Source organism: Bufo gargarizans, chromosome 2 (assembly GCF_014858855.1).
Source record: "Bufo gargarizans isolate SCDJY-AF-19 chromosome 2, ASM1485885v1, whole genome shotgun sequence".
Lineage (NCBI taxonomy): Eukaryota > Metazoa > Chordata > Amphibia > Anura > Bufonidae > Bufo > Bufo gargarizans.
This window is the reverse complement of record NC_058081.1, coordinates 405,085,629-405,157,717: the sequence shown is the minus strand read 5'-3', so window position 1 is coordinate 405,157,717 and position 72,089 is coordinate 405,085,629.

The following is a 72,089-nucleotide window of genomic DNA, read 5'->3' as shown; positions in this document are numbered from 1 at the left end:
TGCCCCTTTGCCCACCTTGGCTGCAAAAAAGTGTCACACATTTGGTATCGCCGTACTCAGGAGAAGTTGGGGAATGTGTTTTAGGGTGTCATTTTACATATACACATGCTGGGTGAGATAAATATCTTAGTCAAATGCCAACTTTGTATAAAAAAATGGGAAATGTTGTCTTTTGCCAAGATATTTCTCTCACCCAGCATGGGTATATGTAAAAATCATCATTTTCCGCTAACTTGTGACAAAAAAAATAAAAAGTTCTATGAACTCACTATGCCCATCAGCGAATACCTTAGGGCAGTGATGGTGAACCTTTTAGAGACCGAGTGCCCAAACTGCAAACCAAAACCCACTTATTTATCGCAAAGTGCCGACACTGCAATTTAACCTGAATACTACAGTCCAACATATTATATCTTCCATGTACTTTATCATTTAGCTATAATAGTCTGCCTACATTCCGTGCGCTGCCTGTACTGTTCATAGTGCGCCCTGCGCTGATGAATGGCAGGAAACGTATGAGGCATATTGGCACGTCATAGACTTTTTCCATGGCATGGGTGCCCACAGAGAGGGCTGAGTGCCACCTCTGGCACCCGTGCCATAGGTTTGCCACCACTGCCTTAGGGTGTCTACTTTCCGAAATGGGGTCATATGGGGTTTTCTACTGTCTGGGCATTGTAGAACCTCAGGAAACATGACAGGTGCTCAGAAAGTCAGAGCTGCTTCAAAAAGTGGAAATTCACATTTTTGTACCATAGTTTGTAAACGCTATAACTTTTACCCAAACCATTTTTTTTTTTGCCCAAACATTTTTTTTTTTATCAAAGACATGTAGAACAATAAATTTAGCAAAAAATGTATATATGGATGTCGTTTTTTTTCCAAATTTTACAACTGAAAGTGAAAAAAGTCATTTTTTTGCAAAAAAATTGTTACATTTCGATTAATAACAAAAACAGTAAAAATGTCAGCAGCAATAAAATACCACCAAATGAAAGCTCTATTAGTGAGAAGTATAGGAGGTAAAATTCATTTGGGTGGTAAGTTGCATGACCGAGCAATAAACGATGAAAGTAGTGTAGTGCAGAAGTATAAAAAAGGTGCCTGGTCATTAAGGGTGTTTCAGCTAGGGGGGTTGAAGTGGTTAATCCCGTGCGCTCCTGGAAATGAGACACCTCCGGATGGGAACAATCCGGAACATATAACAAGCGGGAACGAGCAGCCTAGGTCCTCTAACGATTCCCAAAGCAGCAGGGGCACCTGTGAAACTGAATCTGCCTGGACTTACCACTTAATCCTACCCTGGGTACCTATGGGTACATATCACCGGGTCTAGGCCATTAGTATTTAATGTCCCTATGATGACAGTCTGTATAAGGGGGGAGAGAATAAGAGCTGTAAAAGAGGCACACTTAAGTAATTTGCTACAAATTTTGTTAAGTGCAATGGTAAGTGCAATCATGACAATCAATGCATAAATTCACATTGCGGCATCTATAAGGAGAATACACACAATGGGCAGGTTATCTTTAAACGTTACAAACTTGTAAACTGGTTACAATAGCATAAATGATTAAATAGCATGACAATTGTATGCAAGCTTTTATGTTGCAATAAAACGTTTTGATTTTTTTTATAAAATAGTGCAAATTTATTAGTGCAAATGTCAATGTCAGGTAAGGCTCAACAATAACTTGAGTCCTTTTCCCTGAAAGTGCTTTAAGTTGTAGAGTCCTCTGGAATCTAGTAAAAGTTCCTTGCAATCCACAGGGGAAAGGAGTTAATTGTAATTCAAAGGGTTAAAATGTCATATAATAATAGCAGCAAAGGCTATCAAGTAACCTGAGAAAGGGGATAAAACAGTTAATTTGGAGATGAGGAGGATAAAGTGCTGTTGGGGGGAGTCCTTACTGACATGACCATCTGGATGAGGATAAACACTGGCAACCTGGAACAAAACGGTTAAAAGCACACAAAAACTGCCAAACAGGTCCTCACCCGTCAAGCAATCAGTCCATGGAGTGGCTCCCAAAACATTGTCACTGTTAGATTATTTTCCTTTAATGGGGTCACCTTACAGGTAGGTGTCCAGCTCCTCGTCGCTACTGGAGCTGCTGACCCTCATTAGAGGTAACTCCTGCCTCTGGTGGTAGCACAGGGTAGAATTAGTAGTAGTGCGCCACCGCCTTCTACCGGTGACAGTAGGAATTGACTGTGCAGACAGCCTGGACAAAGCTGCAGTGACATGCTGCAAACCGGGATCCACAGCCGGTGCAGGTAGTGGCAATGCTTCTGGCTGCAGGGGCTCAGGGAGTGCTGCAACAGCGGCCTGGGGCTGTTGTGGTTGCTTCCAAGGGAACACATAAGGAGGCATGAAACACGGCTGCACCTTGGGGTTGAAAGTTAGGACACTGTTATTAATCTGCCCTACCTTCAGGGTTGGTGGTGGTGATAAGTCCAGTATCAAAGGTGCGGGGGCAGGTTGAAACTTTTCTTTGAAGAGTAGGCGGCCATCCGGGGTGACGGCAGGGGAGAGTGGCTTCTGCAGTAGGGTGACTCCAGCTGCAAACAGTCCTTGCATGGACCGCATGGGGGGTATACTCCACTTGATCCCCCACATATAGATTATAACTTTCTTGGGGCAGATAGTGGCGTTTCACTGATTGGCGGCCCACAAATACCTGAGTCCCGGAATAATTGTCCTGGAGAAATCCCACACCTCGTTCCACCAAGAACCATAGAACTGTCCCGGTCCTTCTGGCTAACTTGGGGTCTCCTGGTTGGGGATCATCAATCACCTGCTTCACCCATTCCTCGACCGCCGACTTGTACTCCCATGCGGTCTGGGCGAAAGCAGTGATCTCGTGCGGGACATCGGGATTGAGGCTGCGGAGCTTCTCATAGCTGGACGGCAGAGTGGAATCTCCAGCCGCCTCCGCCGCACCAGGATGCACAGACAGTGGTGCAGGCTGGGTTCCGGTGACGTTGGCGGGAGTCGCGGGACGTGATGCGGGCCTGAGAATGATGGCAGGTGCTGGGGTCTCTGGACGTGGCGGTGGGATGGACACGGACTGGGCCTCAGGGAGCGGGGTTGCTCCTACCTGATGTCGCGGCCGGACTGCCGGTTCCGGTGTCCCCTGGTCACGATCCTGCAGCTCCATCTTCAGCTGTGCCGCAGACTGGATGCTGGTGGAAGTAGCGACGTCCTCTGCGGTGGATGGCTCGATATCAACTTCCATTCCAGTGGGCACGTCTTCTTCCGCAGTGGCACTTAAGGAGGCGGAGGGATCCACATCCTCCGGGAACTTAAATAACTCCTGGCTCTTCACATCAGGGAGCGGGGCCTCAGCGGCGGCTTTCTCCGGCTCCTCTGGGATGCTGGCCAGGGTAGGTGATGCTGGGCCTTTGGGCACGGAGGAATCCACTGCCTCCGGACCGGCACCAAAGGTCAATGGACCGCGTCTCTGCAAGAGCTGGAAGACCTGGATCTCCAGCGGCTGTTCTGGGTAGACAGGCTCTCCGCCGATGGACATCTCATTCCACCTGGGAAGTGGGTAGGCCATGTTTGCTGTTCTCCGGAACACACTAATTGCCAGAACTAAGGGAGGGGCGCAGAGGGTGGAGTCTTTATCACCTCGGGTCCCAGTAACAAGTTCATGGAGGGCGGTCTCTATTTTTCCCGCTTCAAAAGGGGCGTATTCGTTATCTTCGCGCTCTTGAGAGGGAGTTACTAGATTTTCCCGCTTCTGGGGGGCGTATTCTTCATTTTCGCGCTCTTGAGAGGGCGTTCTTTTGTTCCTTTGTTTCTGGGCATGGAGATAAAGCGCCATCTTAAAGCGAATATGGCGAATTTCCACAATGTCAAATTAACCTTGAATGCTGTAGCACACGTTTAGCGCTTTCTTGGCACAACAATACAAGTAAGAAAGTCAGTTTTTCAGCGATCCTTGCACAATCTTCAGCCTACTTACTGTTATACTGTGAAACATGTAATTTAAGTCTGTTTTAGATTAGATGTGGTTCTGTTGTTAGGGATGGACACACAATACAATCCGATCCTGTTCATGATGCCACTTGATGCAATCAGCAGGACACTGAGTCAGAGGAGTTGCTATTCAGTGGGTCAGTTTATATGTGTATAAGTTTGTGACGCCAGTTGCAGCTTGCGCAGGTACTGTAGCAGGGCCCTTTAAGATGTTACAGCTCATACTAGACGAGGAATGCCAGATGGGGATAATGTCTCTGTGTAGTGTCAACGGTGTTTCCTACCTTGGTACGGCTGGACTCCTGTATCCTGGCTCACATGAAACAAATTAAGTGTTGTTAATAGGAGTTTTGATAGAATAATTAAGATCCAGACAAGAGATATCGCCCAACTCGTCTTTACTTAATGGCAGCTTTGAATCTGTACAAGTTACAGCAATAGTCTTTAGGTCCCAGCGGGTATTGGCAATATGTGGCAGGAATTTATACTTATTCTGCTTCTGGTACATACACCTATAGATCTGGCAGGTATTAGTCTTCTGCTCTGTCTGTATTCTGCTTGGTAGTGGGCCTGACTAGCTGAGGAGGAATTTGGCTTCTCCTGGACTTGGGAAATGTACTCACAGCTTGGCTCACAGGGTATGCTTCTTCCTGGATGCTGGAGATGGCTGCTACTCTGGTCGACCAGCTGAGGTAGAGGACTCAGCTTGGGAAGATGGATCCTGACCTCAGCCAAGGTTGGATCCAGGGTTGGGATCCCTGATTCTGGGAGCTCCTATCCACACAACCTACCCCAACAGGGGTGGCTGGTGCACTAACCAAGACTTCCTACTCCTCCTCATGATACAGGACATGGGAACTTCCCACTTCTGCTCATACAGGGGAGCCTAGACTGGAATGGACTATTCCAGTCTAGATATACAAAACTGTTCTATAGACTGCCTATACATTGCCGCCACCTACTGGTGTACATGAATAATTTCAGCAATTTACATAAAACAGACATAGGAAATCCAGATAATGGAAAATGTAATGTCAGGTTACTCAAGATGATAGCACATTTACACTTAACATCATATAACAGGGTGACAGAGTTTTAGTAACATACTCTGGGATGTTACACAACGATGAACTGCAAATACATTTTTATTTTGCCACTAATAAACGGCAAACTGGGCTTTAGAGTAAGTCACTGCAATGCACAAGGGCAATTAGGCACTAGTTGTTTTTTTATTTTATTTACAGAACACAACAGCATTTTCAACAGAAAAGTGCAACACTGGATGGAAAATATATTTTATTTTGCCAGTAATACATGACAAGCTAGGCTTTAGAATATTTCACTGCACTGCAGAACAGCAATTAGGTCCTAATTTTTTTAAACTTTTACACAAAAGGCTTTTCAACAGATAAGTGCAACGATGAATGGTAAATATATATTTTTATTTTGCCACTAATGCATGGCAAATAGGGCTGTAAAATATCTCACTGCACAGCTGAACGGCAAATAGGCCCTAATTTATTTCAACTTTTAAAAAACACAAGAGGCTTTTCAATAGATAAGTGCAACGATGAACGGCAAAAATATTTTTATTTTGTGACTAATTCACTGCAAACTGGGCTTCAGAATATATCACTGCACCACAGAATGACAATTAGACCCTACATTTTTTTCTACCTTTACACAAAAGGCTTTTCAACAGATAAATGCAACGCTGAACGCAGTATATATTTTTATTTTGCCACTAATATACCGCAAACTGGGCTTTAGAATATATCACTATACCGCTGACCAGCAAAGATATTTTTCCTTCTTCCAGTAATACACTCAAAAAAGGGCTTTAAAGCAGATAACTGCACCGCTGAGCTGCAAATATATTTTTCCAATTTCCACTAATACACGCAAAAAGGGTTTTAAAACAGATCACTTCACTGCTGACCAGCAAAGATATTTTTCCTTTTTCCACTAATACACGCAAAAAAGGGGTGTAATTTTCGCACAGCGGCTAATAAGCGCTTTTTTCCTACTAATACAAGCCCAAAAATGCTTTAGAACATGTAACGGACCGTTTCAGCAGACAAGGGGTTAAAATTCATTTAGGCGATATGCCCCTTTCTGAGAGACAGGCACAGCTACTGCAGAACACCAACCTCCCGAACTGGATACAAAATAGCACTCCAAACTGAAACCTTACAAATAGCTGCCAGCAGACGAACAGGAAAAGCATCCAATCGGCTTACACTCCTGGCAATCAGACTCTAACAGCATACAGGGAATCCCCCCAATAAATCTCACCTTGTAAATCTCACATTTCTCCAGTAATTCCCTCCTTGTAAATCTCACATTTGATGATGGACCACAGGTTCTCAATGGGGTTCAGATCAGGTGAACAAGGAGGCCATGTCATTAGATTTTCTTCTTTTATACCCTTTCTTGCCAGCCACGCTGTGGAGTACTTGGACGCGTGTGATGGAGCATTGTCCTGCATGAAAATCATGTTTTTCTTGAAGGATGCAGACTTCTTCCTGTACACACTGCTTGAAGAAGGTGTCTTCCAGAAACTGGCAGTAGGACTGGGAGTTGAGCTTGACTCCATCCTCAACCCGAAAAGGCCCCACAAGCTCATCTTTGATGATACCAGCCCAAACCAGTACTCCACCTCCACCTTGCTGACGTCTGAGTCGGACTGGAGCGCTCTGCCCTTTTCCAATCCAGCCACGGGCCCATCCATCTGGCCCATCAAGACTCACTCTCATTTCATCAGTCCATAAAACCTTAGAAAAACCAGTCTTGAGATATTTATTGGCCCAGTCTTGACGTTTCAGCTTGTGTGTCTTGTTCAGTGGTGGTCGTCTTTCAGCCTTTCTTACCTTGGCCATGTCTCTGAGTATTGCACACCTTGTGCTTTTGGGCACTCCAGTGATGTTGCAGCTCTGAAATATGGCCAAACTGGTGGCAAGTGGCATCTTGGCAGCTGCACGCTTGACTTTTCTCAGTTCATGGGCAGTTATTTTGCGCCTTGGTTTTTCCACACGCTTCTTGCGACCCTGTTGACTATTTTGAATGAAACGCTTGATTGTTCGATGCTCACGCTTCAGAAGCTTTGCAATTTTAAGAGTGCTGCTGCATTCCTCTGCAAGATATCTCACTATTTTTGCCTTTTCTGAGCCTGTCAAGTCCTTCTTTTGACCCATTTTGCCAAAGGAAAGGAAGTTGCCTAATAATTATGTACACCTGATATAGGGTGTTGATGTCATTAGACCACACCCCTTCTCATTACAGAGATGGACATCACCTAAAATGCTTAATTGGTAGTAGGCTTTCGAGCCTATACAGCTTGGAGTAAGACAACATGCATAAAGAGGATGATGTGGTCAAAATACTCATGTGCCTAATAATTCTGCACTCTCTGTATAATTATCAATGGTAGAGAAATACCGTTTTATAAAACATATCACAGGAACCCCAAAACATGCAATAACCCTATAACCAATATATCCTCGGAACCGGGGGATCTGGGTGAACCACATATCCAAAATTCACCCACATCCGTTCAGTAGTTTGGAAGATACAGTTACACTGAAAATATACAAGTTATACAGAAAATAGTCACTAATAAATGTGTCCCCTGTTTGGTAGTTTCAAACTACTGAATGATGTCTCTGTGCACCAAATAGAGGCAAGATAGCACCGTGTTGAAAAGTCAGAGCAGTGTCTGTGAGTTAAAATGGCCGCTATCTATTGTTCTCACCATGTGCTCCATCCAAGCAAGTAAGGCAAATGATGCAATCCAGGGACAGAGGGCTCAGTCCCAAGTGCCTTAAGACCCAATAACTTAAGGGACCATAATCCCAGGGCAGGAGGCTGGTAAACAGCCCCCTCCAAAACACTGTGGCGAGGTTGGTTTCGCCACAGAACATATAACTGCACCGCACTAGGGCAAATAAAATGTTGAACTATTTCCTTGTAATAAACCCTGTTAATAGCTGTATCAAGCAGCACTTGCACCCAAATAGGAAAGGTTGGATGGAATTACAGCACTAATTTGGATCCCCAGTTAGTGCTGCAAAATATAATAGGAATGTTCCTATTACCCAGGCTGTCACCTCCCCGACCGAACCCTGTTCAACAGAATTTTTTCCGCTAAAACACCCACAAAAGTCTTTACTACAGATTACTACACCACAGAGCGGCAAATATAATTTTTATTTTTGCGCTAGTACAAGTCACAAACGGCTTTACAATAAATAAATGCACCGCTGAGCGGCAAATATATATTTTTCTTTTTCCGCTAAAACACCCCACAAAAGCCTTTACTACATATAAGTGCACCGCACAAGGGCAAATAATATCTCGTGAGCGAACCACACTGCACCGCACAAGGGCAAATAATATGTAAAAATAGTGCCTTGTAATAACCCCTGTTATTGCCTGTATCAAACAACACTTACACCCTAATAAGAACGGTTTGTTGGAATTGCAGAGTTGTATTTACGGCAATTTGGATCCCCAGTCAGTGCTGCAAGGTCTAATAAAAATGTTACTATTACAGAGGCTGTTACCTCCCCGACTGAACCCTGTTCAACAGAAATGCTGTGGAATGATTTCTCCTTATCCTTCCCCTACACCTTGAATATTCTTTCCCTGCACTTGCAAATAGTTTTTTTTTTTTTAGCACAATGACATTTTTTCTAGCACTGTCCCTATTGCCTGCAGACGTCTCTCCCTGCACTAAGTACACTGGTAAATGGCAGAATCTAAGATGGCTGCTGCGATTTATTGGGCTGTGACTGACTGCTGATTGGCTGCATGCATAGCATTATGGGTGATCCCACCTTCCCAGAGTTCCTTTCTCCATGTCCTCACATGTGCAGCAGCGATTTTAGGAAAAATGCAATTGGTTACCACGAAGCAAGAAGAAATTTGCATTTAATGCAAATCATTTTTTGCCTGAAATTCGGAATGAATTCCACTTTGTCAGCTTCGATTCGCTCATCTCTACATGCTACATATATAGTATAATACTTTTAGTGTAATAAAATGTAAATGGAATGTGCATATTTGGCTTTACTACTAAAAGCTTTCTATATTACGGCGTTTATTAAAGAATGTAGCTGATATGTGACATTGCTCAGTGTCATTTTCTTCTCTTGTAGTGTTAATAATCCTGTCAAACTTAACATTTATGACTTCGTTTGCAAAAGCCATTGCATTGTACTGTATATGTTGAAATGAACAAAAGTTTTTAAACCTGTGCTTAATTTTTTCATTAGAATATAATTCAATTCTACATTTTTTGGGATAAACTTTTTTCCTTATAATAAATTGAAGGTTAAAGAAAAGTTGAATACGTCCTTTGTGTGCCATTCTACAGAACTATTATTTCATAATGGTGCATGCAGGATCAAACTTCATGTCATCCATTTTAGGAAAACATTTTTTTTTTTCATTATTTTTGACATCCAGCCTTTAAAGATTTTGATATTTTTAGGGTTATTTGACTTTTGCAAAAGACTTTTAAAGCTGAACACAAAAAGACAGGCTTCAGCCTTGACTTCAAAGACAGGAAAATGACATTGCAGCATTTACATCCATTTTGAGTGTCTTAACTGTCACACAATCAAGGCTTTTGGTTTCTAGAAGTCAAAGCATATGCATTTTCCATGTTAAATATGCCAGTATCTCTATTGTCCTGATTTGCACACATCACAATAAATAATTCTTAAGTTCTAAGGACACGTCAGTTGTTTTGTTCCCTGAATAGCTAAACTGTAACTTTAGATCACATCAGATTACAATAAAGATTCTTATGCAAACATTGTATTTTAATACACTGTTTATTCATAATTTGGTAAGATTTGTTTTAGCCATAATTTGATAAGAATTAATATATGTTCTTATAGATTCTATAGATTATAGTTAAGAAAGAATATTTTAAGTATTTTTACATAATATATAGTGCTGGTTGGTATCTGGAGGCATGTTTCACCAATATTTGTGTCAACCAGTAAAACCCAAAAGCTCTAAATGCTTATAAATAAATAAATAAAAATTGCGTTATAAGACGCACCTGATAATAAGATAAGTTAGTGCCTAGGTTTTAAAAGAGGAAAATAAGAAAAAAATATTTTTAATCAGACCTTAAATCAGACCCCCATATCAAACATCAGATCAGACCCCATATCATATCCTCAGATCAGATGTCAGATCAGACCCCAAAACAAATATCAGATTAAAGCCCCATACCAAACTTCAGATCAAACCCCCATCAGACCTCGATGTCAGACCCCCATCAGAGCTAAAATGAATACATCAATTTACCTCTCCTGCTCTGCCGCCACTCGGCAGATCTGACGGTGTCTCCTGCAGCCATGCTCTCTGCTCTTGAAATCTCACACAGAGCTAGACTGCTATCACACAGTTAGGGCTCATGCACATGACCATTTGTATTTTCTGGTCTTAAAAAAACGGATCAGCAAAAAAATACTGATGACGTCTGTGTGCATTTCGTATTTTGCGGAACGGAACAGCTGGTCCCTAATTAAACAGTCCTATTCTTGTCTGTAATGTGGACAATAATAGGACATGTTCTATTTTTTTGCAGAGCGGAAATACAGACATACGGAAATGGAATACACACAGAGTACCTTCCGTTTTATTTGTGGAGCCATTGAAATGAATGTTTCCGCATATAGTCCGCAAAAAAATGTAACAGACACAAAGAAAATTGATTCATGTGCAAGAGCCCTTAGGCCTCATGCACACAGCCGATGCCCGGCCGTGGCCATATTGTGACCCGCATATGCCGGGTCCGCAATACACGGACACCATCCGTATGCACCACGCTTCACGTATGTGGACCCATTCACTTGAATTGGTGCACAATCTGGGAGATGCGATGCGGAATGGAAGGACGGATCGGAACCCCACTACGGAGTGCTTCCATGGTGTTTCTGTCCATGCCTCCGCACCACAAAAAAATAGAACATGTTCTATTTTTTTTTAGGTGCAGACGGATCACGGACCCATTCATGTTGAATGGGTCTTGATCCATCTCAGCCGCTGCACAGATGTTGCCCGTGCATTGCGGTCCCCAATGCACAGAACACCCGCACAAGGGCCATGTGCATGAGGCCTTAGTCAAAGAATTATACACAATGCTTAGTGTTGAAAGTAATTAAAAGCACAACCTTTGAAAGCAAGCCATGATTGCTGGGATTTTTCTTCTTTGCCTGATTTTGGTGTTCGCACCTTCCCACTGCAGCATCTACCACGGACTGGGTGCTGGCCGTAATATTACTAATTTCACAGTTAGTGTCTGGTCACTGATTGATCATTGATTTTCCTCGGTTATTGTGAGCCAAAACCAGGTGTGGATCCAAAACACGGAACATGAGGGAATCTTTCCATTATACCTTATCTCTGTGTAGGCTCCATGACTGGTTTTGGCTCACAATCACCAATGGAAATCACTGATCAAACACTGACTGTGTATAAGCAGCTTAAGGCTACATTCACACAAACGTGGTGTTTTGAAGAACGGCAAAACACAAATACCAGCACATGTACGTTTCTCAATTTGTAGACCGCACATGCAGTGGCTATCATGGAAAATGCCCATTCTTGTCTGCAATTGCGGAAAGAATAGGACATGTTCTATTTTTTTTTCCACATAGAAATGAATGGGTCCGCACCCATTCCACAAAATTGCGGAATGAGTGCGGACTCTTTCATACGTTTGTTTGAATGTAGCCTAATGCTGCATTTTGTCAGTCCTTTATAACTAAAAAAATGCTGCTACCAGATTACTATAATCTATAAAGCAGGGATCAGCAACCTCCGTCACCCCAGGTGTTCTGAAACTACAACACCCAGAATCCTCCTTTCTACGGGAGTTACAAAAACAGCCAAATAAGTGTCCATGCTGTGAGTTGTAGTTTCACAGGAGCTGGAGTGCCGAAGGTTGCTGATCCCTGGTCTAAAGTAAAAAAAATATTTTTTTTTTGTGTTTTGGGGGTCATTGTAATATTTCGGAATACAGCTTGCACTAGGTATGAAATTTTACTGAGGTTTTTCCAAAAGACTTCCCGATATGACTTGAAAAAGACCAAAAAAACAACATACATTAAATGTTTGTTTTATTTGTTTTAGATACTAAAGTTAAAAATGTGACTGACGTCACTGTGGGTCGCCAATGTGCTTTCCGCATCCATAAGACTGTTCCACAAAAATACAGAATATGTCCTATACTTTGGACCACAAACCAATTGAAGTTGTGTTTGCAAAACATATATGGTTGTGTGCATGAGGCTTTAGGGTAAGGCTGCACCTAGAATTTTTGTAGTTCTACAAGTTTGATTTGAACTATTAGGCCTCTTTCAGACGAGCGAGTATTCCACGTGGGTGCAATGCTTGATGCAAACGCATTGTGCCCGCACTGAATCCGGACCCATTAATTTCAATGGGTCTGTGTACATGAGCATTGTTTTTTGCGCATTACCTCTGCGTTGAGTGAAAATTGCAGCATGTCCTATGTTCTGCGTTTTTCACTCAACACTGGCCCCATAGAAGTGAAAATCGTTTTTCACGGATGGTTGCTAAGAGATGTTGTTTGTAAACCTTCAGTTTTTTATCACGCGTGTGAAAAACGCATCAATGCACATTTCACCCACGCGATAAAAACTTAACAACTGAACACAATTGCAGGCAAAACTGAATGAACTTGCGTGTGAAATCAAACATTTTTAACTGGACTCATCCGGAACGCATTCGGACCTAGTCCGTATTGCTCGTCTGCAAGGGGCCTTAAGTGACAACTGCAGTGAGATAGGAGGGCAAAGAGTTGGATACAACTTAGGGTGCCTTCACATGTTGTGGATTTTGTTGCTTGAACTTTTGCAAGCCCCATTCGGAGAATGAAACTGATTTTCAGTCAAAGAAAATTGTACAACAAAATCTACAGCTTTTGAAGGCACCCTTATTGGGACAAATATATCAATCTCACTGATTGGCTTGTGTCTGATTTGCATTTGCGGTGAATGATTGCTGCCCCAAATATATGAAGTGTATATGCCGCAATTTACCTTCATTTACAACAAAAATTACATTCACTACAGATTACATCATGTACCTTTCTAACAGGTCAGAGAACACTTTTTTTTGGCAGGAGTCCTTCTTTAATATAAGATAATCCCACCCATAAAGGTAATTGAACTGGCTACATTGACTTTTTTTTGTTGTTAAAGAATGAACCTCATTCAACAATATTTTTTACCCCTTTCTCATGGACTGTTATGGCAAACCACCATTGAATCTGCTTGGAAGAAACAATATACCACTTCTCAGGAGTTTATTTTTATTTATTTTTTATCAGCTCCTACAAGAAAAATGTCTAGTGCCCCAGCCAGTGCTGATAATTATTTTTCTACCGGCAATAATAATTGATGATATAACTATATGGACTGTTACTAATGACCACTTCCATTGTGGAGCGCTCATTAGCAGTGATGGCCAGTTCACCGTGTTCGCCCGCGAACACATGCGGACTGCCGTCTTAACTCACAAGTCCAACGATGCACAGATAAGCCCTTACCCGTGCCTGCACCGCGAGCCGGTCTGAAACAAATGTCACCGGGAGCAGGCAGTTCCCGGTGACTGGATTTGTTTCAGACCGGCATCGCCAGACTTGTGAGTTAAGAATGCAGCCCGCATGTGTTCGCGGGCGAACACGGTGAACTGGCCATCACTGCTCATTAGCACAGCCTTTAACTCATGATCTCAGTCCCTCCCTTTCTTGTGTTATGAAGAAAAAAAAAACTCACCTCATGCATTTAATTGCGCCAGGGTCAGGACCTGCGCTCCAGCGTGATGACGTTTCACAGCATTGACCGGAAGCAGCTCGACCTGTGAAACATCACGCTGGGCTGAAAGTCCTATCCTGAGCTTCCAGTGAGCAGCGAGTGTTCAGTGCGGAGCTATCAAATGGATGAGGTGATTTATTTATATTTTTTGCATAAGCAGAAAAGGGGGCATTAATATCACTAATAGGAGCAATAATATTGCTGGGGGGCTCTAATAGGGCATAATTAATTCTGGAGGGGCAGTAATGGGGGCATTATTTAATATTGGGGGCACTAATTGGGCATTAGTAATTCTGGGGGCACTAATAAGGGCATTACTATTACTGGGGGCACTCATGGGGGCATTAATATTACTGGGGGCTCTAATGGGGACACTATTAATTCTGGGGGCGCTAATGGGGGCATTATTACTTCTGGGGGGCACTAATTGGGGCATTGATATTACTGAGGGTCAATAATGGGGGCATAATTAATTCTGGGAGGGCTGTAATGGGGGCATTATTTAATATTGGGGGCACTAATGGGGCATTAGTAATTCTGGGGGCACTAATGGAGGCATTACTATTACTAGGGGCACTGAGGAGGAGCATTATCAATTCTGGGGTTCACTAATGGGGGCATTATTAATACTGGGAGCCACATTATGACAAGCCACACCCCAAACCACACACTCTTTGGGTGTGGATTAACAGTATTTTTGGTTGGGAAAGGTGGCAACCCTACTTAGGTACCGGATGAAGCTAGCTGAGAGGTGATGGGTGCAATCAGCAGGTAGAGTAGCATTGTATTTACCTCATGTCATACCTTGTGACAGAACTGACCCTCTCATTGTCACTTTTCACACATCTACTACAGCCCAAATAAATGTTCCTACCCCTGTAGTTGGAATGTCAATGTGGTGCCACTCACAATACATGTGTCTTCCTCAAGGCATAGTAGTGACACATTTCTAAATGTCTTCCTTCCAGGAGGTTTGAGCTTTGTCTTGGAATACTTGACAGGTTCAGGAGATCTGCACTTTTTCCGTGACGCTCCCAGACATTTGGGAGAGATGGCAACTATGCATATTACATACAGTAAAGGAAGAACAGGAACTCCTCCTGTGGGAAAGATGGGAGATTAGTACTGAAGTCTGATGCGCAGTAAAAGGCAGTTAAGTTAAGCGCAGATGGTAGGTGCTTAACTGGACTGTGCAGTAAGGTTGGCAAGTGAAAGCTAGGTATCTCTCCTCCATGTCACCGCCCCTTATTTTGCTGATGCTGTGTATTTTGCGCCCTAGCCTTGGCACTGCAACATACATTTTACAGTGGGTAGAGAAATTAAGTGCAATTTAGATCAGTTGCGATCCAATCCCCTTTTTTTTTTTTTGGGGGGGGGGGGGGGGGGGGGAGATGGAAACCTTTTCCCTTTTCCCCTTTATGTTATTCTCTTATTTTACCCTTTGTATTTGTGTTTGTCCCTGTTGGTTTCTTTCCACTAAACTAACAGAGTCAGGCATCAGGATAGGCATTTACAGGGCTTGACAGACATAGAGTAAATAATATGGTGCTAAGTGCTGCTTTATGTTACTGCAAAAGGAGGTGCAAGGAGGGGGGCATAAGAGATGGAGCCTGAAAAGGGAAGCTGTAGCACATTAAATACCATGTGTAGTTCCATAGGGACCTGCTGTATGTACTAGAAAGCAGCAGATCTGAGTTAATGGTCTGAGATAAAAATAAACAATTGTAAAGATATTCAGGGTCATAGGCTGATTAGGGACAGCATAGAGTATATTGCCAAGAGATTGAAGTAACAGAGCATGGAGTGTATAGCTTATCCTGAAAACTACTGCAACGTATATATTTTTTTAAATGTACAGTGTGGACAATTCCAGGAGTATTACACCTCTTCCTGAGTACTGGAGTGGTGCACTAGGTTTACCTTTATTACTAATCCTATATATACCTCCATTTGGCTCAGAGGGTGTGCCATGGCCCAGAAGGAGCCAGAGTGGAGGATCAAGATGGTAGTGGCTCTGGCCGCAGCACATTTTCACAGTGGCTATCCTTTCATCGTTGCTCCCTATGGCCAGGGCAATGACAGGAGGATGCATCATTTCTTCCCTCGGGACACACACTGGTTCTGGGGATTCCTGCCTGTTAGCTGGGATACCTGTGATGTTAATAGTACTATTGTAATAGTGGCTGTAGTGTCCACTGAAGGGTGTCTTAATAGTGTAATTCACTGTAGTAAAGTCTTAGGCTGCTTTTACATGAGCGCTCGCCTTTACATTTTTCTGCTCCGTTATAGGAGCAGAAGAATGGAAAGGATGAATTTGGCACATAACTGAGGACCACATAGACTATAATGGGGTCCATTAGGTTTCTGTTCAGGGGAAGGGACTTTGAAGTGGAGACAAAAGTCTGCAAACAATATGGGGCCTGTAGGCTTCATTCGGGTCAATTATGTGCCAAATCCGTCCTTTCCATTTTTCTGCTCCTATAATAGAGCAGAAAAATGGAAAGGAAAACACTGATGTGAAAGGGGCCTTAGCAGCTTTTAGTAGCAGGTTTTGGTTGGTGACTCCAATGCTTAACCATGCACTTTCTCTCCTTTGTCTTACTCCTCTCCTTCTGTAGCTCATGCAGAGATTGCAGTCTCTGTAGCTTTATGGGTCTAAGAAAATGAGCATATGCATTTTCCTCCTCTCTCTCTTAACTCTAGTCTAGACTCTTTAAGATTATTAGTGGGGCCAGCCCATATCTAACCTCCTACAAGTGCTGAGACAGAATTATTAACTATAATATACTTATTAACAGTATTATACTGATGTCCCTCTAATATCATAAAGAAGATTTTATTTTGGTGGATTTTCCATTCCCTGCCATATTATGAAGGTATTCTCTCCTTTAAACGCTCCAGGACTGCATAACGCACGGATGCGTCCTGGAGGAGGTCGATTTATTCCTCCTGAGAGGCAAGATTTCCTGTGAACGCATGCACACAGGCGCACGCGTTCACAAGATCGGCCGGTAAGAGACTGAATCTACAGCCTGCCAGTGGCGATCGTTCGCTGGCAGGCTGTAGATTCGATTTTTTTAACCCCTAACAAATATATTAGACGCTGTTTTGATAACAGCGTCTAATATACCTGCTACCTGGTCCTCTGGTGGTCCCTTTTGCTTGGATCGACCACCAGAGGACACAGGTAGCTCAGTAAAGTAGCACCAACAACCACTACACTACACTACACACCCCCTGTCACTTATTAACCCATTATGAACCCCTGATCACCCCATGTAGACCCCCTGATCACCCCCCTTTCATTGATCACCCCCCTGTAAGGCTCCATTCATACGCCCGTATGTGTTTTACGGATCCACGCATCCATGGATCGGATCCGCAAAACACATAAGGACGTCTGAATGGAGCCTTACAGGGGGGTGATGAATGACATATAGCCCATATAGACTCCCTGATCACCCCCCTGTCATTGATCACCCCCCTGTAAGGCTGGCTCCATTCAGAGGTCCGTATGTGTTTTGCGAATCCACGGATCCATGGATCGGATCCGCAAAACACATACGGATGTCTGAATGGAGCCTTACAGGGGGGTGATCAGGGAGTCTATATGGGATAATCACCCCTCTGTAAGGCTCCATTCAGACGCCCGTATGTGTTTTACGGATCCACGCATCCATGGATCGGATCCGCAAAACACAATTGGACGTCTGAATGGAGCCTTACAGGGGGGTGATCACCCCATACACACTTCCTGATCACCCCCCTGTCATTGATCACCCCCCTGTAAGGCTCCATTCAGACGTCCGTATGTGTTTTACGGATCCACACATCCATGGATCGGATCCGCAAAACACATACGGACGTCTTAATGGAGCCTGACAGGGGGGTGATCACCCCATATACACTCCCTGATCACCCCCCTGTAAGGCTCCATTCAGACATTTTTTTGGCACAAGTTAGCGGACATTGATTTTTATTTTTTTATTTTTTCTTACAAAGTCTCATATTCCACTAACTTGTGTCAAAAAATAAAATCTCACACAAACTCACCATACCCCTTACGGAATCCAAATGCATAAAATTTTTTAGACATTTATATTCCAGACTTCTTCTCACACATTTGGGCCCCTAAAATGCCAGGGCAGTATAAATACCCACATGTGACCCCATTTCGGAAAGAAGACACCCCAAGGTATTCCGTGGGGGGCATATTGAGTCCATGAAAGATTAAAATTTTTGTCCCAAATTAGCGGAAAGGGAGACTTTGTGAGAAAAAGCAAAAAAAATCAATTTCCGCTAACTTGTGCCAAAAAAAATAAATTCTATGAACTCGCCATGCCCCTCATTAAATACCTTGGGGTGTCTTCTTTCCAAAATGGGGTCACATGTGGGGTATTTATACTGCCCAGGCTTTTTAGGGGTCCTAAAGTGCGAGAAGAAGTCTGGGATCCAAATGTCTAAAAATGCCCTCCTAAAAGGAATTTGGGCCCCTTTGCGCATCTAGGCTGCAAAAAAGTGTCACACATGTGGTATCGCCGTACTCAGGAGAAGTTGGGGAATGTGTTTTGGGGTGTCATTTTACATATACCCATGCTGGGTGAGAGAAATATCTCGGCAAAAGACAACTTTTCCAATTTTTTATACAAAGTTGGCATTTGACCAAGATATTTATCTCACCCAGCATGGGTATATGTAAAATGACACCCCAAAACACATTCCCCAACTTCTCCTGACTACGGAGATACCACATGTGTGACACTTTTTTGCAGCCTAGGTGGGCAAAGGGGCCCACATTCCAAAGAGCACCTTTTGGATTTCACCGGCCATTTTTTACACATTTTGATTTCAAACTACTTCGCACGCATATGGGCCCCTAAAATGCCAGGGCAGTATAACTACCCCACAAGTGACCCCATTTTGGAAAGTAGGTATTTCATGATGGGCAAAGTGAGTTCATGGAAGTTTTAATTTTTTGTCACAAGTTAGTGGAATATGAGATTTTGTAAGGAAAAAAAAAAAATCATCATTTTCCGCTAATTTGTGACAAAAAATAAAAAGTTCTATGAACTCACTATGCCCATCAGCGAATACCTTAGGGTGTCTACTTTCCGAAATTGGGTTATTTGTGGGGTTTTTCTACTGTCTGGGCATTGTAGAACCTCAGGAAACATAACAGGTGCTCAGAAAGTCAGAGCTGCTTCAAAAAGCGGAAATTCACATTTTTGTACCATAGTTTGTAAACGCTATAACTTTTACCCAAACCATTTTTTTTACCCAAACTTTTTTTTTTTTTATCAAAGACATGTAGAACAATAAATTTAGCGAAAAATTCATATATGGATGTGTTTTTTTTTAAAAATTTTACAACTAAAAGTGAAAAATGTCATTTTTTTGCTAACATTTCGTTAAATTTCGATTAATAACAAAAAAAGTAAAAATGTCAGCAGCAATAAAATACCACCAAATGAAATCTCTATTAGTGAGAAGAAAAGGAGGTAAAATTCATTTGGGTGGTAAGTTGCATGACCGAGCAATAAACGGTGAAAGTAGTGTAGTGCAGAATTGTAAAAAGTGGTCTGGTCATTAAGGGTGTTTCAGCTAGGGGGGCTGAAGTGGTTAAATACAACTTTTTACCACAGAGATAAGGCACAACGGCCACGGATGCACACAACGGTCGTGTGCATAAGGCCTTAGTCAAACAACACAACATTTTTTGTGCTGTTTTGACTAATAGTAGAGTGTCTGTGGTTACATTCTGTACTGTACAGTACAGCATAGTCTGATGAATGAACTATTTTAAACCTGCATTACACACTACTCGTAAAAAGTTAGGGATATTTGGCTTGTGGGTGAAATTTCAAGATAAACCTAAAATGCACTCTAACTTTTACAGGTGAACTTAATGTGACTTTCTCTAATCTTTTGAATGCACATGTTTAACTGTTCAATGTTTCAGTACTTTTTGCACAACTTGCTGTTCTCTAACAAGGAGTTTAACGGCAGGATTCACAACAGGTTTGATCCATTAATCACCCAATAAATTTCCTGTTTCAGTTACAAATGATATTTAAACAGTGTTCTTCATAATGCTGTTCACATTTTGACATCATAAAAACCAAGACAACAGCTAATAATTCATCAACAGTACCTCGCCATTGTGAGGCTTCAAGCAGGATGTTCTCAGACGGAAGCGGCCACTGAGCTTAGAGTGCCACAGAGTGTCATTAGCAAGTTGCAACAGATATATAGAGAGACTGGAAGAGTCACAAAAACACATAAAAGGGATGTCCTTTGGCCACATCCACACTGATGACTGCTTCATTGTAAACAATGCCTCACAACTCCAGGCACATTTAATGGGGGTTAGAGGGGGTGACCATTCAAAACCCTTTACATCAATGTGGTCTGGTGCTAGATGACCTGACCACAACACCAGGCACAGGCATCTTTGTCTTACATAGGACAGGGAGCATCTATACTGATGATGGACCAGTGGCTCTCATTGCTGTTAACTGATGAAAGTTGATTCACTCTGAGCAGAAATGATGGCTACCAGCGATATTGGAGACATCAAGGACAGTGCTATGTATCAGCCACTGTTGTCACCAGGCAAGCCTTTGGTGGTGGTGTTACAATGTGGGCAGGTGTGTCTCAGTGCCCTACACTTTGTAAATGGTACAGTGACAAGCCCATACTACTTGAATAACATCATTAATCTAGTCATTGTGCCTCTACATGAACAACACAAGCCTAATTATATCTTCATGGATGAAAATGTGCCAGCTCATTGAGGTTGCATTATTAGGAAACAGCTTCTGGAGACTGGGGTACCTCAAATGGAGTGGCCTGCACTATCTCCAGAGCTGAATCCCATTGAAAACCTATGGGATCAGCTGAGTTGTCATGTAGAGGCTCATAACTCTGTACCCCAGAACCTCAGTGACCTGTAATTGATGCTCAAGGCCACATGACAAATTTTTGAGACATTCACATCTTTGTGGGGGTATAACAACCACTGTTGTTGGCTTTTGTCTCAATAAATAAATAGTTTGAGATTAGGAATTCACCATTGCATGATTCTACTTAAATGCCCCACTTTTATGATATATTATCACTGTAGCATGAACTTTTTCCGTTTTCCATAAATTAATGAACTGCCCTGTTGGAGCCTAGAGTAGCCACAGGAGTACGGGCCTTAAAAATGAGGCATTCAGGGAAATTCTGATTATATGGCTTGAGGTACATTATGCGGTCAATGGATAACAATGTCACTGTAGGCCACTGGATACAGGCCCCAAACATTAGGCATTCACATTTCAGAAAAGATGAAGTGATTATGTGGAGGGAGGTATATTACACGGTCAATGGATATAAATTTTACTGCAGGCCAGTAAAAATAGAGGCCAAATACATATGTTTAAAAGAGCTAAAAATATAAAATTGGATTGAAAACATGGCTTACAAAATCCCCCTTCTTGAAAAAAAACAACTAATGATAATAGTTGAAACACGTGGTCGTCACAGGTGTTGAATTCCTCCAAGGCCCAAAACATTAGAAATAAACGGACAGAAAAGGCCTTTTATGTTGTTGTATTAACCTAAGACAGGGACAAATATTTGTTCTGGGTGGTGGGGGATATTTGTGGGCTATCATGAAGAAATTAAATTAAACATCGTCGTCACATGTGTTGAATTCCTCTGAGATCCATGCCTCATTCATTTTTAGAAATGTAAGGTAGTCCACACTATCGTGAGCTAGGGGAGTGCGCTTATCGATCACAATCCCCCCTGCTGCGCTGAATGTCCTTTTGGACAGGACACTGGACGAGAGGCAAGCCAAGAGTTCCATGGAAAATTGTGCCAGTTTTGGCCACAGGTCAAGCCTGCACAACCAGTAGTCCAGGCATTCCGTGAGGCTGGATCCGGAGGGCAGCTGTCGATGGGTTGGCTGCAAGAATAATCTCATATCCGAAGTGACCAACACATCTTCAAACCGCCCTCCTCTTGCATGCGCTGTTGGATTGGTACCCGCAACTGTTTCTCTGAGTAGAAATTCCTCTGCCAGCACCCGCAAAAGCAGAATGCAGCAGTTCTCGAAGCAAGGCTTGTAAGTGCTGCATTCTGACAGCCCTTTGGGATGTTGGTAACATGTCTGCCATTTTGTGTTTGTACCGGGGGTCTAAGTACGTGGCCACCCAGTACTGGTCCTTAGCCTTTTTGATTTTTATACGGGGTCCCTCTTCAGAAACTGGAGCATGAAGGCCCCCATTTGCACTAAACTGGAAGCGGTGGAGTGGCCTGGATGTCATCCTCGGTCTCCTCCCCCCAGCCTTGGACAACACCGGGTATCCCAGAAACGTTTAAAGCATGCTGTTCTTGCTCCTCCTCAGCCCCGGCACCATCTTCCTCTGACTCCTCTTCAGACTCCTGTTGACTTGTCTCAGATGGAGTAGCCCACCCTGGGAATTCATCCAGCATTGCAACTTCCTCATCTTCCTGCTCCTCGACAGCATGATCAATGACACGACGCAATGCACGCTCCAGAAAGAAGGCTTAAGGTACGATGTCACTGATGGCGCCCTGGCTGCGACTGACGAGTTTGTTCATCTCATCAAATGGCAGCAGAAGTCTGCATGCATCGCGCATGAGCAGCCACATGGCGGGGTGAAAAAAAACAAGCTCCCCAGAACCTGTCCTGCCGCAGAGTTCATACAGGTAGTCGTTAACTGCACGTTTCTGCTGTAGCAGCCTATTAAGCATACACAAGGTGGAGTTCCATAGCGTTGGGCAGTCACAAATCAGACGTCTGATGGGCAAGTGGTGTCACCGCTGAACGTCAGCAAGGCGAGCCATGGCCGTGTAAGATCTTCTAAAATGGCCAGAGATTTTCCTTGCCTGCCGCAAGACGTCCTGGACCCCAGGGTATTTGTCAATGAATCGCTGCACGGCACACGTGTGTCATTTTGCTCTGTTTCAGCATGCTCAGCAGATTGGCACCATTGTTGCCCACCACTTTACCAACTGTCAAATTGAGTGGGGTTAGTCACTGATCAGTCTGTGACCGCAAAGCTGAAAGGAGTGCAGGACCAGTGTGACTCTTCGCTTTCAGGCACAACAGCTGCAGCACAGCATGGCAACATCTCACCTGGCATGTCAAATAGGTTCTAAGGAGCTTGGGGGGCACAGAGGAAGAGATGGTAGCAGTGGAAAAGGAGGAGTCACCTGAGGAGGAGATGGATGATTGAGTAGGAGGAGGAGAAGAAGAGGCAGGCCTGCAGGAAATGCGTGGTGGTAACACCAAATCCACGGGTTGCATGCTTGACGTCCGTCAGAAGGTTCACCCAGTGGGCAGTAAAAGTTATGTACCTTACCTGCCCGTGTTTGCTAAACCACGTGTCTGTGGTCAGATGCATCTTGGCACGGACACTGTGTGCAGAGATACATTCACTTGCCGCTGAACGTGGCCATATTGCTCCGGCATGCCCTTCTGGGAGAAATATTTCCTTCCGGGTACCTTCTATTGCGGTGTTCCAATGGCCACAAATTTTCTAAAGGCCTCCGAGTCAACCAATTTATATACCAGTAGTCAATGGGCTAGCAGTTCCGACAAGCCGGCGGTCAGCCGTTGGACAAGAGGGTTATCCGGCGTCATCATCTTTTTTCGCTTAAACATTTGGGCCACAGAAGCCTGCCTCTTGCCAGATGAACGCGACAACGGCATGGCAGAAGGTGAAGTGGAGGACAAATAGGAGGAGAAGGGGAAAGAGAAGAGGCAGAACGTGGAGCACCAGGAGTATGGCTTTGCGTGTTCTGACGGTGTTGCTGGCACTCCCAGGACGCCATGTGCCGGCGTCCTGGGAGTGCCAGATGTGACCATGCTTGGTGGATAGCTCTTTCCAGATACATTAGCATCCTGATTTTTGCCTCCTGTGCACTGTAAGTACTGCCTGTTTCTCCTCCATCTCTCCATCTGAACTCCCCTCCTCTTGTGGGCACCCACGTGACGTCTATAGACTCGTCATCATCGTTCCTTTCACCAAAACTGACAGTAGAGATCTCAGATTAGGCAGCAACAGCGGGGACCATCCTCCTTGGGCTGATTTGGGTACAGTCGTAAGACTGCTGGGTGGTGACCGTTGATACCACCTCTTCCTGATGCGATGCCAAGAATGGCTGCACATCGGTAAAGTCTTGTAATGGATGGGAAAATAATTTCTCTGACTTGAGTGGAGGGGATATGGTGGTGGTGGTGGTGGCCATGGTGGTGTCTTTGGGGGTGCACACAGCAGAGAGTGAGGAGGGTGCAGAAGTGGAAGTCTCAGTGAGCCAGTCAACCAGGTCTGGTGCATCCTTTGACGTAATCAAATGAACTTCTGCAACTTCCCACTTAGGCTCCAGCCTGGTGCACCTGCCCGACCCCGACCACCCCTGCCGAATGGCCTGCCTCTGCCTGTCATTTCCAAAATTACCCTGTGACAAAAGTCCCTATAGAAGCGCAGTATTTGTGGAAGAAGATATATCACAGCCCTGCTTCAATCATTTTTTGGGGGGGGCAACTGGTATATCAAACCAGTAGAAATTATTTGTTCCAATAGCGGTTGTCACTATCTGTAGCTGAAGTAACGCAGCTAAACCGCAAACAAATGCTGCACTACCCAAATGCACTATATAGAAAGTATAGAATTGGTATATAACACCCCTGCTTCAATCAGTTTTTTGGGGGGCAACTGGTGTATCACACCAGTAGACATTATTTGTTCCAATAGTGTTTGGCACTGTGTAGCTGCAGCATCGCAGCAGAAACGCACACAACTGCTGCACAATACGAATGCACTATATTATTGTAATACAAGGCACCAACAAACAGACCAGTGATGAAAGCAAAAAGGTGTTTATTCACCAGAAACATAAACGTCCAGGACACTTGCTGGTAACAAGGAATAATAACAAAAAACCAGGCAAGGAGATTCCAGGAATAGTCCCAACCAGTGCTGAATGATGCTGTGCACTTGGCAGTCGAGTCACTCCAGATCTTGGGTCCGCTGTAAGGACAAAGTTCCTGGCAGTCTTCAGTCACTAGGAGTTGTGACCTATACCTGGTTGAGGGAAAATAACAGTGGGTACTGATCACCCTGAGAGACCTCCTTTTAAATACCTGCTGACCAATCCCAGGGTGCCAAGTGTCCACTACCATAGGTGAACAAATTGCCCTGCACCTGAGTACAAGGCCTAAGGCAATCACAAGTTGATTAACCCATGGCTGGCTCCCTAATCCACTTTGCTCTTGTGAGTCAGTATAATATGCGCCACTGGTCGACGAAGTGCATAAGAAGCGCGTACTCGCGACCATGTATCCCTTTGCGAACCTGCCCTCGTGCGTACGCACGGACGCATGATTGACTCAGCGCGAGTATGCGAGCGCGTGGACCCAGATGCGGAAACGGAAGTCGCAGGAGACACCGGAGACAACCCTGGCCGCGGCGTCTTGTCACTCGCCTGGCCACTCTGTCCCCGGGACTCCGACGGTCCTCCCCTCCGATGTCCAGGCGAACGCATCTCCGCACTGGCTCGCAAAGGGGTCAGCGCTGGTGCATCAGAGACACGCATAACCTGTCCCGCAACACCACGAGGACCCCTCTTGGTTCCCCTGGAAGGCAAAGCAGGTGAGGATCTTACAATTATACTTTCTATGTTAGAAAGTATATTATAAGTATATTACACTCCTCAGTAAGTCACACGTATCAATAGCACAACTGTACCAGTCCTTAAAATGACTTTTTTAGCCCTATTAGCTAGCGCTTGGTGTCCCTAACAGTCTGTCCCTGCTCCACACATGTAATTGCATCTTGTAATAGTGTCTTTTCAAGGACAGTTCAGTCCTAGGTATGTGGACAGCGTACACCTACCATTAAGGTGTATCTCTGGGCTGAGCAGCTGTGGAGGGAAAGTTTAGTAATGTTCATTTGTCCAATTACTTTTGAGATCTTGAAATGAGAAGGCTTTATAGAAAAATGGTTGCAATTCCTAAATGTTTAACAGGATATTTTTGTTCAATCTCTTGAATTATACCTAAAAGTCTACATTTCAATTGCATCTCAGTTGTTTTATTTCAAATCCAATGACATTGCATGTAGATTCCAAATCATGAAGATTGTGTCACTGTGAAAAAATATTTCTGGACCTAACTGTATATGAAATTATGATGATAAGATAGAATCCTATTGGAAACAGAACCTAATTAATCGTCACAGAGGCACCAATATGATATGTCTGAAGATGTAAGAAAAATGTTCAGTGTTTATACTCAACTGAAACAGTAATACATCTACATCAAAGATCCGGCAGTTTACAAAGTAACATAGTAACATTGTGCATATGGCCGAAAAAAGACATTTGTCCATCCAGTTCGGCCTGTCATCCGGCTGCAAGTTGATCCAGAGGAAGGCAAAAAAAAAAAACCTGTGAGGTAGAAGCCAATTTTCCCCACTTAGGGGAATAAAAATTTCCTTCCCGACTCTAATCAGGCAATCAGAATAACTCCCTGGATCAACGACCCCGCTCTAGTAGCTATAGCCTGTAATATTATTACACTCCATAAATACATCCAGGCCCCTCTTGAATTCCTTTATTGTACTCACCATCACCACCTCCTCAGGCAGAGAGTTCCATAGTCTCACTGCTCTTACCGTAAAGAATCCTCTTCTATGTTTGTGTACAAACCTTCTTTGCTCCAGACGCAGAGGATGTCCCCTCGTCACAGTCACAGTCCTGGGGATAAATAGATGATGGGAGAGATCTCTGTACTGACACCTGATATATTTATACAAATTAATTAGATCTCCCCTCAGTTGTCTATTTTCTAAAGTGAATAATCCTAATTTTGATAATTCTTCAGGGTACTGTAGTTGCCCCATTCCAGTTATTACTTTAGTTGCCCTCCTCTGGACCCTCTCCAGCTCTGCTATATCTGCCTTGTTCACTGGAGCCCAGAACTGTACACAGTACTCCATGTGTGGTCTGACTAGTGATTTGTAAAGTGGTAGGACTATGTTCTCATCACGGGCATCTATGCCCCTTTTGATGCAACCCATTATCTTATTGGCCTTGGCAGCAGCTGCCTGACACTGGTTTTTGCAGCTTAGTTTGCTGTTTATTAAAATTCCTAGATCCTTTTCCATGTCAGTGTTACCCAGTGTTTTACCATTTAGTATGTACTGGTGACTTGCATTATTCCTTCCCATGTGCATAACTTTACATTTATCAGTGTTAAACCTCATCTGCCACTTATCTGCCCAAGCCTCCAATCTATCCAGATCGCTCTGTAGTAGTATACTGTCCTCTTCAGTGTTAATTACTTTACACAGTTTAGTGTCATCTGCGAGAATTGATACATTACTATGCAAGCCTTCTACAAGATCATTAATAAATATATTGAAGAGAATAGGGCCCAATACTGACCCCTGAGGTACTCCACTAGTGATAGTGACCCAATCTGAGTGTGTATCGTTAATACCCACCCTCTGTTGAGCCAGTTACTTACCCACATAAAGACATTTTCTCCCAGTCAGAGCATTCTCATTTTATATACTAACCTTTTATGTGGTACAGTGTCAAGTGCTTTGGAGAAGTCCAGATATACGACATCCATTGATTCACCGCTGTCAAGTCTAGAACTTACCTGCTCATAGAAACTGATTAAAATAGTTTGGCATGACCGATCCCTCATGAAGCCATTTGCTTATTTCCGTTGAGATGCTCTAAGATAGCATCTCTTAGAAAACCTTCAAACTGTTTACCCACAACAGATGTTTAACTCACCCGCCTATAGTTTCCAGGCTCTGTTTTTGGACCCTTGTTGAATATTGGCACCACATTTGCCATGCACCAATCCTGTGGGACATTCCCTGTCAGTAAAGAGTCTGCAAATATTAGAAATAAGGGTTTGGCTATGACATTACTTAATTCCCTTAGGATACGGGGGTGTATGCCATCCGGTCCTGGCGATTTGTCCATTTTCATCTTTTTAAGTCGCTGATGTACTTTTTCCTAGGTCAGACAGGACATTTTTAATGGGGAATTTATTTTTACATTCTGCATGTTATCTGATCGCGTTCCGGAGGCGGCTCACTCAGGCACAGACGAGATGCGAGATGATGCTCACAGCCGGCCCACGCATGCGCATGGCGGGCCGGCAAAAGTTTTAGGACAATTTCGTCATCAGCCTGCCAGCCAATGATCGTCGCTGGCAGGCTGATGATTTTCAAAAAATCGAATCAGAAGCCATCTAACACATTATATTTATAAATATAATGTGTTAAATGGCTGCTGTGCTCCTCTGCTGGTTCTTTTCATCAGTTGGTTCCAGCAGAGGAGCACAGTTCACAGTGAGTACACACCAACAGTACACTTATCCCCAGATCACCCCCCATCACCCCAATTAACCCCTTGATCACCCCTTGATCGCCCCTGTCAATCACATAGCGAAAGGGAAAAAAGTGATCAGTGTAAACTGTCACTTTTTTTCCACTGGTATTGACTGATAGTTTTAGGATAGTTTAGGCCCCTTGGTTAGGTAGTTAGTGATTGTTTAGTGCCCAGCCCACCGCACCACAGTCACTGATTCGCTGATTAGCGTATCACTAATCAGCATTTGTACAGACAGATCTATAATAGTATTAGTGTCACCTTAGCTCGCCCTCCATCCAAAACGCAGTGTTTGCCCTATCAGGATCGGTCGCCCCACACGTGCGTTCACCCACGGCCGCCCCGCCGCAGTGACAAAAAAATTATTTTTGATATTTTTTATCAATCGCAGCGGCCTCCGGAACTTCGCTAGCCTCCCATTTGTAAGACAGGCTTGCTTTTTTTCTTGGGTAGTCTCAGGGAATACCCCCTAAATTTAGTAGTTCCAATGGCAAATAAGGGGTATTCTTCTGAAGAGGCCTACAGGCTTCTGACCCAGTCGGATAATGGGAACCCTCATCTGACGAATCCAGCGGGTCAGAATATGAACCAGTAGAAAGCAGTGGCAGTCTGACCCAAAGTTCGGACGAGGAGGTTGAGGTCCCTGATACCACCAGGCGTACCCAGCCCCGTGTTGCTAGACCACAGGTTGCGCAGGATCCACTTCAAGGGCAGCAGAGTGGGGCTGGCGCTGTCGGATTACGTGGTGAGGCATACACCAGCAGCGCAGCCCATCCTGGACCTAGTACCAGCACTGCCGTAGAACATGGTGACGTGGCGAACACCAGAAGGACAGTTGAAGCTGGTACGGTGACACGTGCAGTAGTTCCCCCGTCACAGCCACCGCACAGACAGGCCCGTAGAGCCCCTAGAGTCCCTGAGGTGTTGGCAAACCCTGATTGGCAGCCCCCAACTTCAGCTGCACCAGTAGTTCCCCCTTTCACCGCCCAGTCTGGAGTTTGGGTTGAGACAGCTCAGATCGGTTCGGCACTGGGATTTTTTGAGCTGTTCTTGACTGCGTCGCTCTTGGACATAGTTGTGGCAGAAACAAATCGGTATGCCACTCAATTTATAGCCACCAACCCGGGAAGCTTTTATGCCCAGTCTTTCCGGTGGAAACCCGTCCAAGTTTCCGAAATTAAATCTTTTCTGGGCCTTCTCCTCAACATGGGCCTACCCAAAAAGCATGAATTGCGGTCATATTGGTCCACAAACCCAATTCATCACATGCCCATGTTCTCTGCTGCAATGTCCAGGGCACGATTTGAGGCCATCCTGCATTTCCTGCACTTTAGCGACAACAGTACCTCCCGTCCCAGAAGCCATTCAGCTTTTGACCGGCTCCACAAAATTTGGCGCCTCGTGGACCACCTTAACACCAAATTTGAGGTTTGTATACCCCTGAGCAAAACATCTGCCATATACATTTTAGCGGGCGCCTTGGCTTCAAACAATACCTCCCAAGCTAGCGCGCCCGGTATGGGGTCAAATTGTATAAGCTCTGTGAAAGGGCCACAGGCTATACGCACAAATTTCGTATCTATGAGGGTAAAGATCAGACCCTGGAGCCGGTCGGTTGCCCTGACTACCTGGGGAGCAGTGGGAAGATAGTCTGGGACTTGGTGTCACCCTTATTTGGCAAGGGTTACCATCTTTATGTGGAGAATTTTTACACAAGTGTGCCCCTCTTCAGGCATTTGTTCCTAGAACAGATTGGCTGCTGTGGCACCGTGCAACCTAGTTTGGCTTCCCCCAACGGCTCGTTACCACCCATCTTGCAAGGGGGGAGAGGGCTGCGTTGTGTAACGAAGAACTGCTCGCGGTGAAATGGAGAGACAATCGTGACGTTTACGTGCTCTCCTCTATTCACGCAGACACGACAATACAAATTGAACGAGCAACCAGTGTCATTGAAAATCCCCTCTCGGTCCACGACTATAATTCACTCATGGGAGGGGAGGACTTCAATGACCAGATGTTGGCTCCTTATTTAGCGTCCCGCCGCACCAGACACTGGTATAAGAAGGTGTCTGTATATTTGATTCAATTGGCTGTATATAATAGTTTGGGAGAACAAGATTCGTCCTCAAATTTCAGGAAGAGATCATCGAGAACCTCCTGTATCCAGGAGGTTCCGTGGCCCCATCCACTAGTGTAGTGAGCCGTCTACACGAGCGACCATTTCCCCAATGTCGTTTCTGGTACCTCAACCCAAGCGTCACCCCGAAAAAGATGTCGTGTCTGTAGCAGGAGTGAAATAAGGCGTGACACCCGCTATTTCTGTCCTGATTGACCTGACCACCCTGCCCTATACTTAGGGGAGTGTTTCCGGAAGTACCACTCACAGGTACACTATTAGCATAGTGATTGCATCTCACAGGACAGGCACACAGGGCTATTAGGGCCCTTTCACACAGAGATGCTGCAAACCTCTCCTTTCACCTGGGACAAAGTGCATAATGTACTTCACCACATCTCTGTGTGATTTGCGCTTTGCACATTGTCCCATGGGGAAGGAGAGGTTTGTCCTATAAAAAGGTTAAAATAAAATCACCGGTAAGCAAAAAAGTTAATGTTCTGTTTAAAAAGTTAAATAAAGTTTATAAAAGTTAATGTTCCGTTCAAATGTTATTATAATGTTAATAAATTTATTGTGTTGCGGCCTGGTTTTTTCTTTTTTTTTTTACCTTCTAGGTGGACCAACCGATGAACCAGCTGCAGCACTGATGTGCATTCTGACAGAAGCATTGCGCTGCTGTGAGGATTATAGAAAAGTCGGTGTATGCGGCGCTGCAAGACGAGATTTCTCCTCTGCAGTAAAAGATACATTTGCCGAGGCTTATGAGCTGAGGGGGCGGTGGTGTTCATATGCTTTGGCAAACACTTTGTATATAAAAAATAAATAAATCCCGGCAATGATTTATTCATCCACATCGATTGATGTGAATGGAGAAATTCGGTTTGCCAGGGCATATGAGCTAAGTGGGTATGGATGTTGGGCGGACCTCCTATGTCCTGGCAGGCGCCTTTCCCCTCCTTTTTTCTTTTTTGGCAGAGATTTTTTCATCCACATTCATCGATGCGAATGAAGAAATTTGTGCCGTTCATTTTTTTCTTTTAGCCCAGAGGCTGAACGGAAAAAAAATATCTCATTACCCGTATGCTCAATATAAGGAGAATAGCAGAAACTCCTAATGCTGGCCATACATGTAATGATTGCGGAGACCCTCAAATGCCAGGGCAGTACAAACACCCCACAAATGACCCCATTTTGGAAAGAACACACCACAAGGTATTAGCTGAGGGGCATATTGAGTCCATTAAAGGTTGAATATTTTTTCCCAAGTTAGCGGAAAGGGAGACTTTGTGAGAAAAAAACTAAAAAAATCAATTTCCGCTAACTTGCGCCCCAAAAAAAATCTTTTTACATATACCCATGCTGGGTGAGATAACTATCTGTGTCAAATGCCAACTTTGTATAAAAAAATGGGAAATGTTGTCTTTTAGAGAGATATTTATCTCACCCAGCATGGGTATATGTAAAAGGACACCCCAGAACACATTGCCCAACTTCTCCTGAGTACGGCGATACCACATGTGTGACACTTTTTTGCAGCCCAGGTGGGCAAAGGGGCACAAATTCCAAAGAGCACCTTTCGGATTTCACAGGGCATTTTGTACACATTTTGATTTCAAACTACTTCGCAAGCATTAGGGCCCCTAAAATGCCAGGGCAGTATAACTACCCCACAAGTGACCCCATTTTGGAAAGAAGACACCCAAAGGTATTTTGTGATGGGCATAGTGAGTTCATGGAAGTTTTTATTTTTTGGTCACAAGTTAGTGGAATATAAGACCTTGTAAGAAAAAAAAAAAAAATCATCATTTTCCGCTAACTTGTGACAAAAAATAAAAAAGTTCTATGAACTCACTATCTCCATGAGCGAATACCTTAGGGTGTCTACTTTCCGAAATTGGGTCATTTGTGGGTTTTTTCTACTGTCTGGGCATTGTAGAACCTCAGGAAACATGACAGGTGCTCAGAAAGTCAGAGCTGCTTCCAAATGCGGGAATTCACATTTTTGTACCATAGTTTGTAAACACTTAAATTTAGATAATTTAGATTTAGATAAAAATTTATATAGAAATGTAGTTTTATTTGAAAAATTTTACAACTAAAAGTGAAAAATTAAATTTTTTTGCAAAAAATCGCTAAATTTTGAATAATAACAAAAATTTAAAAATGTCAGCAGCAATGAAATACCACCAAATGAAAGCTATTTTAGTGAGAAGAAAAGGAGGTAAAATTCATTTGGGTGGCAAGTTGTATGACCGAGCAATAAAACGGTGAAAGTAGTGTAGTGCAGAATTGTAAAAAGTGGTCTGGTCATTAAGGGTGTTTAAACTAAGGGAGCTGAGGTGGTTAAAGGGCCAACACCTTCAGATTTATACTTTTTAACATTTATATAATTTAAGAACATTTTAGGGTTAGTTTTACTCTCTTTGGCAATTAATCTCTCTGTCTCTAGTTTGGCCGCTTTTATTTGTTTTTTATATGTTTATGCTTTCTTTTTATCATTTATTGCTTTCTTTACAGTTCTATTTATCCACATTGGTTTCTTTTTGTTCCTTAACCTTTTTTTCCCATGCAGTATGTACCTCTCACAATGCAATTTTTGGATGCCTTTAAAGATATCCCATTTTGTGGCTGTATTTTTATTTTTGAGAACTTTGTCCCAGTTAGTTAGGCATATGGCCTCTCTTATTTGGCTAAATTTAGCTTTTTTGAAGTTTGGTATTTTTGTTCCTCCCTGTAGAAACGCTCTTTTGAATGATAATTGTAAGATTATTACTTTATGGTCAGTATTTCCCAGGTGTCCCCCAACCTGCACGTCTGTTGTTCTGTCAGGCCTATTGGTTAATACTAAGTCCAGTATGGCTGTCCCTCTAGTCGGGTCCTGAACCAGTTGGGAGAGGTAATTGTCTTTGGTTATTGCCAAGAACCTGTTTCCTTTATGATATATACAAGTTTCACTTTCCCAGTCTATATATGGGTAGTTGAAGTCCCCCCATAATAATAACCACATCATTATGATTTGCTGCCTTGTCTAACTCGTTTAGTAATAGATTTTCTGTGGACTCTGGTATATTAGGTGGTTTATATTTATTATTGTTTTTAGCTACATGTATCTCTACCCACAGTGACTCCACATGTTCATGTCCCTCACTTATATCTTCACGGAGTGTGGGCTTTAGACAAGACTTTACATTAAGGCAAACCCCTCCCCCTCTCCGGTTTTGACGATCCTTTCTAAACAGACTGTAACCTTGTACATTAACTGCCCAGTCATAGCTATCATCCAACCATGTCTCATTTATTCCCACTATGTCATATTTCCGTCCCTACGATAGAGCCTGTAGCCGATAGAGAAGTCGGCCCAGTTCTCCAGGAACCCAAACCCCTCCTTCCTACACCAGTTCTTGAGCCACTTGTTAATCTGCCTAATCTCCCTCTGCCTTTCTTGTGTGGCTCGTGGTACAGGCAGTATTTTGGAAAATACTACCTTTGAGGTCCTTGCCCTAAGCCTACTTTATGAATGAATCAGGCGGCGCAGGCACGTGACGTCAGTCAGTGACGCTGCCGCTTGTCTGCCCGGCCGGCCTGCATTACGATAACAGTAGCCCTGTGAGTAGGATGGATATATTGAATATTATACTACAGAGGGAGCAGCATGAATAGAATCATTATTAATTTTACACATTTTATAACTGTACTGGAGCGGCAATGGGGGGGTCTATGGATGGCACTGTTAAGGGGGGTGGGGTCTGTGGATGGCACTGTTAAGGGGGGGGGTCTGTGGATGGCACTGTTAAGGGGGGGGGTCTGTGGATGGCACTGTTATGGGGTTTGAGGGTCTGTGGATGGCACTGTTATGGGGTGGGGGGTCTGTGGATGGCACTGTTATGGGGTGGGGGGGTCTGTGGATGGCACTGTTATGGGGTGGAGGGGGTCTGTAGATGGCACTGTTATGGGGTGGAGGGGGTCTGTGGATGGCACTATTATAGGGTGGGGGGGTCTGTGGATGGCACTGTTATGGGGTGGGGGGGTCTGTGGATGGCACTGTTAAGGGGGGGTCTGTGGATGGCACTGTTATGGGGTGGGGGGGTCTGTGGATGGCACTGTTAAGGGGGGGTCTGTGGATGGCACTGTTATGGGGTGGGGGGGTCTGTGGATGGCACTGTTATGGGGTGGGGGGTCTGTGGATGGCACTGTTATGGGGTGGGGGGTCTGTGGATGGCACTGTTATGGGGTGGGGGGTGTCTGTGGATGACACTGTTATAGTATGGTGGATATGTGGATGTCATCCACAGATCCCCCATAACAGTGCCATCCACAGATCCCCCAATCCATAACAGTGCCATCCACAGACCCCCCACCCCATAACAGTGCCATCCCCAGATCCCCCATTAACAGTGCCATCCCCAGATGAGGGGTTTCTTTGCTGGGCTGGACTTTTATAGCCCCCCCCCCCCCAAAAAATTTTTTTTACTTGCATGCCTGTTCTCTAAAGGGGCGGTTTTAGGGGGCGGTCCTACGGGTGGGTAGGGGCATGGTCAGGGGAGGGGGGGGGGGGGTGAGTTCCACCACCTTTTCTCTGAGAAAAAAAGCCCTGTACATAATTCACAGCAAAAGTGGGTTTAAAGTTGTCAGATGCATTTGAATTTTCACATGGTCAGATGTTAAAAGTGTGGTCCAAGTAGAAACAAAAGTTGGGCATTTCCTGTTCTTGCAGTAAAAATAACACAATTATCATGACTTATCCCTTTTCTGCTCTGTCTCTTCCAATGTTCAACACTCCTCCCTGCTACGTTTGTTTTTCTGGCTGTAGTGGTGACATACTGTGCTGACAAGTTACCACTGCAATCAATCACTGCTCTCAGCAGTGGCATCCTATGTACTGCTGAGGCCATTGATTAGCTGCAGCTGTGACCTGTGTGCATGGAACTTCACTGCTGCAGCCAGGAAGATAACATCAACTTTGTAAAGAACTGAAGCTCTCGGTTGGAAGTAAAAGAGGTGAGTAACTATTCTTTTAATATTTTGCCACATTTACAGGGGCTGCCTATTTGACTTAAATAGCCCCCTTAATTAAATTAAGGAAGAGGACTGTGTGCATGTTTGCACATAAGAGAAGACACGCTACAGTGTCTGGGTTTGAAACATTTTCACCCGTTTAGGCCGCTTTTTTGAGTGAGTTTTTGGTCTTTGTGTATGGAATGTGCCACTTTATTTTGCTGGTAACGTTATTTTGCACCTTCTGTGTCACATGGTCTGTTGTGGGTGCGGCTTCTGTGTCACATGGTCTGTTGTGGGTGCGGCTCACAGCTTTATCCTACCTCACAGTGCATTGGTGATATCACTATGGAGGCATGTGAGAGTCTTGCTGTGAGTTGATTCTAGCACTGATTCACACACCACGGGCAGATGGGTGGTAGGACCCCATGCGTGCTGAGACACCGTGACGTGGTGCATGAGGGTCTCCGATATGTTCCTGACTGGAAGATATTGGCAAAGTTCTCAGCTTTTAACATCAGCCTGAGGAATCAGCTAGTATTGTCAGTTGTGTATCATTTTGGTGCATTTTTTGCAGTGATTTTTGTATGTATATGTTTTCATCTGCACAATGTATAATTTTGTGTAAGATGTTCTTGTGGTGCATGCGGTCCGCACCGGCATCCTCCATTGTGCACATTTTTTGCTGGGGATTGCCGTTGTCTGCGGACCGCATCCGGAGGAATTGCTCACCCGGTTATAGACACGCTACAGTGTCTGGGTTTGGAGCATTTCCGCCCGTTTAGGCTTTTTTCTGTCCGTTTTTGTCTTTATGTGTATGGAATATGCAACTTTATATTGTTGGTAACCTTATTTTGCACCTGGTAGCTTCTGTGTCACATGGTCTGTTGTGGGTGTGGCTCACGACTTTATCCTACCTCACAGTGCATTTGTCAATATTACATTGAAAAATGTATTACAATATTTTGTGCATTTTTGTGTGCAATTTATGCCGAAATAATGTTGTACTACTTTGGATGGGCAGTTGACAATGAGTTTAGGCTAATTCACATGTCTGTGCACCATGCTCATCAGTTCAGAAAAGAGTATTGAATAGTGGGGGTGGCCTACTAATTTATAAACTAATTTATGACACACAACTATTTAAAATGTCACAAAATCCCCAAAAAAAAAATAAAAAAAAAATTGTAAAAATTATTTGGGGCCAATTAGTAAACACTCCAGTCGAGTCATACTAAATGTATATCTAAGGCTACTTTCACACTAGCGTTCGGGTGTCCGCTTGTGAGCTCCGTTTGAAGGGGCTCACAAGCGGCCCCGAACTCATCCGTCCAGCACTAATGCATTCTGAGTGGACGCGGATCCGCTCAGAATGCATCAGTCTGGCAGCGTTCAGGCTCCGCTCCGCTCAGCAGGCGGACACCTGAACGCTGCTTGCAGCGTTCGGGTGTCCGCCTGGCCGTGCGGAGGCAAACGGATCTGTCCAGACTTACAATGTAAGTCAATGGGGACGGATCCGTTTGAAGATGACACAATATGGCTCAATCTTCAAACGGATCCGTCCCCCATTGACTTTCAATGTAAAGTCTGGACGGATCCGTTCAGCCTACTTTCACACTTAGAATTTTATTTAACAATATAATGCAGACGGATCCGTTCTGAACGGAGCCACCGTCTGCATTATATGAGCGGATCCGTCTGCACGCAAGTGTGAAAGTAGCCTAATTAACCACCATATTGGTTTGTGGAGATTAATGCACAAAAAAACACACATACAAATACAAAACAATGCTGTGATTATCAAATAAACACCACAATTGTAGTGGACTCAGCACCCCTGGTCAGAAGTTCAGTTGGAGAAGAGCATGAGTTTCATAGAAGGTGCAAGATGGGGTGAATCAGATGCAGGTTAGGCAGATTGCTCTTTCTTAAATATTCTTCTAGCAGGTTGCTGTGTTACATAGTTACACAAGTTGAAAAAAGACATGGGTCCATCAAGTTCACTCTTTTCAACCATCTCTTCATACGGGGCTGGCCGGAGGATACATAGGGTTAGAATTAGTTGCGAGTAAGGTCGGGGACTCCTGGGCACTTTCGGCAAACTCACACCCCTGGGAACTTCCGGTGGCTCATTTTTGGTGCTTTTTCGACTCTTACAAACTAAAAAATGGTAACATCAGCTTCATGTATTTGTGTCCCACAGATCTATGTAATCAGTTTAAAACGTGTCAAGTAGGAGACAGACTCCTTATAATAATTTATTCACTTTTGCAGGTCATCTCTTAGTATAATTTCAAATATTTCACATACCACAGATGTCAAATTTACCATTCAGTCGTTACACAGTTCCATTTTTTTGCCTTTCTTTAATATTGGTACCACATTAGCCATCCTCCAGTCTTGCGGCCCTGACCCTGTTACAAAATAGTCTAAGAAGATGACATACAATGGCCTATCAATTACTGAGCTTACCGTATTTTTCGCCCCATAAGACAATGTCCCTGTGTCCTATGGGGTGAATACTAATGAGCGCTTCCATTATGTAAGCGCTCATTAGTACTGGAGGAATGGGAAGCGGTGAAGGCTCTGTACCGCAGCTCTGTGGTGGTGTGCTTTTTATCCCCTAAGCATATCATCTTCAGCACGGTCTGTGTATGCATCCCCAAAGCAGTGCTACACTGCTTCCAGCTACCAGCTGATGGCTGACTGGTGCTGCACGCGGAGAATTCGGAGGTGGAAGTGGAGGAGGAGGAGCCAGTTACATAGGTGCTGGCGGTAACCCTGATGGAAGTAGGGCCCGCAATCCTGGGTGTTGGTAGCACCTGTGCCATCCCAGTGTACAAGTCTCTCCCAGCCTCCACTACGTTCATCCAGTGTGCCATCAGGCAAATGTAGCGTCCCTGGCCACAAACACTTGTCCATGTGTCAGTCGTTAGGTGGACCTTAGCTGTAACTGCATTGGTTAGGGCACGGGTGATGTTAACAGACACATGCTGGTGTACGGCAGGGACGGCACACCGGGAAAAATAGTGGCGGCTGGGGACTTAGTACCAAGGGAGTCCACCGACATCAGGCCGTGAAAGGCCTCGGTGTCCACAAGCCTAAATGACAACATTTCAACCGCAGTAACCGCAGTAACTTAGAAAGTTGGTGCCATGGCCTGTGGGTGGCTGGGTATTTGTGCTGGCGTTCAAATGCCTGGGGTAAAGACATTTGGACGCTGCGCTGGGACAGGGAAGTGGATGTGGTCGCTGATGGTGTTTGGGACGGTACTGGTGCAGCGCGGGAGGCATCCAGGCCTGCACCTTCAACAGGCGATTGGTCGTCACCCAACATAGGGAAAGAGGGGACAGTGGTGTGACCCGCGGACACAGATTGTGGACCAGGCGTTCCTCCCACTTATTGCAGTGCTTGGCTGCCATGTGGCGGATCATGCTGGTGGTGGTGAGGTTGCTACTGTTCACACCTCGGCTCATTTTGGTGTGGCACAGGTTGCAAACTACTATTCTTTTGTCGTCTGCACTTTCCGCAAAAAAGCGCCATACCACGGAACACCTACCCCTTGGCAAGGGAGATTTCCGCAAGGGGGTGCACTGTGGAACACTTGCGGGCCTGTTTGGCGTGGCCCACCTTCTCCCTGTTGCCACCCCACTGCCTCTTCCAGCCTGTTGAGGTGCTTCAGATCGCTCACCCTCGGAACTGCTGTCCTTGCTCGTGTTTCCGCATTCCCATGTTGGGTCAGTGACCTCATCGTCCGCCAAGTCCTCTTCAACTTCCCCACTCCGATCATCCTCCTCATTTGCTGACCCCAACACAACTTCAGTAATTGACAATGGTATATCATCCTCTTCATCAACGTCTGCAGACAGTAATTGTGGTTGACTTGATGGCAACTGTGTCTCGTCATCATCCACCTCCTTAACCACATCATCTTGTGAGTGTGAAGGCTCTAGAGGTTGAGAATCAGGGCACAAGATTTCATGTCCCTCTTCTCAAGAGTGCTTGGGGAGAGGGTAAAATTAAGTGGTGGGGTGAAAATAGCTCCTCGGAACATCCAAGTACCGGATCGCTTGTTTGGCTAGACTCTACATGGTGGGAGGAAGGATGATAAGGGTGAGGATTGTGTTGTTGACCAGACTGTTGGCTACTGAGACTGGACTTTGTGGAAGACAGGGTGGTGCTTAACCCAGTGGAAGTATTATCTGCTGCAATCCAACCGACCACCTGGTCACACTGGTCTGACTACAATAGTGCTGTCTTGCGACGCCCTGCCTGCAAACTGGGACATGAAGCTAGGTATTGTAGATAACTGGTTTCCTTGTGCTCTAGCAGCAGGCACAGTTGCAATGCACCCTGAGCCACGGCCTCTGCATGAACCATCAAAATCACGTCAACTTCCCCGTCCCTTAATACTCGCCTTCTTCATATTGACACTGAATGTCACTGCTATTTGTATTAAATATAGGCCTCACAAACTGTCTAGAAATAAGTGTATATTTGCTTATAACTGGTCATAGCAAGCAGAGTTTATTTACCTCAATTTTAGAGGTACCAGGTTGGAATTCCTGGATGGCTGTCCTGTCCTGGTGGAGGGTGATGAGTTGGTCATGGAGGGTTTTCACAAGCCCACGGCAACCAACTCTTTGCTCCACCATGACAGCTTCCATCCACTAAATGTCAAAAAAGCCATACCTTACGGACAATTTATTAGATTGAGGCGTATTAACAGTAAAGACGGTGGTTACCATAGACAGGCCCATGATTTGAAACAGCGCTTATTGAAGAGAGGGTACCCTGAAGCATCGCTTAACAGAGACATGAAGAGGGTAGAAGAGAACTTCTCACAGAATAGTTTACTGAAGAGCAATAGTCGCAGGGGCGATCAGAGCAAGACAAACACTAGGGGCATCAGGTTTGCATTTTCCTTTAAGTATAGTCCCATGGCGGAGCGTATCCGCTCAGTTATATTCAAAAATTTGGATATTCTGAGGAGAGATGCAACCCTGAATGAGCTCACAGGACAGAAACCGTTTATTTCTTTCAGAAGGAGCCATACTATCAAAGACAGACTTGTTAGGAGTAGGTTTCAGCCTGGCAAGAGTAAGAATTGGCACAGAAGTAACCTACCAAAAGGTAATTTTAGGTGTGGCAGTTGTTCACTATGCACCTATAATTCCCAAAAGAAGTGCATTGGATTTGCTGGGATTCAGCACACAGTAAATACGTTCATCAACTGCCGGAGCACATATGTGGTATATTTACTACTGTGCACCTGAGGGCGATTTTACATTGGGAAGACCATTAGGTGTCTCTTTGAACGAGTTAGGGAGCATTTCAACTCCATTAAGACAGGGAAGGGATGTCCAAGATTGATAGATCATGTGAGAGAGGCCCATGATGGTGATATTAATTGTATTTCCTTCTCCGGCCTAGAGATTGTACCCACACCTCTGCAGGGAGGAGATAGACATCACCTCCTTCTGCAGAGGGAAGCTAGGTGGGTTTTACACACACAAGCCCTGGGGGAACTTGGATTAAACGATAGAAATGATCTCATCCCCTTCCTCTAATAATAAACCTATTACCATGCGTATGTTTTGTGCACATTACTTATAACCTCTTGTTGTTACTTGTATATTGTTTTTATATTCTAAAGTCACCCTTTATATAAAGATGCAGTCTAGTTTGTCTATTTTCATGACAACGGCCTGCGCCAGCATTTAAAAGGAGTGATGCGCAAGCACGCATTGACGCACAGCCTGAGGAAGCGCATGTAGCGCGAAATGGCCGCCGCTGTTAAATGCGTGTTATAGAATTGTCTGCCCCCTGCCTTATTTGATTTTGGAAATAAAGCTGCCGCTATTTTTCCACATGGGTGAGTGCCGCTGTCTATTTTCTCTCCTACACTGGTTCCAGGGTTTGTTTAATACAGAAACTGACTGTACCTGCAATTTGGATTAAATATAGGCTCCACACACGGCCTAGATATCAGTGCTGATTTGCTTCTCACTGGTCACAGCAAGCAGTGTTTGTACAATGCAGAAAATGAATGTCACTAACGGTCGCCCTGACACAAAAAAAATAATTCCCCCAAAATAAATTTTGCTGCCACCTCTAACAATAGTCCTTAAAAGGACTTTTGGGTCTCTGAAAGGTTTGAGATCAAATTCGCTCTACACTCGCTCTGTCCCTTCCTAACAGCAGCTCTCCCTGACTTGCAATGAGCCGAACCCGCGTGACCGGGTGCTATATACCCGATGACGTGTTCCGGCCAGAAAACATGTCTAATGGCATTACAGTGATGGCAATACTTACCAGCATGTTTATTGGCTACTTAGAAGGTGCCAAACGTCCAGGGAGGAGACTTGAGCATGGTGCTCGAGCACATGTAATACTCAGCAGAGTGCTCGGATCTGCCGAGCATAGCGATGCTCGAGCCGAACCGGTACTCGGCCGAGCATGCTCGATCATCACTAGTGAACATGCATGGTCAAGTAAGGATGTAGCAGCAGGCTCGGACTGGCCCACAGGGGTACAGGGGAATCCCCTGGTGGGCCCCTAGTCTCCAAACCCCTGCACAAGTGGCACATAACACATTAGATTTACTGAAATACATACATATATTCAATGTACAGCACCTCAACCAGCCTATGTTCATATAAAAAACGTGTTAGATTATTTATTATATTTGAATGTATCCATATGGTGGGCCCTCTGTACCCCAGTCCGACACTGTGTAGCAGGGTTAACACACATGCTTTATGAGACTTGTTATCTAAACTAAATGAAACTAAATGCATTAAGCAATTGCTTTTCAATGGCTTTTGTTTCAAGATAACACAATTAGTTTAGAAATTTGAGTTAAAAGTGTGTGTGTTACACCTGCTACATCTGTACATAGGGACTGGGTTTTATAATGAAGATAAACCATCAATTAGGTTTAACTGTTACTTTATCTCTAGGCACCATCACAGGATACTACATTACTGTTTTGACTAAATAGGTCCTAAACCTTGTGGAAATCTTACCCACAGGAGTGGATGTACTGTATAGTTACAGAAGCGGACCTAAAACCATAATAGTTTTCGAGTGGGATGATTAAATAAGTTTATATAAACATGCTGGTCGGGTGTCTACATTCTTCTGACCATATATTATATAAAAAATAATATAGATATTTGATAAACATGAAACTGTGGTCAGAATAAGGTAAAACAAATGTAATGACCATGCTGTTCCGTATAGTTAAGGCATGTATTCTATCTGGTAGTAGTTCTGAATGCAGAGTTAGTCATAGTAACTAACATAAAAGTGGACATTTCTGAAGGGGCAGAGGCAAATAGTTAAAGAAAAGATTAAAGGTAGAAGGAACTGAACCAGCCTTTTGTAAACAGTGTGATTCTGTGTTATTTACTCAAATTCAAGGTTTATTTACCTTTAAACCCGTCTGCTGAGGAGAAGATGACTGCTGACTCTTTCCACCAGTGTACATAGGACAAGCTGTTCTCTAAGTAATTTTTAAAAACAGAAGAATCAGATTATTGTTAATACACAGTTCCCACAGTAAAACATTGGAATATGTTTATATTTCTATCAGCAACATAAACAAAAACACTGCTAACCATGCAGTGATGAAAATACCATATTTTAACTCATAGGCAGGCGTGCACCTAGCCTTTCTGCTGCCTGAGGGGAACCATGAAATAGCGCCCCCCCTTTCCCACACACCAGTGTGGGTGTGCAGGTACAGTAGAGTACAGATAGCAGAGAAAATAAAAAAAATATGTGCTTGTTATAAGATCGGCAGTATAATAATTACAGACGTAGCAACGACCAAACACATAGGTTATGTTACATGCTCAATCACACCCCTTAGTGCAGGGGTGCACAACCTTTTTTGGTCTGGGGGGCTGCATTGTCACATTGATCTATTTCAAGAGGCCGCAAGTAAAAAAAAAAGTCGATCACCGCTCATTTGCACCAGCTTTTTACACAAGCCGTTGCAACGTGACTGGGCAGGAATGATCAATACTAGAGATGAGCGAATAAAAGCTGATGAAGTGGAATTCGTTTAGAATTTTAGGAAAAATTCTAATTGCAACAAATTAAAATTTCCTCGCGCTTTGTGGTAACGAATCACATTTTTCCTAAAATGGCGGCTACACGTGTGAGGACTTAGGACATGGGGTATGGAACTCTGGGAAGGCGGGATCACCCAGATTGACATGCCTGCATGCAGCCAATTAGCAGCCAGCCAGCACTGTGATGTCACAGCCCTATAAATACATTGCCCATCTTGCCGTTAGACATTTTCCATCGTTCAGAGTGCAGGGACAGACTAGGGGCAGCAATTGGGAAAACCTTTATGTTTAAAAAACAAAACTGAAAAAAACATTTATAAGTGCAGGGAGGGAGGAATCATTTCACAGCATCTTAGTGCAGGGAGAAATGTCATAAGGTGCTAGGGACATTGATAGGAAAGTGATTTGCAAGTGCAGGGAATGATTATTTGGGGATCCAAATAGTCATTAGACAGCTCTGTCATTCCAGCTTTTTGTTATTGGGCTGAAAGTGTTATGTTGAAAATCCTTTAGTGGCTTATATCTTAGTATCTTATTTAGTACTACAAGAAAAATATATTTTCAGTTCACTTCTGCAGTTATTTCTGTTGAAAGCGTATAGGGGCGTATTTCAGTACAACAAGAAAAATATTTGCGCACTTCACTCTAATTGTTTTCTGGTAAAAGCGTATAGTGGCTTATTTCAGTCCAACAAGAAAAATATATTCTCAGGTCAATTCTGAAGTTATTTTGGGTGAAAGCTTATAGGGGAGTATTGCAGCACTACAAGAAAAATATATTATCAGTTCACTTCTGCAGATATTTCTGTTAAAAGCATATATGGGCATATTTCATAAAAAAAAAGAAAATATATACATAGTGCACTGTTGCAGTTATTTCTGGTGAAAGCATATAGGACGTATTTCAGTGCTACAAAAAACATATATACACTCTTCACTCAATAATCGTTTTCTGTTGAAAGCGTATAGTGTCCTATTTCAGTCCAACAAGAAAAATATATTCTCAGGTCAATTCTGCAGTTATTTCTGTTGAAAACATATAGGGGGCGTATTTAGGCAACAAAAGAAAAATATATATGCACTTCAATTTTTTATTTTGTTCTGTTCAAAACGTATAGTGGCCTATTTCAGTCCACCAAGAAATATATATTCTCAGTTCACTGCTGCAGTTTTTTCTATTAAAAGCGTATAGGATCGTATTACAGTACAACAAGAAAAATACTGTATATTCTCAGTGCATTTCTGCAGTTAATTGTAGTGAAAGCGTTTAGTGGACTATTTCAGTATAAAAAGAAAAATATATTTGACACTTTAAGGCTACTTTCACACTAGCGTTCGTCGGTCCGCTCGTGAGCTCCGTTTGAAGGGGCTCACGAGCGGACCCGAACGCAGCCGTCCAGCCCTGATGCAGTCTGAATGGAGCGGATCCGCTCAGACTGCATCAGTCTGGCGGCGTTCAGCCTCCGCTCCGCTCGCCTCCGCACGGACAGGCGGACAGCTGAACGCTGCTTGCAGCGTTCGGGTGTCCGCCTGGCCGTGCGGAGGCGTGCGGATCCGTGCGGATCCGTCCAGACTTACAATGTAAGTCAATGGGGACGGATCCGTTTGAAGATGCCACAATATGGCTCAATCTTCAGGCGGATCCGTCCCCCATTGACTTTACATTGAAAGTCTGGACGGATCCGTATGAGGCTATTTTCACGCTTAGCTGTTATATGCTAAAAATAATGCAGACGGATCCGTTCTGAACGGAGCCTCCGTCTGCATTATTATGATCGGATCCGTTCAGAACGGATCCGATCGAACGCTAGTGTGAAAGTAGCCTTAGGGGTGTTTTAATTTCTGTGCCAGGACATGCCCAGAGGAGCGGCAGAGGCCTAAATATTTCTGGTGCAAGCAGAGGTCACAGCAGAGTAAGGGGGTGTGGCAGCAGGGCTCACTTCAAGACGCCTGAGCTCCCAGTGTCAGCCAATGGTCATCTCTTAACCAGCAACCAAGTGGTTCTTGATTGGTTGACTCGATCTTCGACTTCATCGCAAGTGACAGCAGTGCCAGCAGCCTGAGTCTAGAGTAGCTGATAAGCAGATTTATTCACCCCGCATAGTGAAGAAACTACTCACCAACAGGTAGACATAGAGCAGAACCTGAACCAGCAGGTGGTGGCATACTTGGAGTGCACCCTGCCAGGCATCATTGAAGATCCGCTGGACTACTGGGCAGCCAAACTGTATTTGTGGCCGCAACTAGCAGAGTTTGCCCTGGAAAAGCTGTCCTGCCCGGCCAGTAGTGTGGCATCAGAGCGGGTGTTTAGTGCGGTGGGGGCCATAGTTACCCCAAGGAGAACTCGCCTATCCATGCAAAATGTGGAGAGACTGACCTTTGTCAAGATGAATCAGACGTGGATCAGCCAGGATTTCCAACCACCAATTCCTGATGTTTCAGACTAGATCATCCATGGTGCCACACCAACACTTTGAAAAAAGAGACCGGCTTATTCTGACTACCTGCCTCAGCTATTACTCTGTTGCTGCCACCTACCTGATGCCACACATCTGATGCCAAGATCTCCTTCTTTCAGCCACCTTCATCATCGGTTGCTGATATTGCCACCGACTGCCCCACTCTGTCACTGGGTAACTTTGTGGTCTACTGATGCAGCTGCTGCTGCCTTCTCCAAACTATGTCACCTTACCACTCTGTAGTCTCCTGATGCTGCTGATACCATCTCCACACTGTCACCTTGTCACTCTGTGGTATCCTCCTGCTGCTACCATATCCACATTATTTCACTTTGCCACTTTGTGGTCTGATGATACTGTTGCTACTGCCATCTCCACACTATGTCACCATGCCACTCTGTGGTATCCTGCTGCTGCTGTCATCTCCACACTATGCCACCTTGCCACTCTGTGGTATCCTCCTGCTGCTGCCATATCCACATTATATAAAAAAAAAAACGGCTGGACACTCGCTATATCTGTAGTAAGTGGTACTTTATTAATATGACCATAAAATCTTAAGACAATAAATATATATGTGAGGACAAGTCTGGCCAGACTAAAAAGCGATATATAATAAATTATAAATTATATAAATAAATATTAAATAATGCAATATACAATATGCAATACAATTGTGAAAGTAAAATGGTGTAGGTTCTCCAGTGGAACCCAATCTGTGAGGATAAATAATAATACTGTATAATTCTCCATCCAATATTCAGATATGCTTATATTTCACATAAATATTTTTGTAGCAATGTTTATAGAAATGATCACATGTAGTTGCCACGATAAACGAGTATATCTATGCGGTTTATGAAATGTCCACCAACAAGTCGAAACTGTGTCTTTCAGTTGTGGTGTTAAATTATACTGTTCAATTCAAACAAAAAAATCAATTAAGCCCTATAACAATTACTTTGATTTGCCTCTATACAGTGTGTCTATTCACGAGCCAGTGAGCTAGTTCCCGGCGAACATAGCTTGTTTGTGTTCGCAACGGCGGGCGAACATATGCAGTGTTCGGTCCGCCCCCTATTCGTCATCATTGTGTAAACTTTTACCCCGTTCCTCACAGTCAGCAGACACATTCCAGCCAATCAGCAGCAGACCCTCCCTCCCAGACCCTCCCACTTCCTGGACAGCATCCATTTTAGATTAATTCAGAAGCTGCATTCTTAGTGAGAGGAGGGACAGTGTAGCTGCTGCTGATTTAATAGATAAATTGATAGCTAGGCCAGTGTATTCAGTGTCCACTACAGTCCTGAAAGACTCATCTGATCTCTGCTGTAAGGACAGCACCCCAAAAGCCCTTTTTAGGGCCAGAACATCAGTCTGTTTTTTTTTTTTCTTTTCCCTGTGTAATCTAATTGCAGTTGCCTGCCTGCCAGCGTGTGTGTCAGGCTCACAGCGTATACTGTGCCCACTTGCCCAGTGCCACCACTCATATCTGGTGTCACAGTAGCTCGCATAAAAAAATAAATAAAAAAAAACAACTTTTTTGACTGTAGTATAATAATTGCAGTCAGTTGCCGGCATGCGCGTGTGTTTCATGCCCTGCAATTGCATAGTGTCACCAGTGCATCTCATATCTGGTGTCGCATTCGATTCCATTTAAAGAAAAACAACAATTTTGACTGAATAAATAGCAGTCAGTTGCACACACGTGTTTGTGTGTTTAAGGCCCAGCTGCAAGCGCATAGTGTCACTTCAGCGCCATTCATATCTGGTGTCACATTTGATTCCATTAAAAGAAAAACAACAATTTTGACTGAATAAATAGCAGTCAGTTGCACACACGTGTTTGTGTGTTAAAGACCCAATGCCAGTGCATAGTGTCACTTCAGCGCCATTCATATCTGGTGTCACATTCGATTCCATTTAAAGAAAATCAACAATTTTGACAGTGAATAAATAGCAGTCAATTGCACACACGTGTTTATGTGTTTAAGGCCCAGCTGCAAGCGCATAGCGTCACTTCAGCGCAACTCATATCTGGTGTCACATTTGATTCCATTTAAAGAAAAACAATAATTTTGACTGAATAAATAGCAGTCAGTTGCACACACATGTTTGTGTGTTTAACCCCTTAGGGACATAGCCTTATTTCACCTTAAGGACCAGGCCATTTTTAGCTAATCTGACCAGTCTCACTTTAACCCTAAGTTCACACTTGAGCGTTTTACAACGCGTTCAAACGCGCTGTAAAACGCTCAACACATGAAAACCAATGCTTCCCCATGGCCCTGGTTCACACTTGAGCGTTTTACAGCGCGTTTGAACGCGCTGTAAAACGCCCGACGCATAAACAAGTTCTTGAGCTTTTTTTTGGGCGTTTGTCGCGCGTTTTGGCCCATAGACTCATTGGACAACACTGCAGTCAATCACACAAACGCGCGTCAAACGCGCGTTTACTATTGCAAAAAACGCGCGACAAATACGCGCGTAAAACGCGCGTCTCAGAAACGCTCAGGTGTGAACCCAGGGTAAGCGCTGATAACTTTAAAACGCTTTGACTTATCCAGGCCATTCTGAGATCGTTTTTTTGTCACATATTGTACTTCATGACACTGGTAAAATGAAGTCAACATTTTTTTTGCATAAAAAAAATAATAATTTACCACTACAGTTCTGAAGTCACTTTGCGAGGCTTACATAATAGAAACCACCCAAAAATGACCCATCTAAGAAACTACACCCCTCAAGGTATTCAAAACTGATTTTACATACATTGTTAACCCTTTAGGTGTTGCACATGAGTTATTGGCAAATGGGGATGAAATTTTAGAATTTAATTTTAACCCATTTTTTCCACTAACAAAGCAAGGGTTAACAGCGAAACAAGACTGTATCTTTATTGCCCTGACTGTGCCGTTTACAGAAACACTCAATATGTGCCCGTAAACTACTGTACGGCCACACAGCGGGGCGTAGAGTGAAAGGTGCGCCGTTTGGTTTTTGGAAGGCAGATTTTGCAGGACTGGTTTATTTACACCATGTCCCATTTGAAGCCCCCCTGATGCACCCCTAGAGTAGAAACTACAAAAAAGTGACCCCATCTAAGAAACTACACCCCTCAAGGTATTCAAAACTGATTTTACATACGTTGTTAAACCTTTAGGTGTTGCATAATAGTTATTGGCAAATGGGGATGAAATTTGAGAATTTCATTTTTTTGCCTATTTTTCCATTTTAACCCATTTTTTCCACTAACAAAGCAAGGGTTAACAGACAAACAAGACTGTATATTTATTTCCCTGACTCTGCCGTTTACAGAAACACCCAATCAATATGTGGCCGTAAACTACTGTACCGCCACACAGCGGGGCATAGAGGGAAAGGTGCGCCGTTTGGTTTTTGGAGGGCTGATTTTTATGGACCGGTTTATTTACACCGTGTCCTGTTTCAACCCCCCTGATGCACCCCTGGAGTAGAAACTCCCTAAAAGTGACCCCATTTTGGAAACAACGGGATAAGGTGGCATTTTTTGGGGGACTGTTTTTAGGGAACATATGATTTTTGGTTGTTCTATATTACATTTTTGTGAGGCAAAGTTACCAAAAATTGAAATTCTGAAATTTCATCTCCATTTGCCATTAACTGTTAAGGAACACCTAAAGGGCTAATAAAGTTTGTATAATCAGTTTTGAATACCTTGAGGGGTGTAGTTTCCTAGATGGGGTCACTTTTAGGGAGATTTTACTCTAGGGGGCATCAGGGGGGCTTCAAAAGGGACATGGTGTCAATAAAAAAGGCCATCAAAATCGGCCTTCCAGAAACCATGTCGTTCCTTTCCTTTTGCGACCTCCCTTTTACTCATACAGCAGTTTACGACCACAAATGTGGCATTTCTGTAAACTTCAGTATCAGGGTAATAAATATTAACTTTTGTTTGGTTGTTAACCCTTGTCTTGTTATCGGAAAAAACGGATTGAAATGGAAAAGTGCCAAAAATAGCGTTTTTGGCTCCGTTTTTTTTAATTTATTTTGACCGTGTTAATCTGGGGGGTTAGGTCATGGGATATTTTTATAGAGGAGAATCTTACGGATGCGGCGATACCTAATAAGTCTACTTTTTTTAAAATTTATTTAGGTTTTAGACTATGTTATCCTTTTTGATACCAAAACATTTTTTTGTATCTCTAAAGTCTAAGAGTCATTTTTTTTTCCCTATTATCTTATGTGGGGGCTAATTTTTTGCGGGATGAGAGGATGGTTTTATTGGCACTATTTTGGGGGCTATATTACTTTTTAACCGCTTGCTATTAAACTTTTTATTATGTAATGTGACCCCCAAAAACTTTTTTTGCACCTTTTTTTTTTTTTTCCTGGACCGTGTCAATCTGTGGGGTTAGGCAATGGGCTATTTTTATAGAGGAGATTATTACCGATGCGGCAATACCTAATATGTCTACTTTTAATAAATCATTTTAGTTTTTTTGGGTGTCTCAAGTCTGAGAACCAGTTTTTTTATCCAATGTCAGTGCTAAATTGGGATATAAATTTAGTACTCCATGGAAGTGTGATACTCCCTGAAGCAACCAATAATGCAGAGGCCCGGATGATCGGGGCACGTGTCGCACTGAGTAGTGGTGTCCTTCCGTATCCCTCTCCTGCGACACACTGCACTTTTTGGGGGTTCGTCCCTTCCTTCCAGTATGGGGTACCACACCTTGAAAGTGTTGGCCAGGGACGATCCTGGCGCCTACAGTTCCCGAGATACTCCGGCCTGCTCTTTCCCGATCCGAAAAAATCAGGGCCTTGAGGACTGCCTCATAGAACTGGAGGAATGTCTCTGTGTTGCCAGCGCTCCAGGACGGCACAAAAGAGTTGTACATGGCAACCTGTACCAAGTAGACCGCAACTTTTTTGTACCATGCCCGGGTTTTGTGCATGGTGTTATATGGCTTAAGGACTTGATCAGAGAGATCAACTCCTCCCATATACCGATTGTAGTCGACGATACAATCGGGCTTGAGGACCGTTGCCGCAGTACCTTGCACAGGGACAGGGGTGATGCCGTTGAATACCATGAATTGTGGCCAGCATAAGGATATCCCTCATGTCCTTATACCTGACCAGTAACAGGTTTCCAGTGGTAAGGGTATGGGTCTCATCCCTGGAGATAGGTACCTGGAGGGGGTGGACAGGGAGGCCGCGTTGATTTTTCCGCACGGTCCCACAAGCGGAGGTGGATCTGGCGGCAAGGGACTGGAACATGGGGATACTGGTATAAAAGTTATCCACGTACAGGTGGTAACCCAGTTATCCAGTAGTGGGTACATAAGGTCCCACACAAGTTTCCCGGCAAGACCCAGAGTGGGGGGACATTCTGGGGGTTGAATCCGGGAATCTCACCCCTCATATACACAAAATTTGTAAGTGTACCCTGAGTTACACTCACAAATTTTGTATAGCTTCACGCCATACCTCGCCCGCTTGGAGGGCACATACTGGCGGAAAATGAGTCTCCCCTTGAACGCAATGAGAGACTCATCAACCGTGACCTCCCTTCCAGGTACATAGGCCTCCATGAATTTGGCCCCAAAGTGATCGATGACCGGCTGTATCTTATACAGACGGTCATGGGCAGGATCACCTCGGGGGGGACATGCTGCATTATCTGAATAATGCAGACATTTCCGGATGGCCTCAAATCGGGAGCGTGTCATGGCCGTACTGTAAAGTGGGGTCTGGTATAGGACGTCCCCGCTCCACTAGAGCCTGACACTGGGTTTCTTGACCAGGCCCATATGCAGCGCGAGGCCCCAAAATGTCCTCATTTCGGCTGCACTGACCGGAGTCCAGCCACTGGGCCTTGCCAAAAAGGAGCCTGGGTTTTGAGCGATGAACTGTTGGGCATACAGGTTCATCTGCTCCACCATCAGATTTTCCAGTGGGTCACTGACAAAATGACAAAAAAAGTCTTATTCAGTGTAGCCCACTGTGGAAATCTGGATTCTTGATTGGCCTACAAAATCAGGAATCACGGGCTCGTATCGCTCTGGGCTTCACCAGACTAGTTCACCGGCAGGGTCCTCCAGTGGATTTAACTGGTGGGCCGGGAAACCAGTATGAGCCCCAGAGCTGTTCGTACTAGGCTGGGCCAAAGGGTCCCTAACATGGCGGTCCCCTTGCTCCGCCCGGCGGCATCTCCACCGCCTTGGGGGCTCATCATCATCACAAGATGATGAGGAGGACGCGGATGACAAAAGGAATGTGGGGTCATCCTCGTCCTCACTGGGACTCTCGGAGTCAGAGGCAAGCTGGGCGCATGCCTCCATGGCCGAGAACATCTGGCGGACCATAGGGGAGTGTGTGTCTGAGTGTGTATGTGCGTGTGTGTAACTCTTTATTTGGTGTGCGTGTGTGTGGGGGCACAGATGTTCACGAACTCACCCTAAAACTAACAGAAAAAAAATACTAAATAACTAAAAAAAAAGGGCAAAATATGTGAAAAAAAAATTCAAAACCGCTGATCAACCGTCCGAAGTTGATCAGCGGTGGGGTGTGCGATGCGCTAACAGTGGCCGGACGCTAGAAGTGCCGGCCACAGTCAGCGTACAAAAAATTTTATATAAATCCTGCACCCCCAAAAAAGTTGGGGAGGGCAGGGGGGGGGGGCAAGCGGCAGCACCCCTGGGGGGTCTAGGGTCACACAGCTGTGCTGTGGACCCCAGACATCGTAACTTAGGGTGAAGCAATCAAAGTTTACCAAACTAACTTTTCCTTTATTTTCCCTGCCTAACCCAAACTTTCCCTATGCTTTCCCTATGCTTTCCCTGTGTACCTGATGGGGGGTGCTGAGGCACAGATCGGGTCCTGGGGGCACAGATGGGGTGATGCTGGCAGCGATGGACGAGACGTGCAGGCAGCTCATCTCTCCTCCGTCTCCGGAACACAAAAGGAGGAGGAGAGGAGCGCTTGCATCATTTGAATTTTGCGCCGTCCCGCCCAGAGACCAATCAGAGGCGATCCTGAGAGGTGATGTCACCATCACCTCTCAGGATCGCTGGATGGTGATTGGTGGGGTGAAATCACATCACCATCACCAGTCTGTTCCAGGTTATCGGGTCTTCAGAGATCCGAATAACCCGAAATGCAGAAAACCGGAGGTCTGAATTGACCTGCGGTTTTCTGCGATCGCATACATGGGGGGGGGGGGGTCACAGGACCCCCCGGCGCATTTGCCCCAGGTGTCTGCTCAATGATTTAAGCAGGCACGGGGTTCCGATCGCCGTACAGGTACGCCCTGTGTCCTTAAGTACCAGGACATAAGGGCGTACCTGTACGACCTATGTCCATAAAGAGTTTAAGGCCCAGCTGCCAGTGCATAGTGTCACTTCAGGGCAACTCATATCTGGTGTCACAGTAGCTTGCATGCATAGTACAACTTAACTAATCTAAAAAAAAATGACAGGCAGAGGCAGACCACCCCGCAGGGGCCATCGTGGTCATGGTGCTGTAATTCACTTTGGCCCTAGAATAATGCCCAGTGTTCAGAGGCCACATACCCTAAACTCCAAAATTTCTGAGGACCTAATCTCCTACAGCTTCAGCTCGGAATCTTGACGCACCATTGTCCTCCAGCTTAGCTTCGGGCACCTCTCAAGTTACCACTCGCCCGCCTGCCGCCACCACCAACACTAGCACCACACCCGCTTCACTTGATCTGTCAGAGGAGTTATTTACACATCAGTTGGAAGAAATTAGTGATGTGCAACCATTATTGCAAGAGGATGTAGATAACAGGGATATGTCTCAGTCAGGCAGCATTACACAGAAGGATGTACGGTGTGATGATGATGATGATGTTGTACCCGCTGCTGCTTCCTTTGCTGAGTTGTCAGATACAAGTGAACCGGTTGATGATGATGATGTGTCCGTGGATGTCACGTGGGTACCCGCTCGAAGAGAAGAAGAACAGGGGGAAAGTACAGATGGGGAGACAGAGAGGAGGAGGAAACGAGTTGGAAGCAGGGGGAGGTCGTCGCAAGGAGCTAGTGGCACAGTCAGACAGCATGTATTGGCACCCGGGGTAAGCCAGACAGCACGCCAATCAACGTATGCTGTTGCCACCACCAGAATGCCGTCATTGCAAAGCTCAGCAGTGTGGCATTTTTTGTGTGTCTGCCTTTGATAACAGCAATGCCATTTGCAACCTGTGCCAAAAGAAACTTAGTCGTGGGAAGTCCAACACCCACCTAGGTACAACTGCTTTGCGAACGCACATAATCTCGCATCACAAACACCTATGGGATCGACACATGAGTAAAAGGAGCAAACAAACTCAAAGCCACCATCCTCCTCCTGGTCCAGCATCTTCAGCCATGTCAAACACTGCTGTCCTCCTTGCCCCCTCTCAACCACCCGCCACTCCACCTCTCGCCTTCAGCAGCTCCTGCTTATCTGCCCACACTAAGGTGTCTGTCAAGGACATGTTTGAGGCGTAAGAAGCCAATGTCACAAAGTCACCCCCTTTCCCGGCGTCTGACAGCTGGCTTGTCTGAACTCTTAGTCCGCCAGCTTTTACTATACAAGCTGGTGGAGTATGAGGCCTTCAAAAAATTTGTCGCTATTGGGACACCGCAGTGGAAGGTACCCGGACGAAATTTCTTTGCACAAAAGGCAATCCCCAACCTGTACTCGATTGTGCAAAAGGAAGTAACGGCATGTCTGGCACACAGTGTTGGGGCAAGTGTCCATCTGACCACTGATACCTGGTCTGCAAAGCACCGTCAGGGCAGATATATCACCTACACTGTGCATTGGGTAAACCTGCTCACGGTTGCCAAGCATGGAATGCGTGACTCTGCAGAGGAGTTGGTGACACCGTCACAACTTGCAGGCAGGCCTGCTGCCACCTCCTCTGCTCCTCCTACTCCATCCTCTTCCATAACCTGCTCAGCTGAGTCCTCTTCTGCTGCTGCGTCTTGCTTCACATCAACGGCACCCCCCTAGCTCCCCAGGGGCTATTCCACATCCCGGATACGACAGTGTCATGCCGTCTTGGGGTTGACTTGCCTGAAAGCAGAGAGTCACACCGGACCAGCACTCCTGTCCGCCCTGAACGCACAGGTTGATCAGTGGCTGACTCCGCACCAACTGGAGATCGGCAAAGTGGTGTGTGACAACGGAAGCAATTTGTTGGCGGCATTGAATTTGGGCAAGTTGACACATGTGCCGTGCATGGCACATGTGTGTAATCTGATCGTACAACGCTTTGTGCATAAGTACCCAGGCTTACAGGACGTCCTCAAGCAGGCCAGGAAGGTGTGTGGCCATTTCAGGCGTTCCTACACGGCCATGGCGCACTTTTCAGACATTCAGCGCTGAAACAACATGCCAGTGAGGCGCTTGATTTGCGACAGCCCGACACGTTGGAATTCAACACTCCTAATGTTCGACCGCCTGATCCAACAAGAAAAAGCTGTCAACGAGTATTTGTATGACCGGGGTGCTTGGACAGCCTCTGCGGAGCTGGAAATTTTTTTGCCACGTTACTGGACGCTCATGCGCAATGCCTGTAGGCTCATGCATCCTTTTGAGGAGGTGACAAACCTAGTCAGTCGCACCGAAGGCACTATCAGCGACATCATCCCATTTGTTTTCTTCCTGGAGCATGCCCTGCAAAGATCAGGCCGTAGATGAGCGTGAAGAGGAAGAGGAAGAGTTGTGGTCAACATCATCAGCACCAGAAACAGCCTTGTTAGCATCGCTTGCTGGACCTGCAGCAACACTGGAAGAGGATTTTGAGGAAGAGGCGTCAGAGGAGGAATGTGGCTTTGAGGAGGAGGCAGACCAACCACAGCAGGCATCCCATGGTGCTCATTGTCACCTATCTGGTACCCATGGTGTTGTACGTGGCTGGAGGGAAGAACAGATCTACAGTGAGATCAATGAGGATGAGGAACGGGACATGAGGAACTCTGCATCCAACCTTGTGCAAATGGGGTCTTTCATGCTGTCGTGCCTGTTGAGGGACCCTCATATAAAAAGGCTGAAGGAGAGCAACCTGTACTGGGTGGCCACGCTACTAGACCCCCGGTATAAGCAGAAGGTGCCTGAAATGTTACCAAATTACCGGAAGTCGGAAAGGATGCAGCAGTTCCAAAGTAAATTAAAAAGTGTGCTTTACACAGCGTATAAGGGTAATGTCACAGCACAATGGGAATCTAACAGGGGAAGAGGTGAAAGTAATCCTCCTCCTACCACGACCACGCCGGCAAGGACAGGATGCTTTACAGACGTGTTGTTGATGGAGGACATGCAAAGATTTTTAAGTCCTACGCATCGCCACAGCCCTTCGGGGTCCACCCTCAGAGAACGACTTGACCGACAGGTAGCAGACTACCTCACCTTAACTGCAGATATCGACACTCTGAGGAGCGATGAACCCCTTGACTAATGGGTGTGCAGGATTGACCTGTGGCCTGAGCTATCCAAATATGTGATAGATTTTCTGGCCTGCCCCGCTTCAAGTGTCCTGTCAGAAAGGACCTTTAGTGCAGCAGGAGTTATTGTCACTGAGAAGAGAAGTCACCTAGGTCAAAAAAGTCTAGATTACCTCACCTTTATTAACCGCCTCCGGACCGCCTAACGCAGATGTGCGGTCCGGAGGCGGCAGCCCTGCGCAGAGTGACGCATATACGCGTCATCTCGCGAGAGCCGAGATTTCCTGTGAACGCGCGCATGTTCACAGGAACTGAAGGTAAGCGAGTGGATCTCCAGCCTGCCAGCGGCGATCGCTCGCTGACAGGTTGGAGATGTGATTTTTTTTTTAACCCCTAACAGGTATATTAGACGCTGTTTTGATAACAGCGTCTAATATACCTGCTACCTGGTCCTCTGGTGGTCCCTTTTGTTTGGATCGACCACCAGAGGACACAGGTAGCTGTGTAAAGTACCACAAAACACTACACTACATCCCCCCCTGTCACTTATTAACCCCTTATGAACCCCTGATCACCCATGATCACACCATATAGACTCCCTGATCACCCCCCTGTCATTGATCACCCCCCTGTCAGGCTCCGTTCAGACGTCCCTATGATTTTTACGGATCCACGGATACATGGATCAGATCCGCAAAACGCATACGGACGTCTGAATGGAGCCTTACAGGGGGGTGATCAATGACAGGCGGGTGATCACCCATATAGATTCCCTGATCACCCCCTGTCATTGATCACCCCCCTGTAAGGCTCCATTCAGATGTCCGTATGATTTTTACGGATCCACGGATACATGGATCGTATCCGCAAAACGCATACGGACGTCTGAATGCAGCCTTACAAGGGGGTGATCAATGACAGGGGGTGATCAGGGAATCTATATGGGCCCAAGTTAGCGGAAATATTTTTTTTTGTTTTTGTTTTTTCTTACTAAGTCTCATATTCCACTAACTTGTGTCAAAAAATAAAATCTCACATGAACTCACCATACCCCTCACGGAATCCAAATGCGTAAAATTTTTTAGACATTTATATTCCAGACTTCTTCTCATGCTTTAGGGCCCCTAAAATACCAGGGCAGTATAAATACCCCACATGTGACCCCATTTCGGAAAGAAAACACCCCAAGGTATTCCGTGAGGGGCATATTGAGTCCATGAAAGATTGACATTTTTGTCCCAAGTTAGCGGAAAGGGAGACTTTGTGAGAAAAAAAAATAAAAAAATCAATTTCCGTTAACTTGTACGGAATTCTATGAACTCGCCATGCCCCTCATTGAATACCTTGGGGTGTCTTCTTTCCAAAGTGGGGTCACATGTGGGGTATTTATACTGCCCTTGCTTTTTAGGGGCCCTAAAGCGTGAGAAGAAGTCTGGGATCCAAATGTCTAAAAATGCCCTCCTAAAAGGAATTTGGGCACCTTTGCGCATCTAGGCTGCAAAAAAGTGTCACACATCTGGTATCGCCGTACTCAGGAGAAGTTGGGGAATGTGTTTTGGGGTGTCATTTTACATATACCCATGCTGGGTGAGATAAATATCTTGGTCAAATGCCAACTTTGTATAGAAAAATTGGAAAAGTTGTCTTTTGCCAAAATATTTCTCTCACCCAGCATGGGTATATGTAAAATGACACCCCAAAACACATTCCTCAACTTCTCCTGAGTATGGCGATACCAGATGTGTGACACTTTTTTGCAGCCTAGGTGGGCAAAGGGGCACACATTCCAAAGTGCACCTTTCGGATTTCACCCGTCATTTTTTACAGATTTTGATTGCAAACTACTTCTCACACATATGGGCCCCTAGAATGCCAGGGCAGTATAACTACCCCACAAGTGACCCCATTTTGGGAAGAAGACACCCCAAGGTATTCCGTGAGGGGCATGGCGAGTTCCTAGAATTTTTTATTTTTTGTTGCAAGTTAGTGGAATATGAGACTTTGTAGGGAAAAAAAATAAAATAAAAAAAATCATAATTTTCCGCTAACTTGTGACAAAAAATAAAAAATTCTAGGAACTCGCCATGCCCCTCACGGAATACCTTGGGGTGTCTTCTTTCCAAAATGGGGTCACTTGTGGTGTAGTTATACTGCCCTGGCAATTTAGGGGCCCAAATGTGTGAGAAGTAGTTTGCAATCAAAATGTGTAAAAAATGGCCTGCGAAATCCGAAAGGTGCACTTTGGAATATGTGCCCCTTTGCCCACCTTGGCTGCAAAAAAGTGTCACACATGTGGTATCGCCGTACTCAGGAGAAGTTGGGCAATGTGTTTTTGGGTATCATTTTACATATACCCATGCTGAGTGAGATAAATATCTTGGTCAAATGCCCACTTTGTATAAAAAAAATTGGAAAAGTTGTCTTTTGCCAAGATATTTCTCTCGCCCAGCATGGGTATATGTAAAATGACACCCCAAAACACATTCCCCATTTTCTCCTGAGTACAGAGATACCAGATGTGTGACACTTTTTTGCAGCCTAGGTGGGCAAAGGGACCCACATTCCAAAGTGCACCTTTCGGATTTCACCGGTCAGTTTTTACAGATTTTAATTGCAAACTACTTCTCACACATATGGGCCCCTAAATTGCCAGGGCAGTATAACTACGCCACAAGTGACCCCATTTTGGAAAGAAGACACCCCAAGGTATTCCGTGAGGGGCATGGCGAGTTCCTAGAATTTTTTATTTTTTGTCGCAAGTTAGTGGAATATGAGACTTTGTAAGAAAAAAAAAAAATCATCATTTTCCGCTAACTTGTGACAAAAAATAAAAAGTTCTATGAACTCACTATGCCCATCAGCAACTACCTTAGGGTGTCTACTTTCCGAAATGGGGTCATTTGTGGGGGTTTTCTACTGTCTGTGCATTGTAGAACCTCAGGAAACATGACAGGCGCTCAGAAAGTCAGAGCTGCTTCAAAAAGCGGAAATTCACATTTTTGTACCATAGTTTGTAAACGCTATAGCTTTTACCCAAACCATTTCTTTTTTTTTTTTTGCCCAAACATTTTTTTTTATCAAAGACATGTAGAACAATAAATTTAGCGAAATATTTATAAATGGATGTCGTTTTTTTTTGCAAAATTTTGCAGCTGAAAGTGAAAAATGTCATTTTTTGCAAAAAAATCGTTAAATTTCGATTAATAACAAAAAAAGTAAAAATGTCAGCAGCAATGAAATACCACCAAATGAAAGCTCTATTAGTGAGAAGAAAAGGAGGTAAAATTCATTTGGGTGGTAAGTTGCATGACCGAGCAATAAACGGTGAAAGTAGTGTAGTGCAGAAGCGTAAAAAGTGGCCTGGTCATTAAGGGGGTTTCAGCTAGCGGGGTTGAAGTGGTTAAGATGAATGAGGGATGTATTTTATCTCTGAATGTCGGATGACTTGCGTGACTCATCCGGCACCAACCTGGGTTCAAGCCACAATGTTTTAGGACACTTTCTGCCTGGGAAACATCAATTTTTGCAACAATACCTAATTTTTCAGGCATGTGTACATGCCTAATTTTTCTGGCCTCTGGTGCTGCACTGTGGCTTCAAAAACCAAACAAAAAAATGGCACATACATGTGTCAATTCCCCTTCATGATCGTTACCTTGTTGTGGTGAAGGGGCTTGCGTATCACAATGAAGCGACCACCTCTACAGACGTGTTGGCAATGGCAATGTTGGGACACCCCAGATGATAAGGTCGATAAGGTTGTTGCTTCATTGTGAACAGACCAAAAGCGATCGGCTGGACAATTTTGCATAGAAAAAACATACATTTTCTTTGTGATCATCTAAGGCAGGCATGTCCAAACTGCGGCCCTCCAGCTGTTCCAAAACTACAACTCCCAGCATGCCTGGATAGCTTACAGCTATTAGGGCATGCTGGGAGTTTTGCAACAGCTGGAGGGCCGCAGTTTGGACATGCCTGATCTAAGGTGATCATTAAAGCCTAATAGGCCAACAATGGGCCCACACTACAGAATCATAGTTTTCTGGGTCACTTAACTGTTACTGAACTACCTCAGCACGACCAAAGGCTTTGAAAAACCCCATCGCCTGCAATCTCCCAAACGTGTGCACGAGCACAGTCATCACTACACCAAGATTGACGCATAGAGGAATAACATTTATGTCATGAGTGTGTCAACTATTGACAACTCTTTGCGGTTGTCTAAAATCTATTCCATACACGTCCCCTGATTGGGGACGGAACAGGGATTATACTGTTAGGAATAGTACTACTTAACACACCTGATGATAATAATAATGATAATAGTGAACGTAACAGGGATTAAACTGATTAAAGCATCTTTTTCCATCTCCCGGTTCCTAAAATCGATGCCATATACACGTCCCCTGATAGGGGACGTAACAGGGATTAAACTGATAGGAATAGTACTACTTAACACACCATATAATAATAATAATAATAATAATAATAATAATACTAGTGGACGTAGCAGGGATTAAACTGATAGGAATAGTACTACTTAATACACCTTATAATAACGCAGAGAGAGGCAACGCAGAGAGAGGAGTCTGAAGAAGAGGAGTCAGAGGAGGAAGGTGGCTTTGAGGAGGTGGAAGAGCTAACACAGCAGGCGTCCCAGGGGGCTTGTTGTTACCTTTCGAGGACCCTTGGTGTTGTACGTGGCTGGGTGGAGGAAGAGACCTTCAATGACATCAGTGAGGACAAGGAATGGGACATGGCTAGCGTGATGTCCAACCTTGTGCAAATGGGGAGTTTGCGGTTGTGCAAATGGACTGTTTGCGGTTCGTTAAACAGGGAGTTTGGTCTGTCATAGTTTGGTCTGTCACTGTGAAGCGGGCGCAACCGTTACACTACCTGATCGATACAACATCATACCTGATGTTTTAAAGCAAGTTATTCCAAACAATTTGAGAATGTTAGGTGATTTATGCCCTTTATGGATTAAAACCTGACTCTGCATCAACTACGTAATTTTCCATGGGAGTTTTGCCATGGATCCCCCTCCGACATGCCACAGTCCAGGTGTTAGTCCCCTTGAAACAACCTTTCCATCACTATTGTGGCCATAAAGAGTCCCTGTGGGTCTTAAAATTTGCCTGCCTATTGAAGTCAATGGTGGTTTGCCTGTTCGCAAACTTTTGTGAAAATTCAAGTTCGCCATTCGCGAACGGAAAATTTTATGTTTGCAACACCTCTACACCAGATCCCCCACTGTTGCTTACTCACACGAGTATCGATTTCACCAGAGGTTAGTAGTATAAGATTTTTGTAGTTTCTGCTGTCATATTGAGGGTGTCTCGATTGTGATGTTCTTTATTGTCCGCTTTAGCAAATGTAGATGTATCTCACTGGCGCCAGTGACTTCTTTGCGTATTTCCGGTTCTCAATTTTTTTTTCTCCCAGAATGTTCATAGCTGTGAATAACGGTGTTCTTTATGTTAAGCAGGAGGATGCAAAACCAAACGCGTTTCGGGGCTCTAAGTGGCCCCTTCCTCAGTGGTTAAACTCTCCTCCATAATCCATATCCTTATATAGGGAATTTGTGACATACAAAACATGCAATGGATCTAGCTCACATGAAACAATGTGGTGGATTTGACCTGGATAGGACATTACTTATTTCTTTCATATTATTTCCATGATTGAACTTTTCTTTATAAATTTTCATCAGGCATATTAAACAGGTTACTTAGAGTGTATTGCACAAAAAACGCAAAATATAGAAAAAAAATATGCATATGCGATATTAATGCGTTTTGATTGTGATGTTTTGTAAGATGTTTTTATTGAAAACGCAAAGACATAAATAACATAAGTTAATAAATATATAAAATGTGTGAAATATCATAAAATACAATATAGAACTTGACACCTTCATGTCAACCGACAAGTAGGCTGAGTGATTGTTTATTGATAAGGGTTTATACTATACAACACTGGAGGAGATGTCACTGTTGGTGAACCCTTATCATTAAATGGAGTGTTAAAACAAATGTTAAAACATCAAAGTTCTTAAAATCTCCTAAAATTTGGCTTTCTTGTTGTCTTGCAGACTGACACTTTTTCTCCTTGAAAACACACCGGGATACCCACATCTGTTGTGATAATAGTTATGCTTCCTGATGTTTTCTGGGAAAATGTTGTATAATAAGGTGAGTGTCACCGTCCAAGGGAGGACCTGCCACATTTAATTATAGCATGGTCCCACATCGGCCGGTGGCACCCACCTCATCTCCACTTTACAAGAAGCCAAAAAGTTCAAATTCAGAATTCAAACCCATTGGCAGGAGTGTATTTAATTTGAAGATTTTTTGTGTCTCCTCCTCTCCATCCCTTTTGCATTTTTTCCAAAGCAGCAAACTTGAGTCCTGACTATGTGCAGTTTTAAAATGACTAGAGAGCGAATGGTTCTCAAATCCCTTTCTAATCTTTGATACATGTTCAGCTATTCTTTTTTTCAGTAGCCTCTTAGTTCTTCCAATCTATTGGCGTCTGCAAGGGCATTCAATAATGTATATTACATCACTTGAATCGCAGGATAAGAACTCTTTAATCATGTGTTTATACCCATTGGAAGTAGATATGATTACCATGGTTTTTTTTTGGAGAATGATGTAGACTTGAAATTATTGCAATGTCCACACCTAAAAAAAAACAACTTGGATATCAGCCCATTTTTGCATAGTTTGTGATTTTACCATTGGGGGTTTGATAAATGGGGCTACCTTGATGCCCAAATTTGGGGCCTTTGTAAAAGTAATGGATTATCTGGCATCATGGCCTCAATGATCTTATCCTTCTGTACCATATGCCAATGTTTTCTAATAATATTTTGGATTTTTTAATATTGTTTATTATATGGTAGTATCATCCTAACTTTATCTTCTATATTGTTTTACTGAAGTGCGGTAGTGTCATCAAAGAACAATTTCCTATCCATATTTCAAACCCTTTATCAAGTTTTATCCAGAATTGTAAGCAGGTATTGTTTTTCTAAGAATTGTTTTTTTTCATATCCGTTGCTTCTAGTTTAAATTGTTGATCCACTGTGCAGTTCCTTTTTATTCTTCTAAACTGTCCTTGAGGGATATTTAGAAGCCATTTTGGGAGATGACAGCTGTTATACAAAATGTAACTGTTGAGTGCTGTTGGTTTAATAAAAGTACTGCACTTTAGCCTGTCTTTCTCAACTTTGATTTATAAATCTAAAATCTCAAGTTTGGTTTGGCTGGTCATCGAGGTAAACTTTAAATTAAAATTGTTAATGTTAATATCGCTTAAAAACTGATCAAGATTGGATTGGCCAGATTGACAAATAAAAATACATCATCAATGTATCTCTGCCATAGCACCAGGTCTGTCCCCAGTTTGGGAGTTATGGATTCTGCCCATATCGACATGGCTCGTTAGCAGACACACTGTATAGAGGTAAATCAAAGTAATTGTGATGGGGGCTTAATCGATTTTTTTTGTTCGAATCGAACAGTATAATTTAACACCACAACTGAAAGTTTTGACTTGTTGGTGGACATTTCATAAACCGCATAGATATACTCAAAATTAATTGTGAATGTTCATTGTCGTGGCAACTACATATGATCATTTCTACGAACATTGCTATAAAAATATTTATGTGAAATATAAGCATATTTGAATATTGGATCGAGAATTATACAGTATTATTATTTATCCTCACAGATCGGGTTTCACTGGAGAACCTACACCATTTTAATTTCACAATTGTATTGCATATTTTATACTGTATTATTTAATATTTATTTATATTATTAATAATTTATTATATATCACCTTTTAGTTTGGCCAGACTTATGCTCACATATATATTTATTGTCTTAAGATTTTATGGTCATATTAATAAAGTACCACTTACTCCAGATATAGCGAGTGCCCAGCCTTTTTTTGATATATTACTTTAGCTTTATAGATTGGGTGAATCTTTAGGCTGAGAGCACACATCCGGGGAACCTGACGTAGTAGTGCTGCCTCTTTTTTGATTTTCTTCATATCCACATTATGTCACCGTGCCACTCTGTGGTATCCTGCTGCTGACATCTCCACACTATGTCACCTTGCCACTCTGTGGTATCCTGATGCTGCTTCCACCTCATCAATATTTCATAGGTCCACTCTGTTGACTTCTCATGCTGTTCCCACCCTCCCCACTTTATGACTGGGCCACTATTTTGCCTTTCGGCCTGGCTGACATCATGATTTATTTGACCATTCTTCTGATCTGCAAGGAAAAATGAGACGCACAACGTATCCTGTCTGTGTAGCAGCTGTAAGGCCTGTATGGTCCCTTTCATGCCTTCAGCAAGTTTATTGTTAATTTATTCATAACTTTCATACATAGTTAATATGTGTTCTGTATAATTCTCTGTTCATTGTGTAACAGCACCATCTAGTGGCCGTTTTACATACATCTGCAGCTAATCATACTACAAGTTTGGGCTACTTAAGCTTCCTTATCTTAGTGACATCATCATCCCTGCACATAGCAGCCATTTTCTTAATTCACAGTCATCACTGCCTGAGCATAGTACATGGCTTGGAAGCCTCTTGAGACATCCTCCGCATCTAAGCTCACAGTAGCATCACTGGTATGTCACATAGCCACATTACAGCCTGTTTGCATCTGTTTTCTTATGTATTTACATATCTTTCTCCTTTCCTTTATAGCAGCTTATAGTTAGCAGCTAGGAACCATGCTTGTTATGCAGATAGGAAACATGCTCTGGTTAGATATGCATCTGTGTTTGTATATGCATTACTATATGTCAGACCCCATTAGTAAGCGCATTGTTTTTTCTGTTCCCCAGTTTTACCACTGATTTAAATCCTTGCAATAAAGACAAAGTTGGACATTACTCCATTGTCAATTCATTGCCAGGATACGGCTTAGCTGTCTGTCAAGCTATGTACCTTCACACATAAGGAGGACAGAACAGTCCCATCAGAATTGAGAATTGGCTTATGATTTGGGAGCCAAAAGCAGGAGTGGGTAGAAGACATGCAAATATTCTATTCACGTGTCATCTCTGTTTTAGATCCAGTCCTGTTTTTGTTTTTTTTGCCATTAGCAATGCTGATGGATTATTGAGCAAATGCTGACTGAGTGAAGGCGTATGCGTTATTGTTCTGATGGATCAAAGGATGGGCAAATTAATCAGTGACGTCAACACAAACTTACTGCTGACATCCTCTTCACTCTGTCCGGGGGGGGGGGGGGGGGGGTCTCCTTGTATAAGCGTTTAATAGAAAAGGTTCTGTAAACGTCTATGTGGAATCAGCTGGTGACGATGTAAAAGGAATGCGCTTCTTCTTGACGCCAACATCGACCTGTAAGGCTGAGTTCATACTTTAGTTATTTGGTCAGTTTTGGCCCCGTGACTGCCCAAATAAGTGAAGCATGCAGTGATTCCAAGAGCGACCCCGGTCGATTAAAGTTTTGGAATGGCCAAGTGTAGTGTCCCACCAGGTAAAGGTGGGCACTGCACAGGTTAATGTGTTGCATTGCATTAAATGTCATGTGCATGGTTTTCCCTGTATTATCTGGGTGTCAGGCCTGTCAGGGTGTAGTTTAGCCTCCCAGACGTTAGAGGGAGCTGGAGAGCCCTAGTTATATATAGGAAGGCCCAGACAGGGAAGTGTTAGTTCATTCCAGGGGACTAGAGGAGTCACCTCGTCCACCTGAAGCTCCTGAAGCTAGGATCAGCTCAGTAGAGATACCCCAGTTGCAGGAACCAACCTCCTGGGAGAAACCTACAGTTATCCACCTGATAGGAGGAGGCGACCCAGGGTAAGCAAAGTGACCCTGATGGGCAGAAGACATTAGAAATCATAGCAAGGAGTATAATACCTGAGGAAGAAAGTAACCAAGGATTTAAGCCACCCTTTTAGGCATCCGGGCCTTGGGAGATATAAAGCCAGAGCAGGAGTTCTATAAAGGACAGTGTACAGTGATTCTGGGAAAGGTACAACCTGCTGCTGAGTGCTTGTGGAATTTACCCTCAGTGTATCTTGCATGATGACTATTGCCTGCCATATTGTGAATAAGCCCCTTTGTGGAACTGTAATCTGAAGACTGTGCTACACCTGCTGTACAAAGTTGGATTGTTCAGTAAAGTTACGTTTTGGTTCACTATATACTTGTGTACCTTCATCATTCCAACCATCAACCGGCGTGCCACCGTCCAAAGGCACTGGCGTCACGAATACCACAGGGACCTTGCCCCAGGCACACAAAATACCTGTAACATCCAGGGCACCTCAACTACCATCAGGCCTGGTCCCTATCTACAGAGCGTGCCCCAGAGGAACTGTGTCTACCTCTCCTTCACTGCCACGCGCCTGCCCAGGGTTCTTCAAATATAGTGAGTACCCTCGATTGCCCATAACTGTGACCTCACTTCGTCATACCCTGCAGGTCTGGCGTGTTGCACAAGCCAGAGCCCAGACCTGAATCCGATTGAAAATCTGTGGGGTGAACTGAGGAGGGCTGTGCACAGGAGACACCCTCGCAATCTGACAGATTTGGAGTGTTTTTGCAAAGAAGAGTGGGTAAATCTTGCCAAGTCAAAATGTGCCATGCTGATAGACTCATTCTTAAAAAGACTGAGTGCTGTAATAAAATCAAAAGGTGCTTCAACAAAGTATTAGTTTAAGGGTGTGCACACTTATGCATCCATATTATTTTATTTTTATATTTTTTCTTCCTTCTACCTAAAAGATTTAAGTTGTTTTTTTTTTAACTGAGTTGTACAGTTTATAGGTCACATTAAAAGTGGAAAAGGAAGAGGAATTATTTATCTTTTTCTCTTTTTTTTTTTTTTTTTACAGCACAGAAACCTCACATTTTAACAGGGGTGTGTAGACTTTTTCTATCCACTGTATGACCCTCTTTCAGTAATGCTCCTTTCATAGTAGTTATGCCCACATTGCGACTCCTTTCACAGTAGTTATGCCCACATCATGCTCCCACAGTAGTTATGCTCCCCTTTCAGTAATACCTCTTAGTAGTTATGTCAACATAGTGACCTCTTCTTTAGCAGTAGCTATGTCACCTTTAAGTCAATAAATACGGCCATAAAATACAGCCATTTAAGTAAATGGGACGGCAAAACAGACCACACACACAATGTGGACCACACACAGAAGACATCCTTATTTTGCGGATCCGTGGACTGCGGACTGCAAAAATGCATACAGTATGGTCACATAAATGTAGGCTTACAATGTGTGAGCCAGGAAGTCACAGAAGAGACAAATGGGGACAGGGGTGATACCCAGGGTAAAAAGAAAACATACCAGTCAAAGTCAAAATGCTTGAAGGTTGTAGGAGTCTGGGCTGGGACAGCGGGGACACAGGCAGCCTGCAGTTGTCACTTGTTCCATCTATATTGAACAGGCTTTTCAAATCACAATTTAATTTGAGCACCCATTCTGAGGTGCTGCAGACTGCCAGCCAGAAGCCTGAGAAGGAGACGGGGCAAAGCTAGCTGCAAGCATCATGTGCAAGCCCAGCAGCACTGGTCTTACACTTTGACTCAGCAGAGGCTCAGACTCTGGCTGAGTGCATGTTACAAATCACTTCCTCGGCGCTTCATGCAGTCTCAGCACAGTTACAACAAGGGCACAGCATTGGCAGCTCAGGAGGTACTACCCTGCTCCACAGAGCAGTGGACATTAGTGTTGATCGAGCAGAAAAGTGCACAGGTGCTCTACAGAGCACCCGAGCACAATGGAAGTCAATGGGAGAACCAGAGCATTAAAGCAGACACCCCCTGCTCTGAAGAGGGGATGGTGTCTTGTTCACATGAAAAGGTCTGAAATTGATGGAAACACCACTGAAATGGTTCGGGAACAGCATGGGGACGATGTCTGGATGTATCTTGGACTCCCAGGTTGCTGCTGGGAACGATGTTGTCTGAGTAATAGGCCACTTTTACAGACTGACAATAATAAGCACAAAACTGAAGACACAGATGTAGCAGGGTTAAAACAGAAACTTTTAACTCAAATTTCTTAACTCATCAGGGTGAGGGTGCTGGCGGGGTGTCATGAAACTGTCCCAGGAGAGTGCTGCCCTGCCTCTGATGGAACTGCTGTGTGTTACCCTCCTCGGTTGCCCAAGGAACTATGTACTCCGCCGCCAGCGTTGTCAGCTGGAAATTTTTGGAGCAATTTACAAGGACCTTCTGGTATTGCACCATTTTGCTAGTCCTCTCCACCACAGGAATGAGAGATGAAAAGTTCTCTTTGTAGCGGGGGTCGAGAAGGATGAACAACCACTAAAATGCGTATAACGCAAGGGTCACGGGAAAGGCAGCATAATATGAAGTCAGAAATATGTGCCAGAGTGCTAACAGACAAGACTTTGCTGTCCTCATCAGGAGGATGATTCAATCTCCTCATCCTCTTCTACTCATCCACGCTGAACAGATAGAATAAACCTGCTATGAGTACTACCCTCTGTAGCGGAGGCAACCATCTCATGCTCCTCCTCCTCCTCCTCATCATCCATTTCACGCTGAGAAGATAAATTGAGGGTGGTCTGGCTATCACCCTGTATACTGTGTTCCCCTATTTTCACCTCTTCCACATGCAAAGCACCCGCTTTCATTGTGAGCAGTAAGCATTTCAGTAGACACAGAAGTGGGATGGTTACGCTGATAATAGCGACATTGCCGCCCACCATCTGTGTTGATTCATCAAAGTTGCTTAAAACCTCACAGAGGTCAGACATCCATGCCCACTCCTCGCTTGTGAATAGCGAAAGCTGACTGGAAAGGCGACGACCATCTTGCAGCTGGTATTCCACTACTGCCCTCTGCTGCTCACAAAGTCTGGCCAACATGTGGAACGTGGAGCTCAAGTTGCACAGCAGTCGGTGAGCTGGCAATTGCAAGCTCTGCTGCAACGGTGCCAGACCGGCGGCAGCTGTAGATGAGTTTCGGAAATGGGCACACAAGGGGAGCACCTTCACCAGTAGCTCAGGCAAATTGGGGTAGGTTTTGAGAAACCGCTGAAACACACGTTGAACACGTGGGCTAAGCATGGTGTGTGTGAGCTTGCCGAGCTCCAAAGCCACCATCAAGTTACAGCCATTATCAGACACAACCATGCCTGGTTTTAGGTTGAGTGGCGAGAGCCACAGCTCAGTCTGGTCCCTTATACCCTGCCACAGCCCTGCGGCGGTGTTCTGTTTGTCACCTAAGCAAATAATTTTCAGCACGGCCTGTTGCAGCTTCCCCACTGCAGTGCTACACTGCTTCCAGCTACTGACCAATGGCTGACTGGTGCTGTATGATGATAATTCAGAGGTGGAAGTGGAGGAGGAGGTGGAAGAGGAGAAGGGGGGATTGTTGCCACTTATTTACATGGTGGTGGAAATCCTGATGGAAGTAGGGCCCGCAATCCTTGGCGTCGGTAGCACCTGTGCCACCCCAGTGTACGACTCGCTCCCGGCCTCCACAATGTTCACCCAGTGTGCCGTCAAGGAAATATAGCATCCCTGGCCACAAGCACTTGTCCATGTGTCAGTCTTTAAGTGGACCTTCCCAATAACTGCATTGGTCATTGCATGGGTGATGTTACAGCACACATGCTGGTGTAAGGTGGGGACGGCACACCGAGAAAAATAGTGGGGGCTGTGTACTGAGTAACGAGGGATGGCCACCACCTTCAGGCTGCAGAAAGCCTCTGTGTCCACAAGCCAAATGGCAATATTTCCAGGGCCAGCAATTTGGAAAGGCATGCATTTAGTGCTATGGCCTGTGGGTGGATGGGTATTTGCGCTTTCTTTCAAAGGCCTGGGGTATGGACATCTGTACGCTGCACTGGGACACAGAAGTGGATGTGCTATATGATTGTGCTTGCGAAGGTCCAGGTGCAGGGCGGGAGGCATCCGGGCCTGAGTCTTGGACAGGGGATTGGCCAGCACATAACACAGGGGAAGAGGAGGCAGTGGTGTGACTCGCAGACACTAATTGTGGACCCAGGCATTCGTCCCACCTATTAGGGTGCTTTGATGCCATGTGGCTTATCATGCTGGTGGTGGTGATGTTGCTAGTGTTCACGCCCCTGCTCATTTTGGTACGGCACAGGCTGCAAATGACAATTCTTTTATCGTCCACACTATCCTCAAAAAAGTGCCAGACTGCAGAACACCTACCCCTTGGCAAGGGAGATTGCAGCAAGGGGGTGCTCCGGGGTACAGATGCGGGCCTGTTTGGTGTGGCCCGCCTTATCCCTTTTGCCATCCCACTGCCTCTTCAAGCCTTTTATGGTGCTGTGGATTCTTCCCCCTCTGTACTGCTGTCCTCGCTCGGTTTGCCACCTTCCCAGGTTGGGTCAGTGATTTCATCGTCCACTGCCTCCTCTTCCACTTCCTCACTCTGGTCACCCCCTGACTTGTTAACCTAACAACAACCTCAATTATTGACACCTGTGTCTCATCCTCATCATCCACTTCGTGAAACACTAATTGCTGTTCCCCACCGACATCTTCTTCTGACTGTGGATGCTCAAGAGTTTGGGAATCAGTGCACAAGATCTCCTCATGTCCCTCTTCAAGAGGGCTTGCCAAGAGGCCCAAATTAAGGAATGGTGAGAAAAAGAGCTCCTCTGAATATCTAAGTGTGGGATCACTTGTTTGCAAAGACTCTCCATGGTGGGAGAAATGAGGATCAGGGCAACAATTCTGTTAACCAGACTCTTTGCTACTGAGACTAGCCAAAACTAGACTCAGAACAGCATGATTTAAACAAATACAAAAATCTTTTATTGGACATACATTTGTTAAAACATACATATCCATATATATATATATATATATATATATATATATATATATATATATAAGCAGCACAAAGCCACACAGGATAATTCTTACAAGTCTGTTGTAAAATGTAGCAATGAATAATCCCAAACTGTGCAGAGTGTACTCAGTCACAGTCCACAGTCAAAAAATTTACAAAGTGCATAGTGCTCAACGTAAACAATGACCTAGGGAGAATAAATAATACAAGTAAATACATACCAAGTAATCCTGGATCCCTACACGTGTTTCGCTGTTCATATATAGTCTGCAAATTGACCGGAATACGGGTCACCTGGGCTGCCAGTAAAGACTAGCAACCGGAAGTGAGATGCGCCCCACGCTGGAACGCATCATCACTTCCGGTCCAGTCGGTGTCCAGACACTTAATAGCTAATCGGCCTAAATAATAACCCGTCTCATCATCTGTAGAGGACCCATATACCATCACTAAGTGGAGAGAATGTGAGAGGAGGCGGCGAGAGGGAGGCCCGGGAAAGATCGCTCCACAGAGCACCACACCCAGAGACCGTATATCCGGTATGCGGTCCACCGTGGAACGCATCACCTCCAGAGTCAGCCGACGCGGCCACCTCCCACATCCCAACCCAACGCGATAGTACATCACATGGACACATTCATCGCATAGTGTGTTCCACACTGGAATGCAAATAGTGTGGAACGCACTTCACCGCTTCCCGGTCCTCCAGTACTAATAAGCGCTTCCATAATAGAAGTGCTCATTAGTATTCACCCCATAAGATGCAGGGTGATTTTTCCCCCACTTTTTTTGGGGGGGGGGGGGGGATGCGTCCTATGGGGTGAAAAATACGGTAACTTACCATGT